This window comes from Pteropus medius, unplaced genomic scaffold (assembly GCF_902729225.1).
Source record: "Pteropus medius unplaced genomic scaffold, Ma_sr-lr_union100, whole genome shotgun sequence".
In the NCBI taxonomy this organism is placed as follows: Eukaryota; Metazoa; Chordata; class Mammalia; order Chiroptera; family Pteropodidae; genus Pteropus; species Pteropus medius.
This window is the reverse complement of record NW_024344378.1, coordinates 23,981,905-24,042,852: the sequence shown is the minus strand read 5'-3', so window position 1 is coordinate 24,042,852 and position 60,948 is coordinate 23,981,905. Positions and strand designations below refer to the sequence as shown.

Genomic DNA, 60,948 nt, shown 5'->3' with positions numbered 1-60,948 from the left:
ATGATGGCTGGAAAAAGGTTTCCAGCAGGGGGAATGGGGAGCACCAATGAGGGAGGGCTGACAGCAACTACTGTTTGAAAGTGGAAGGGTGAGAGAAGAGGGGTAACTGCAAAGCCAGTGGTGCTGCAATTCAGTGAGTTAGGAAATAGAGGAGGGGAACAGTTCTTTTGAATAAAGGATGAAAACACCAAACATGTTAAGTTTTGAGCACTTTGAGTTTGAAGTAGAGTGGGGGATACAAAAGAAATAAAACTGTCCTCTAGTTTCATCTGGTACTTCAGCTTTTTTTCTCATCATGATCTTAGAACAAATGAGGTAACTGTGGGTATAGCTAATGTGTTCTGAACCCACACATCACCTTATGGTGATTATTCATCTGCCTTCTCTGTTAGAATATTAGCTTTTAAGAGCAGGGAAGTATATTCCTGGCACGTAATAGACACTCAATAAATATTTGATAAATGAATTAATTCTTTTGGGCTTAGTTTTCTTAAGAAATGGGCTAATAACACTGTCCTTGTCTATTCTATAGACTTGTCTATAGGGTTGTTAAGAGGATCAAATATGAAAATCCTTTACATTGTCCAAACATTTTATTACTGTTATTTTACTTTCATTACTATTTTACTATTAATATTCTACTTTAATAAAGAGAAAGGAGTGGGATATGACTATAGATTGGGAAAAACCAAATACCAGAATTATCAGCTAGTTGCCTTTCCACAGAAATCAAGGAAATGATTTACCAATGGTATCCTTCCTGCATGAGTTTTAAGCGATTTTTTTATTTTTATTTTTGATTGGAGGGATTTAACTTTTGTTTCAGGAAATGGAAGTAGGACTGGATATGACCAGAAAGTAATGTAAGAAGTGTACTATTTAGAATTAAACTATAAAAATGCAGGATTGAGGACTGCTTCTTTACATGCTGTAGAGTACTGGGTTTACGTTTTTGTAGTCGCAGGTTCTTTGTTAGTAACAGACTTATTCAAACAAGGGAATTTATTAGAAGGAGTCTTCAAGAGCAGGAGGGAAAATTGGATCTCATAAGAGGTGAGTACAAGGAACTGGAAGCTAAGAACCAAGACTATCCCCCATCTCTGGGTTTCTTATTTACACGTATCTCTGCACACCTGCTTTTTTTCCCCCTTCCTTTTAAGAGAGACTCTTCATTAGTGAACATTTGGTGGAGAATGGCTTCCTCAGCCCTAAAATATCCTTAGAGCTTACTCCCAACTACCTTCTAGACTTGGTCCCAGTTTCAACGTCCTAGAGATATAATCTTACCAGCATAACTTGGTCCAGAACTCCATTTTTGGTCAACAGTGGCAGGGAGTGGAAGGGGCACTCAGGTGAACACCAAGGCTGGGCCCACCCCTTCGACAGAGTGCTGAGTGATGGGAATTCTTAGAGAAAAGGGGTTAGGCTAGATTGATAGATATATTACATGAGTTGGCAATGATAGGACAAACACTTAAATGAAACCAGTTTCAGCTACACTATGCAACATCACTTTATAGTTTCACAAACTAGGCTGTATATCAGAAGCACTAGGAAAGCTTTTTAAAAATAGATTCTTAGAGCCCCCACTTCCCACCAGTGAATCAGAATCTCTAATGGCATGGCCCAGGAATCAGCATTTTTATAAAGCACCCCCCACCAATTATTGATGTAACTGGCTTTCAGAACCCCTGCTTTAAAAGACAGGCCCAAAATGCTAAACAAATACATCAACAGAAAAGGGAAGTTACTCATAAATAAGGAACATTCTTACATGCAATAAACATGGAGCTTCTTTCTGAAGAGCAAATATTTTCTTCAAAATATAGTTGTACTTTCTAATCATAAAAATCAGAAATGCTTTTTAAAAAAAATTCCCAATTTTGACATGTTAGCCTTCCACGCTTTTTGTTTGCCTAAGTACACATGTATAGATACTTTTTGTTTTACAAAAATAGGACCACAGAGTATATGCACTGTTTTGTAGTCTTTTACTCACTGAAAATGGTTCATGTTTTCCTGTGGCAATAAATGCAGCTTTACTCAATGTTCAGTGGTTGTACAATATTCCAATCTATGGATATTATGTATTTAACTAATCTCCTATTGTTAGACACTTTTCCCCCAGATGATGTCTAATAAATGAAATTGTTGGGTCAAAGTTCATGAATATTTTAAAGGCTTTTCATACATATTAAACAGCTGCTTGCCCTTCTCTCACATTCTCACTAAAAGTATTTGAGAGTACCTATTTCTTCACACCTGTAGTGGGATGGCTGGGATTTCAACCTAATTCTATCCAAATTGTATATACCCCTTTATAGCAAAACTTACTTCTTATATGGAATACGTGATTACAATAGAGATCTTTTGTGCCATTAGTCAAATAGCTGATAACTTACTTGTATAGACAAAGGAAGGGATCTAAAGGTAGGGAATGGCATTGCTGTGTAGATGCTTCAAAAAATGTTCTGAAGGTCTGGTACAGGGAAGCGACTGGAGGTAAGATGACCACAATCAGCTTTCTGCGTAGTTTGGAAACCAGGCTCAAAGCTAATCAAATTAGCAGAGGCGTAGAGAGGAAAAGAACACCTGAGGTGTTCCTGTTTTGGAAGAGCAGATGTGCTGATTCCTGGTGTAAAATCTCATACACTACAGTTTAAAAAGGCACAGTCGATCACAATGAGATCCCATTTCACATCCACTAGGAGGGCTTAAATAAAAATACGATAACATGTTGGCAAGAATATGGAGAAACTGGAACCCTCATAAATTGCTAGTGGGCTCGTAAAATGGTTCAGCCACTCTAGAAAGTACTTCGGTAGTCCTTTAATAAGTTAAACATAGAGTTACCATATTGCCCAGCAATCCCGCTCCTAGCACAAAACTTGTACACAAATGTTCATAGCAGCATTATTCATAATTGCCAAAAGAATAGGAGCAATTCAAATGTCAATCAACTTATGAATGGATAAATAAAATGTTATATTCATACAATGAAATATTATTCAGCCATAAAAAGGAATGAAGTACTGGTACATGATACAACATGGATGAACCAGATGAACCTTGAAAACATTAAGTGAAAGAAGCCGTACACAAAAGGCTACATACATGTTGTATGATTCCATTTACATGACATGTTCAAAGTAGGCTAATCTATAGAGACAGAAAGTACTTTGATGGCCGCTACAACCTAGTGAGGAAGGGACAATGGGAAGTGACTGCTCATCAGTTTGAAGTTTCTTTTTTTTCCTGTTATTAAACATTTTTATTAATTATAAGATGAACCCATTTATTATGTGGTTTTTCTTTGTCATATTTTTTACCTTTAGAAATATTTTTGATATTTTGTTTTGTCTGTTGTTTAATACACACACAGTAATTTATAGGAACAAATTCTATTTGTTCCTATAAATTAAAGCCTATATGTTAAAGCCTATATGAGGGCTCAAGAGAAACTTCTGCCCCTCCTAGAACTTGAATTAGGGACCTTTCCCATAACAAGAGATTATCAGAGATAACCTCTTTTGACATCTATAAGGCAGGAAAAACTATTTACTAAACATCTGTTCTTATCCTCCTGCCATGACCCTTTGAAGACCCCAAGATGTCTTATTTCATCCCTAGCTAAGAGTGTCTTATATACTCATTCTGTCTCTGACTCTTCCATGTATGCAGGGTTCCCATATATATGTATGCGTTACATTTGATATGCTCTCCTGCCAATCCATCCCATGTCTACTTGACTATCAGACCAGCCAAAAGAACTCTGAGGGTAGAAAAGTTTGTTCCTCCCCACAGTTGGTGCTGAGCAGGACAAACTTACTTGCTGGAATACTGCACTTCCCCACGTGGCTGCTGCAGATGAGATGATCTTGGGGTACCCAACACAGGCAGGGAGAGGGTAAGGGTTCTTACCATGTCAGCATACCCCCAGATCTGTCTGCAGAATCATGGGGTTTCTTTTTAGGGTAATAAAAGCACTCTGAAATTAGTAAGTCCAGAGGGTAGCTATTCCCAAGTTCACCTGGGGGACAGTAGAAACATGTTCCCTTTGATGTTGGGCCAAAGTGTGCCTGTGGGCAGATAGATGAAGATTTTGCAAACCTTTAGCAGGCATAACACAACCCGAAGGGCTGGAGGAAGGGCTCTTTGTGTTCTTGCCTGCTTGAGAAGTATAGAACCTAATGTGTTCTTAGTGTTCCGCAGGTTACTAAGCAGAGAGCGAGGATAAGATACTTTTATTGCTGTTCTGAAATCCCTTCTCTCATGTACAGATTCCTTCAGTTAGGTTCTCTATTATCCTAAATGCTTTACAGTCATTAGCCAACATAAGTAGGCTGCTGTAAGACTTCCCATAGGGAACACTGAAATCTGATTCTTATCCTTTTTCACTTAGACTCTAGGCCAAGAAGTCCAAGTAGTAAGATACACAGGATAAGGATGGGGGAAACTGAGCCTTTTTGAGAGTCTACTCCTTTGCTGAATGCCACTTTGAAAGGAAAGAAGAAGTCGAATGGCAATTTCCAGTCCATTCGAGGTTGGCCCCGTGGAGGCTCTGGCTTCTGGGTAATGTCCACGAAGGTCACAATAGTTGTCAAAGATACTTCTGTTACTTGTTGGGAATCCTGCAGGAAAAAAAGTCCATGACAAGTCAGCAAATAGCCCTCACTTTCCCCAATGAAAGACCAAAACCAAATTGCTCTAAGCAAGACATACCATTTTCTCATATTGGTCCTATGTAGTTCTCTTTCTATGAGACACAGGAAATGAATTTCTTAGCAACAGTCCATGACACCCGAACTATGGACAATTATACCTACCTGAAGACTGACTGGCTTCCCCCGACTAGGGAGCTGCCTTATATCAGAGAGGCCAGAAGGCAGAACTGCTGCTATTCCATGCTTAGCAGCTCTACCTTATCAGGTCCCAGAAGGCTCCAGTCTCTGAAACAGTACACATGTACTAGTGGAAGTAGTAGAAATTTGAAGTAGAAAGAAATTTGAAACTTCATAGAAAATGCAAAGAACTCAGTAATGTAGTTTAAAAAAAAAAAAAATCAGATTTACATATTTTCAGTTAGAAAGGATTCTCCCAACCACCCATCAATTCAAGTCAAATACAACAGATGATCCCAGGAGGAGAAACCCTGTCAAGCTGACTCAAATATCTGATCTAATGGACATAGCTTTTGGTAGATATGGTTGCAGTCTGGTGACTGGAATCATGTTTATCTAAAATGAATTCCCTTTGTTCTAATGTGCTCAACAAGCAAACTTCTGATTATAATTTGACAGTAAATAACTATCTTCTTAAACCAGAAATGAATATTTTCTCCATTTACCTACCTTCACTCTGATTATTTGCTGTGGTTTTTAGCAATAGCGAATACCAACCAGACACTGGGAACACAATTTTCCCCAAAATAATCCTTCTAGGAACTTTTTAAAAATGGGTGTGGGGCCACTGCTATGATAATCTTACATGTCATACTAACTCTTTGGATTCTGTTTTGTAAACAGTGAAGCCTGTGAGGGACTTGGCTTAAGAACTAATGTAACTTCTGAGGCACTGTAAAAGCTACATACGTTGCAAGGACAGCCAGCTTAGGCTGAAGCTGCCAAGGGAATCCTGATTCCAGCAATCAAGCAACAACCCCTTCTCCACCTCAAGAAGAGATTGTACAATTCAAACCAGAGAATTTTTGTATTTAGAGATGCTGGGTATAGAAAAGGGTGGAGTGAGGTATAGAACAAAAAATAGGGCAATTACCAAGTATAATGAACTCCCTTTCCCCATCTAGCACCAAGATACTGACAGATGGTCTTTTACCCATACCCTTCAGTTAGAAGGGTCTTTTCTGAAGAAAATTCAGTTTCAGCAAAAAGACACAAAGATACATCTGGCAGTTCCACAATCCCAAAATCAACTGTATCTAACTGCCCTATAGTAAAGGCTGCAAGTCAGTAAATCTCACTCATGATCACAAAGCTTTTGATCTTAAAAGCTTACTCTTATTTTGGATAGACACCTAGAAATTGCTGGGCATGTGGAATAAGCTCACACATTAGAAAAACTGTACCAAATGGGAAGAATAAATAAACTCAGAGGAAATGGAGACAAGGAAAGATGAAGATAAAAAGTTGTTAATACCTTAGAAGATATATAAGGATGTTAAGAAAAGAAAAAGAATAAGAAAGAACTCTTATATATTAAAAATGTGATAGCCAAAATAAAAAAAAAAATCAGTAAAAAGGTGAAAGACAAATGCGAGGAACTCTTCTAGAAAGAACAAAAAGCTAAAGAAATAATATGAGATAAAAGGAAATAAAATTAGAGAATCAGTCTAGTAACCCTGGAACAGATTAACAGGAGTTCCAAAAAGAGAGATCAGAGAAAATAGTGGGAAAGAAATTATTAAACATGTCATTAATAATAATTTAAAATTATCAGCACTGAGTGTTCAGAGTCAAAAATCCCATGAATTATTTGGTATGATAGATGAAGAAAAAAACCTACCCAAGGCGCAATATTGTGGAAGCGTCGGATTACTAAGAGTAAAAAGATCTTAAAATGGTGTCTGAACACCAGTATTGGAAACTAGAGGACAATGGAAGAATGCTTTCAAAATTATGAGTGAAAATCATTTTTCATCTAAAATTTTATACCTAGCCAAATGATCAACTATGGATGATGACGATGATGGTGGTAGGGGTGGTGGTGATGGCTGAATGAAGTTATCTTTAGATGTGTGAACTAAAGAAAAAAATGCCTTTTCTCAAAGGGGTAATTAGAATATGAGCTCCACCAAAACAAGAGAGTAAACCAAGAAAAAGGAAATAGTAGTGTCCAGGAAACAGTAAATTTAACACAAGTGAGAAGAAGAATTCCCAAGACGACAATTGTTAAGTCCCATTACGACTGCTAGGCAGTAAACAGTCCATATTACATTGGGTTATGGAGGACTCTGCAGAAAACACATAGGAAAGGTAGAAGTGATAACACTATATGACAAGTTCAGCTGCATTGAGAAATTTTACAGAGTGTGAAAAGTCTTAGCCATTAGCTCAAAGAAAAGTAAAAAAATGAAATAGGAGGCAATTATTAATTTCAGGAAGAATAAAAAGTTTCACAAAGATTTAACTCCTTGGATCAACATACTTACATAATCATAATAGTGAAACACTGAATATTGATTTAATAAAACATTTTGATATAACTACATTGGAAGAGTAGTGAGAGGGTCAGGAGGAGACCAAAAGAGGAAGACAACAGATTATCTTTAAACTCCTGAGTCAAGAGATAACAGAATAAAACATTGCTTAGAAATCAAGATAAATGCCAGAAGAAAGATTAAAAGAGTTTAACAGGTAATTTCTGGAAAGCAGGATGGTGAGGGAGATATGAGACTTTACTTTTTGTTATTAGATCCTCTTTTCTGGCAGTTTTTTGCCTTTAAAAATATATGTCTGTTATTTTGATAAATTAAAATTTACAATTATTAATTCATTTGACAAATCATATCGTTATCTAGCATTAGCCTAATCTTCAGGGGAACTCTGAAATATAAAGTAGTCTTCACAGTCCCAACAACTTGTGTCATCCCAACCCAGTGCAAGGGAGTTGGGCTTTCATATTTCTTCGCCCTTAAGTCAATGGTTAAAGACCGTCTCAGAAATGTTTCTAGGCACTCTATAGGCAAATTGGATTCAAGTTGCTTGAAGATAGCCTTCTAAAACAAACAAAACAAGGGAAGAAAACCTTAGGAATACATGCCAAATTTAAAAAAAGAAGGAGGGTGGTGAGGGGAACTGGGGATAAAAAAATATAAGGGTCACTGTGAAAAGCAAAATTATATTTGTTAGTCAATAGGGTATCACATGAGATATAAAAGAACTGAACGAAATTCCAGAACTAAAAACGTACCCATCGTCCTTTACTCATTTTCTCTCAACCTCCATATCCAACCTCCAATCCAAGTCCTACATGTGACACCCTTAAATTTTCTCAACAATCTACTTCCTGCAGCTATCACAGCTCCGTACCTGAGCCCAGGTTATCAGCGTCTCCTGGTGAATTTCTGTAACAGTGTTCAAAGCTTCACTTCAGTATTGCCCCACACCTTCCATAAGAACAGGGACAAAGTCTATCTCATTTACCATGCTATGCCTAGCACTAGGCATGGTACATGGCAAAGTAAGCACTTGATAAAGATTTCATTTTTGACAAATGAATAGAGGTATTTTTGGAAACAGGGAACTAATATAAAGTAACAAGAGATAATAGGTCACGAGGTAGAAAGTATGCCATAGCTATTTAAGAGCCGGCAATTATAGATCACTTTGACCCCTTATCCTTCACACTACAATGTCATTAGGATCCCTAAAGGTTGTACGTCATTCATAGACTTATGTATTTATTAACTAACATGTCAGATGACATGCTTATTCTTCATATATTAAAAATATTGCCTCTAAAATTGTGTGTAGGCTTAGAACAAATGCAGTCTAGTAGATAACACCAACTAAATTAAAAAGAACTTTGAATGCACTTGCCAGGTCACTGGATAATAATGATTGTTATTGACCCATTTTAGAATCTGCTTTAGTACCACATAAAGAACAAGCTTTCGGAGTTCAGTTCAGTGTGTTATATTTGAATTCTAAAGTCTAAATTTTTTTCCATTTGCATTTTAAAAGTTATGTATAAACAAAATGAGAGAATTCACTGTTTAGCATGTGCAGCAAGAACACTGAAAAAAAAAAAACAAAAAAAAACAACCCCAACAACCTCCCTCAAAGTCCAGTCATCTCATCTCTTTTATCGAGTCAACAAAAGGCATATAGCCAAGTCAGCTCATTTGTTTTACTAGGGATCCAGTTGTTATACATGGTTGATTTAATTTACTTCTACTTTAAACTATTTTATGATGTTTACTTCAGAAATCACCACCAACAACACTATTTTAACATTTTGTGAGGTTTAGGAGATATATATATATATATACCACTACTAAAAATAAATATATATATATTTTGGCTTCAGTTTACATGCAGCAAAATCCATTGTCTCAAAATAAGATTTACTTTGTAACAACATGAAAAGTTTAGATTGGTTTTGTTTGGCTTTGGTAATAAGAAGTATACTCTGTAATTACTACTTTACATTTACATAATCTCAGTTTTTAAACTAGTATATGCTAATCTGCATGTCAAATCATTACAAATGAAAACGATCATTATCAGAGAAAAAACTGTGGCTGCCATCTCTTTATCTTTTGTAGCTACATATTTCAGACTCAGGTGTATAACTCATTAATAAGCTGTTAGAATTTTTTATTCTACTACAAGAATTTTGTCAGGTACATGTATTACAAATATTTCTCCCCATTTTTCTTAAATGTCTTTTTATTTCATTTTAACTTTTTTATTGAGGTACTATTTTATATGTGAAGAAAAGTACACATAAATGTTCAGTTCAGTGAGTTTTGCCAGTTGTATATGCTATGTAGCCAACACCCCAAACAAGAACTGGAATATGTCCATCTTCTCAGAAAGTTCTTTTTTGCCTCTTTTCAGTTTATTCCCTGCCCCTTTCTAAGAAGCAACTACTTTCTGACTTTTGTCACTAAAGATTAGTTTTGCCAATTCTTCTGCTGCATACAAGTGGAATCTTACAGTGTTTTCTTCAAGTGATTGGCTTCTTTCACTCAAGATGAATGTTTTTGTGATACATCCATGTTGTTTTGCATACCAGTAATTCATTGTTTTATTGCTGAGTAGTATTCCATTATGTGAATATACCACAATTTGCTCATTCTTTTGATGATGGGTAATTGGGATTTTCCAATTTTGTGTTATCACGAAAAAGGCTGCTGTGAACATTCTGATACAAATCTTGTCTTGGACATATGTTTTCATTTCTTTTGGGTAAATATGTGGGAGTCAAAATTGCTGGGTCATGGGGAAGGTGAATTTATAAAGACCAAGAGGTTATACCATTTTTCATTCCTATTAGCCATGATGAGAATTCCAATTGTTCTATATTCTTGCAACATTCCATGTTATCAATCTTTTTGATTTTAGCTATTCTAGTAAATTCTCTATTGAATATTCTGAGTGCTATCTTGTAGTTTTAATTTTGTATATCCCTAAGGACTAATGATATTGAGTACCTTTTCATGTTTATTGGCCATTTGTCCCTTTTGGTAAAAAATTTGTTCAAATCTTTGCCCGTTTTGTTTTGTTTTTGGTCTTTGAATTTATTTTTAGGCATTCTTTTTATATTCTGGACATAAATTTTGTCAATAATGCATTGAGAAATATTTTTTCTCAAACTGTAGCCTGCCTTTTCATTTTCATGATGATGTCTTTTGATGAGCAGAGATTTAATGATTTTTGTTACCCATCCAAGAAATCTTTGCCTACTTAAAATCTGCAAAGATATTTTCCTATGTTTCTTTTAGAAGCTTTATGACCCTGGATTTAAGGTCTATGTATAGGTCTATGATCCAGGCGTAAGTACTTTTTTGTGTATGGAGTTAGTTGATCTCCCCTCCCCCGCCTCAGTATGTTTATCCATTACTTCCAGTTTTATCTGGCTGTTCGAGCACCTACTGTTTTTTTAAAAAAGTCCTTTTCCCATTGAATTGATTTGACTTGTGGATCTATTTTTTGGACTCTTTATTCTGACTATTTGGTCTATTTGTCCTTACACAAGTACCATACTGTCTAAGGTTTAGAGTAAATCTTGAAATCAGTAGAGGAAGTCTTCCAACTTTGTTGTTCTTTTTCAAAATTGTTTTGGTTGTTCTAATTCCTTTGCATTTTCATGTAAATTTTAGACTCAGCTTGTCAATTTCTACAAAAATGCCCGCTAGGATTTTTTTGTGGATTTGCATTGAATCTATAGATCCATTTGGGGACAGATACTTTAATGCTGAATCTTCTACTTCAAGAACATGGTATATCTCCATTTATTTAGGTCCCCTATAATTTCTCTCAGTAATGTTTTATAGTGAAGTGGTCTTAAGTACTTGTTCCTAAGTATTTCATGTTTTTTTCATGCTAGTGTAAATAAAACTGAATCAATTCATCTTTAAAATAACATCCAATTGTTTTTGGATGTTTTCCTAGTGACTTTAAGGAATTTTACTATAAAAGCAGTAAAATAAATTTGTTAAAGAATATAGATAAGTGAAAATAAGAAACACTATATTTCCATCACTAAGAATACCACTATTAACATCTATGTCTTTATCTAACCACAAAACATCCATATATGAATTACCAAATGCTATGTAGCCAACACTATTTCAGTGTTTTGTAATTTGCTTTTAAAAAAAAATTAACCTAACTATGGGACGTGAACACACAATGTAAATATATATATGCCTTACTGTTAAAATGTTCAGCTGAAACTTACCAGATTTCATTAACCAATGTCAGCATAAAAATTAATTAATTAATTAACTTCTACCTTGTCATGTTAGTAATATATCTTTCTAGCCAAAGTATAGTCCATATTCAAGTTTTCCCAACTATTGCAAAATGCGTTTTACAATTGTTTGTCCAAATCAGAATCCCAATGCAAAAACGTGAACTGCATCTCTTTGTTATATTCATGAGTCTCTTTTAATCTAACACAATCAGATATGGTGATTTCTTTTATGATGGTTAGAATTTATTTAACCATAAAGTACATTGTAAGGGCCCATATAAATGTAATTTTTCCTCAAATAAGTACATTATTTTTAAGGAGAAGTCAGCTTATATCTGGTATTACCACTGATTTTAGGAGAATTATTGATTTAAATAAAATTAAATTGAAAATAATAATCTCTGAAAAATAATTAATGAATTATTTATATATAACATAGTCATATGACTCTTTATAATGGGGACGCAATCTGAGAAATGTGTCATTAGCCCTTTTCCCATTTAGAAAAAAAAGTGCGGCTTACTGCCAGCATTAATTTAACATCACACATAAGAATGCTACATTTTCTTGGATTTGACATTTTTTTCTTTATAGCAATTGAGAATTACTATACTTTGTAAATGGAAATACCACTACTAAAAACTATAAATGCTATAAAACTTATAATATAAATAGAATGATGTCATTTGTTTCCAAAGACTACTGATATACTAGAGCAATGTGAAAATAATAATAAAAGTACATTTCATGGCAAATTTTAACGGTAAGGTTAGGACTGTAGTCGGCAAGTAACCTTGGGGTAAATGCTGCAGCCACGAGTGCTGCTGGTGAGTATTCTGGGGCAGAAGGGGAATGGGTTAAGCTATTTCATTGTTGTGCAAACATCGTAGAGTGTACTTATACAAACCTAGATGGTATAGCCTTCTGTTGCCTATTTAATCATGATTGTGGCAGAGGTTCTTAGCCTGGCTTCAAGAAATCAATAAATCCCTTGAAACTATATAAAGAATGTGTGTCTGTGCATTTTTCTAGTAAAGGAATAGCTTTTAACAGATTCTCAATGGGGGTCCGTAAGATTAAGAACCACAAAAACAAACTGGCAGCTAGCTAGACTGGCAGTTTTTCTAGCACATGCTATTTGATTGAGGTAACACTGACAACTTCCAGTCATAATGAATAAAAGGCATTTATTAAAGAAAACAATACAATTAGCTTTGAAATGTAGTCAGAGATATATTCTCTAAAAGTGTTTTTCATATTGCAAATTGTGACTCCTTAGTGTCTGGCATTTAAAAAATGTTTACAACACACTAAAATTACTTATTTTAATGAAGCGTAATCAACCAAGAATTGATGACTACAAGCTAGTCACAGAAGTAACTTTAACAGCAATCACAAGGCTCAGAGACTTGGATAAGTGCGTGACTATCACATTGAATACACACTGGTATGATAATTTAAACGAATTTAACTTGTACTATATTCTGGATTCAGGAAATTAAAAATAAATAAATAAATAAAATGGGGAAAAAAGGATATAAATTGTATTCACCATGACAACATGCTAATTTCAGTAACCAGGCAGGGAGGATTGACTTGAAAGTTGTATAGCCAAATATTAGCTGGCAGCATAAACTGACTCTCAGAAGTTACAAATGATCTGGTAATCATATGGCTGACAGACAGGTTTGCAAGGGTCAGTGGCCTTTATGAGCCATGACTTACCTGTATAGACTGGCACTGGTATAGGAATCGGGCTCTCGACACATGAGCTTGTGGATTGGACTGGAGGCCTATATACGCCCACAATACCTGAATCTCCAGGGAAACTGGTATGACACAACAGGAAGTACAATGCATAGCCTGCAGAAAGATAAAGAAGCAACTGCTTGAATTGCTGATGGCTGCCATGCATTACGTAGCTACTATTTCTTAAACATTATCTAGTGACAGAGAAGGCGATGTGGCTTAGAGAGAACAAAAAAGTTCACAATAGACCATATTATTGTCCTTGATCTTAGGAAAACCAATATTCTAAAACATGAGCCCATGTACAATAGTAATAAGAAGCGGTGCATAGTCAGTGCTGTGGAATGTCAGAAGAAACAGCCATTTCTGATTGAGGATGGCTTCATTGAACTGGAATGAGTAATATGTGACTAGAAGAAATGGGGATTAAAGGAAAATTCAGGTAGAGAGATGGCATATAAAAAGGTATACAACTAAACTGCACAGGATGATGCCATGGAGGGACATTCATTGATTAAAGTGAATAACAGTTACTGAGTATCTCCTATGTGTCAGGCACGTTCGAGGTGCTTGTCTTGAGCAAACCACTTGACTAAAGCAAAAAACTTGAACACAGGAGCAGTGAAAGGTTCAGGAAGAAGACATTTCGGTGTTAGATTATAAAGTCCAACCAAACAAACTGATTCCAGGATTAATTCCAAGATGCAGGAAGGATTGATAGAAGTGAGGATATCAATCAGGAGGTTACTATAACTTAGCAGATACAAACTATTCTCAAATATTTTTCTAGCTTCATACTTTTTTATAGTAAGGCTTAGACGTAGGCAATAACATGTATAAACTAGGAAAAGGAGCAGACAGACTGTGTTTAATTTATTAAGGAACTCTCAAATTGTTTCCCAAGTGGCTATACCATTTTGCAGTCCCACCAACAACATCTGAGGGTTGCAGTTTCTCCACATCCTTGTCATTAACCAGCCCCTTCCTATATTCAGCCATGTATCACCCAAAACCACACTCTGTCAGTGGCTTTGAGGTTTATAAGAACTCAGTTTGACTTTGGTTGCCTAAGGGCTGGATCATGGGTAAGTATATATGTTTACTTATCACCCCAAATCTCCTTAAAAGGAAAAGTTTACAAAGAATAAAATCATAATGGTGCTGAGAAGGAGAAAAACGGCACTTTAAAAATAATCTCTAAGGTGAAAGGCCTTTCAAAATCGGAACTAAAACGCTAATGTAAAAAAACCTGATAAATTTCACAACATAAAAATCACCTTCTACATAGCAAAAAATACCATAAATAGTCAAAAGACAAATGACAAACTAGGAAAAAATATCTGCAAATCACACCACAGAAAACTAATTTCTCAAACATATAAAGACTTCCTATAAATCATAAGAGCAGTAATTCAATAAAAATGGGCAAGGGTTATAAACAGATCACAGTGAAGAAAATATGAATTGTTCAACTATATGTCAAGATACTCAACCTGACTCATAGAGAAAAATAAAATGTACTGGGATGCTATTTTTCACTTATCAGATGAGAAAAGAAAGATTAAAGAGTTAAAGGCATTATCTCATGCCTTTATCAATAAGATAGTACTGATAAAGGCATGAGATAACAAATAGTCTCATAGATGGATGGTGGGACTGTAAATTGGTACAACCTGTATGGGGAATGAATTGGCAATATTTATTAATATTTTAATGCATATAACTTTGATCTAACAATTCTACTTCTAGGTTTTATCATATAGGTTTACTCTCACATGTATAAAATAGTACCCAAATAAGGCTATAAAATGCCGCATTGTGTATAACAGCAAAAGAATGAAAACAACCTGAATTTCCACCAATACAACTAGTTAAATAAAGTGTGGTTCATCCGTATAATGGAACACTAGGCAAATATACTACGTGAAGAATGGGAAGGCTTATTATGTACCAACATGGAACAAACTCTAAGATCAAGTGAAAAAAAACAAGGTGCAAAACAGTGTTTATATCATTTGGATTAAAAAATGAATATAGGAGTATTTACTTGTGTGAGCACGTATTATCTATGGAAGGAAAGAGACAAACCTTGGTTGCCTCTGTGGAAGGGAAGAGCTGCCTGGGAGAGAGATTTTTATTTTGTGCTTTTTGAACTTCAAGACAAGTATTTCTATTACTCACAAAGTAATTTAAATTTTTAAATAAAAAGAAATAAAATTAAACATAATTAGCTGACTGAAGTGAGGAGGTAGGGGGAAGGCAAAAGAGGAAGAAGACAGAATAGCACAGCAGATTTCCTTGTTTTACTTAGACTGGAATCCAGAGATACACCTGCTAGGCACTGATCTTTTAGGCCACCAGAAAAAGTAAAATCTGAAACAGCTACATGAAGTTACTTCCAGGGCAAGGTGTTGAGGTTTTTACTTTTCATTTCATACCATTCTATATGGTTTGAATTTTAAATCTGTTAATGTATTTTTATTAAATATAAGTGTAAGAATATACATTTTTATAACAGAAAGAGCACAATTTCAATCTCAAAAAATCGGGCTGAACAACATTCCAGAATATAAGAGAATATCTGAAATATATATAAAATATACTTTTTTTTCTTACTATGAGTAAGGTTGATTTTGAATCACAGAACAATCTCTAGATTTTCTACCTTCAAATTTTTTCCCAAGAAAGGAAAATAAGTTAGGTGTAAACCTAACCTGAAATAATAACATCAAATGGGCATGATTTCTTATATTATTCTTCTTCTAACAACCACATCAACTAGAGAAATAGGGCTGGTCTTAATTTTAATATCCATAATTTACAAACAAAAGGGGAAAGTAAGTCTCGGTCAGAACATGTATTTCTTTCCTTACTGAAACACTGCAGTTCTTGCTGAAGATCCTGGTCCACTCTCCCTTCTGGGCTGCGTCAGCATTACCAAAGATGCCAACACGCTCCGGTCTGGGCCTCCCATGAAGAGTCTCATACATTTCCTGCTGCAGGTGGCTGCAGTCTAGCTTTTTCAGCCTGAAATTAAAAACCATGGAGGCTGGAGTCCAATGCTAACATAATAATATAACCATGTTAGTATATTAATCCAAACTTTAGAAATAATACTATAAAAGAAATAATCCTTAGATACAGAAGACTGTCAGAAAACTCTTAGCAATATTAATATTATTTAGATTATAAGACTATTCCTTACCAGCATTCTCTGAACTGATGCGAAATGATGCGAAAGCAAAGAATTACCTGAACTTGCATCCAGACATTGCATTTACTCCAAACTGTACTTTGTGTCGCTTAACAGAGCAAGTTCCATCCCCCCGGCTCTGCAAGAGGGTCATCTGAGGTGGAAAGCGATGGTCAAGGAGATAACAGAAAAAAAAGTAGGCAGATTGGAAAATTTATGCTCTCATTGTTTCCTTAACACTAAATCAATATTATCGTTCAAGTCACGATTTTCTTCCTCTTGTAATTAAAAAAACACAGAAATAATTAGTTTTTTTTTTCCTGAATATGGTTAACCACACATCAGCATATAAATACAAAAGTTATTAAAACAAAAGTTAGTCATGATCCTCACTTCGGCCAATCTAACATTGTTTTAAAGCCTTTGGTCGCATCCGCATTTGAGAACATTGTATTAATGGTTTGGTAAAGGAAGTCCTGGATACCTAAAAAATGGGGGGACCTTAGATTGGAAAATCCAAAAGATCAGCAGCTGTAGTTTTCTCATTAGGCTACAATAGGCCAAAAAGGATACTGTGTGACTTATGTCATCAGTTAGAGACAAGAGTGGCTTCCCAACAATATAGCCAGGATTTCCACTTCTAGGACCCGGAAGAGAAGCAGCTGAGCTCTGTTGAAAAGCCTGCAGAAAGAGTGAAGAAAAGTCACTTATGGAAAAAAAAAGCATGCTCTCCCACCTTCCACTGCTTGGCTTCATATGCGATGCAAGAAGTTGGCTGCACTGAACAGTTGGCTTCCTTCCACAGTGTAGTGTTTTGCAGAAATGTCTGCTCCAATGACTTTTCCTGTTTTTCCCCCTAAAGTATATCCTGAGTGATCTGAATATTGAAATTCACTCTATCAATTCACTACTACTATGTTAATATGCTACTTCTGCCAAGGATTATAACCAAGGATCTATCAATGCTGTTTCTCAAAAATTACTATCAATTTAGGGCTATGTTCAGCCTGGATGAAAATGAAAGGAATTTAAGTAATTCAGAAATATATTTTAATTAACTATAGATGTTCCAGAGATGAACTCTGAGAATCATGAGACTTGGATGATCAGTTGAGGGCAGAGTTGGGAAGAAACTGGACTCTGCTGGGTTCAAAAAGAAGAAAGAAGAAGAAAGCCAAAAGGTAGTGATCAAGGTTAGAAAGTTAGATTAAATGGGAAATGAAGAAAATCATCACATTATATTTTTTACATGTTCGTAAATACACATAGGCAAAAACTCAGGCTCATTATAGCGTGTAAGAACAAATAAAATATAAAGAGTAATATAAAGAGTAAAAGTAAAAAAAAAAAAAAAAACCTGACTGAATGCCCGGGAATATGAGAAAAGCTAGTTAAAGCATTTCTGTGCGATGCTGGCTGAATATACAACTCAAAATGACTATTTAATACAAGAGTTTGGACTTGACATTGAAGTCCTGCTTTGCTGGGGGCCAGATAGAGAATGAGAGAAAATGTTAATGAATAAACATTACTGAATCCCTATTACTTATGGCTAAATTATGAGATATTAAATGTTGAGGCCTTCCTCACCTGACAGCCTGAACTAGGCCTTCGAATTCTTATTCTATTTCACATGTGTTACAGAAGCAGAGTAACTATTTCTAACCCAATACGTCTTCCCCTCTTAATCCCCCATAGAAGTGCCCTAACCCTGAAGCGAATGATGAACTGCTGCTGTAAGGAAGTGCCTGGCTCGACGGTCAGGTTGGTTTGTCCAAAACTGACAAAGACTTTCTGGATTCCAAAAGTCCCATTGGTCTCTATCTCATAGATGACCTGAAATACAAAAGTAGAATCAATTAATAAAAATTATTTAGCAGGCCAATTATGTTTAAGACAGATGATTTTCTGTCTGTAAGAGTTTTATTATAACTGAATGAGGGTACGACATGGTGACTATGGTTAACAATACTGTATATTTGAAAGTTGCTAAAAGTAGATATTGAAAACTCTCATTGCAAGAAAAAAATATTACTGTGTGGTGATGGATGTGAACTAAACTTCCTGTGGTAATCATTTCACAACATATTTGTATTTCAAATCATTGTACTATACATCTAAAACTAATACATCCTATAGCAATTATATCTCAATAAAAAATAACTGGAGAGAGAATAAATAAGTAATCTTAAAAAACGCCACAGATAAATACCATGAAAAGATAAAGTTGACTTCATATTATATCTATACATGAAAAAAGAGACTGGACAGAGCTCTTTTAAAGAGTTAATGGGAGAGCTGAGTTTATGGTAAAAACTGAAAGAGAAGAAAAATAAGTTTTGATTGTGTGCAGAGGAAGGCAAGTAGCACACGCAGAGGTGAGCATGGAATGGAAACCTGGTTTACTTGGCTCTCCCCATGTCTGAGGAGGAATAAAGATAGTAACTGGAGATGGAAGTTATAAGCAATTGAAGGTAACCTTTGATTTCTGAGCACAGTCTTTAAAATTATGCTTTAAGATAATTCTTAGTTCTGTAGGTTGATTAGAAGAGAGAGAAGAGGAGCAGAATTGATTAGTCTATTTCAGATTTTCAGATGATACTGGCTTTGTCAACAGAAGAAAATGTGGTCAGTAAGAACCATGATAGACTGAATATGGACAAAGAAAGAGGAGTCAGAAATAATCTTAATGTTCTTAATGCGCATGAAATACTGGAGGACGATGCCAAAACACAGCAGGGAGGAAGGGGATGGGCTCCATTCTTGACATGTTAAGTTTCCGGTAACGCACAAAAAATTCATGTGGGGTTGGTCTGGTATTTAATGAAAGATGAGGCACCTCAGTGATGTTGATCAACATACATCGGTCCAGAACCTGAGGTCAGCATCCCTACCTGGGAAACAACATTCTGACACGTGTTTCCAGCCAACAGAGGAGAACGAGCTTCTGAGACAAGTGTTACAGGAACCTGGAACTATCAAGGGAAAGAAGCGAATCAACTAAAATGGAAAGCAGCATTTTCTCTTCCAGCTACATGTCATGCTGAAATAAGCATTTTTCATTTTTAACCATCGCCTGTCTTTATCCTTCCATTGCCAGCCTACAACTTAAGTTCAAGTTATTCTAAATCAGCACTTCTCAAAACATATTTCTCAGAACATTAATTCTATTAGATACAAAATAAAGGTGCCATGGTCAAATAAGTTTTAGAAATACTATGTTCGATACCGGCCTCTTAAAGATTAACAAGGCCCTCGAGCATATTAAAGATTCTAAGAAGTCCACCCTAAGTATAGTGTTTAACTTTAAGTTTAACCCAATGTTTCCTAAACTTATCAAACCTTTCAAATTCTTATTTCATATATTTATTAATCATATAGAACATTAAACATATGGAAAACATTGTTTCAGCTTCACGCTTTGTTTGATATAGCATACACATATTTTCTTTTGCTATGATGATCTAAACTAAAATTGCCTTAGATGCAAAGGGACCAAATATTCTCTTTATTTTTTCCCAATAAATAGCATCATACCTTCATATTCTGTGGATCAGTCATACCTATTGGAATCTAGAATAAAAGAAAAACAAGAAAATGGCTATGCATATGCCTTAGATTTGGGGGGTAAAAAAAATCAACATATTAGAATGATTTGCTTCCTTTCTTCTACCTGACTCTTCTTTATACTAAAATGCCAGGAGTAGAGCTGAGGGGAGGTTGGATAAACTGTGATGCCCACCTACGCTGAGCTAGACCTCTACTGAATGGCAAAAAAGTAGTTTTGGTGAAATAGTGAGATGTCACCGCTTCCATCCTCCCAAGCAATCCGATTAGCCAGGAGGGTGAGAATCTCTTACTGTGGCTCTATAGCCCTAATTCTTTCATCTTTTTCAGATGATAGAGTCTTTTATGTAGCTCTCAGGCATTCTGAATTCCAATCAGCACTTTTCCCACAACCCAACAGTGGGAAGCTTGTTGACTTTAAAACGACAGTGGTGACAATGGGGAGAGAAGTGATACCCACTTTCAAGACTGTGAAATTATAGTAAGAGGCAGCATTGAGGGCTGGATCTGAGGTGCAACTATCTGCCAGGTTCTTGAAGAAACGAGCACAGGTTGTACTTTTACTCTCCAAGAAACCTTAGAACACAAAGAATTAAGGAGGTGGTAAATGAGAAAGTCTATTTTAAATTGAACAAAAAAGTTGGCACTTTTGCTCTGGACTCACCTGCAGGATTGCTTTCAGCACAGAGTCCCCAGGCTCCAATTCCTGCAGGCTGCTTCAGCAAGCTTATTACAGACCACTGGGGGAAGTAAGTCAAAATGGGGTCCCCAGCCTGAATAAAGTAGAGCAGAAATTTATTCAGTGAGATTGAACTGAAGTCCATAATAAAAAAGTAGAAACAAAAATGGACTCAACAGCTTGTTAATGTAGACCATACTGCCCTCCAAAAGAGCTGACAAAGGTTTACCTAATTGCAGCAGGGTACCTCAAAGATACCCTGTCAGTTGTCGGCTATGAGGGAAAAATCGAAGCGAACAATCCCATCCCCTTCCCCAGGCTCACCCTGTAAAAAGGTGATGGCGACTGGGTTTGGAATGTTGAAGTAAATGATCTGCCTCCAAACTCTGTAGCCAGGGCCTGGAAGTTGGTTGCGTTGACCTTTTGGAGCTCCTGGAAATAGTTTAATTTTGCTAAAATGTTTTTTAAAAAGAAAAGGGGTTTAGATAACAGAAAAATTCATTTTTTAATATTTGCACACCAAGTAACTAATTTCTAAAGATATTTTTTTGAGGTGTAATATATACACGTTAAGGTTATGTATACAAATGCACTAATCTTAAACACAAACTCAAAAGAATTTTTACGAATTTATATACTTTTATTAGAACATTTTCCCAGAAGGTTCTCAACCAATATTCCATCTTCGGAGATAACAATTCTGATTTTTATCACCTTCTAATTTATATGTAATCTGTTAAATGAATTATTGTTTTATGATTAAGAGCTAAGAATATGGCCAATGAATGCCAGTCAGTTCCAAGTCTCTGATGCCATGAATGTGTGTGATTAGCAATTTGTGATGAAAATAGGAGGCTCAATGATGCTGACGTTTGCCTCACACCAAACGAGTCTCTAGTACAACAAAATGGTACTGTTTCCATAGGAACATGGTGAAGTTGGAGACAATATTTGATTTGTCTCGTCCAAATCTTCCTGTTTTCCCTAAAGTTCAGCTAACCAGTCCTAATGTTTCCATCTCTCAAGTACATGGATTTGTCATGTTTTATTCTTTTCGCCTTACAATTTCTACATTCAAAATTTCAGACACTTTACAGGAGTACTTTCTGTAACAATTCTATAATTTATATTACAGCAATGTGTAAAGCTACCCAACCTCCTGCAGCCCTCTCCCTATGGCACTTCAGAACCAAGAGATAGATGTAAGAAAAGACCTCTGGCATTGTCCACTGACCAGAGGGTGGCTGGTGATGGACAATATGCTGCTTCACCACCCAAGTCTTCTGCTAACTTGAAAAAGAAACATAGCAGAAACATGCCTCATGTGAATTCCTTTAATTCTGCATATACTTATGGTCATTTGAACAGATTCAAAAAGGTATCAAGACCTGAAAGCTAATGAGGATTCTACATTACAAAAGCTTGACCTTTATTTTCTGTAATCACAAAGTCTTAACTATTTGACTTTTCAGCTTTCTGACAGAGTATGAAATAAACACAACTGTAAATTCTGGGGACTTACAGACTCCTTACTCACTCTGTATCTCCTATATCTTTGCTACTCAAAGTGTGGTGCACAGACAAGCAGCTCCAGCATCGCCTGGGAGCTTGTCAGAAATTCAGAATCTTAAGCCACTCCCCAGACATAATAAGTCAGAATTTGAATGTTAACAAATTCTCCAGGTGAAATGCAAGCATTTCGGAGTTTTAAAAGCATTGCTCTGGAACAGGCAATGCTGATGCTGCTGGTTTGCAGACCAGCTTCTGCCTCTGATCTGAATCTTCAGACTTTAAAGCTTCCAGGAGATATTTAACATTTCCTTCAGAATTCAGACCTTGAAAACCACATGGAAGAAATACTTACCTCATATAAAATGCAGTTATTTGTATCCTTATAAATGAAAGAAAAGTTAAACTTAAGCTAAGAAAGAAGATAAGCTGATATGGTAAATATCTATCCGGTAATTTTTTCATGGCTTAAAAGAATCAGAGAAAGTTTACATTTTGTCTCTCACTTTAGCGCAGGGATACCGCTGGTAAGCAGCAATAATGCAAATAAGGAACATAAGCTAAGGATAACAAGTAGAGTTTTTGTCTAAAACTCTAAAAGTTTTGCCTAAAAATTTCTACCATCATACATAGTATGCATCACACCTAACAGAACTTAAGGGTATTTCAGATGTGGACGAAAGCCTAGAGACCACCTGGCCCAATCCCATTAGAATATTTGGATCCTGAGAGGTAAATGAGTTCCAAAAAGCCACATCGCCATCTGGCAGAGCCAGGAGTAGATCACAGATTTCCTGATTCCTGGTCTCCTTTTCCTCACTCTTTGACTGAGAACGTCTGTTACTCGTGATCACTATCAGCAAATATTAAGCACCATGGGCAAACAGAGTATTTGGTCCATCTTCTCTAGTTGCTGGTAATTTACCTCGGGAGACACAATGTTCATATAAACCAATAACAATCCGAAGTATCCTATAGTTTCCAAGGGAGTGACTCTCAGATGTTCGGGAAACAAAGTTCAGAACCAGTGGTCCAGAAGCAGTGGCAGGGTGGACTGGGAGGCAGGAGGGGAGATCAAAAGCAGGGAGGACCAGCTGGACACCACTGCAATAGCTCTAGAGCATAATAAAGCTGGAACTAGAAGGCAGTGGGAGATTAGGAAAGGATGGGGCAGCACAGACTTATTATAAGTCCCCTTAAACCAGGAATTGGTTGATTACTGAAACAAATATAGTTTTGCTACTTCTTTTCTAACTAACAGATGAAATCAGAATGGGTTAACTTTCAGGGACATTTAAGTCTGTGTGAGAACATTATTTTGATTCTTAGACATTAAAAAGAGACATATTAACTTCTAAAGATATGAAGTTAATATGTCTAAGTCTATTTACAAACCTTAATAATAACCACCACCTCTCATCATCATTGCCCTCTATAGTTACAGAGGACTTTCACATCCAGGGCTAGCATTATTTCTCATTTTGCAGCAGAAGAAATGAGACTGGAAATGCTAAGGGATTTGCCCAAGTTTTGTGCAGCTGGTAAGTTAATGGCAAGGCTGAAATCTGAGTGTAATGCTGTTTTTCCTATAGTGCTGACTCATAAAATAAAAACAAGGTTGGTGCGGACTAACTTCTCAAAAACATTCAAGTATTATTTGATGCCTCCTGTGTATCAGGTACTGGGGATTCCGTGAGTCGCTTCATGGAGATTGTAGCAAGTGGGAGAATAGAGTCTATCTGTAATAATCTGGGCTAATAGGTATGATTGAAATTAAATTTCTATATAGGTTTTCTGACCCATAGCCAATAGAGGATAAGAAACTGCAAATGTTCACTAGTAAGAAAAAGAGGGGGCAGGTGGACAGGCAAAAGAAGAGGGAGAATGATAGAAATTCAAAGGACCAAAAAAAAAAAAAAATTAAAAAAACAAAGAAACGGAAAAAAAGGACAGAGACAAAGCCAATTTTCAATAAACGTTAGGCAATAAGAACAGCCAACATATTTCTACTCACAGTTGTTCACATGGACACAAAACTGCCTAACTCCATTTGAATCCATGAGAACTCTTGAAGGGAATGGGGAATTACTCCTGAAGATAAGAGAGTTGTCCACACACACCCAACTTGAAGACCTGTGAAGAAACATAATGAAAAATAGATACATTTAGGAACACAGGGTTAGGTGGAAAGAAGGGTTCCCCCAGGGGTGTCAGATGCCAAAGAGAGGACTCCTTGGGCAGCCGCGGGACGACATGAAGGTCCTATTCTATTGGATAGCCCTGCTCTAGAGAATCCAAAGAGGAACGTCACTACTGGGAAAAACCAAGATAATTCCACTTACAGGAGTGGAAGTGGGGGAGGAGAGTAGGAAGGCTAACTCTGTCTTCTTTCAAATATTACTTATTCTAGGGCCCCAATTCCCTTTAGGATTCAACCTGCTTAACACTGCTCACCTCACGCTGCCTGGAAGGCAGAAGGAGAACACTGTCCTCGGATGGAGAAGATAGCAGTCCTTGTCGCAGCAGCAATTTATATCACAGGCACCAGGAGTCAAGTCACAGACACAGATCGGTAAGACTGTGAAGATATAGCATAAAGCAGAGCGAAAGGGGTAAGGACCCCCTACCCCCACCCAACTGTTCCAAGAGCGAATTCCCCTCTTCTGACAGCCCCACTCCTTACTTTGTGGCAATTCACTTTGTTCACAGAATTTTAAGTCAGTTTCCATCCCCACATTTCCCCTCACCTGGGAATAGGTCTACGGTCCTATTCCCAGGTGCCGAAGAGGTCAGAACAGTAGGGCCCACTGTGGAGCTCCCAAGTGTAGCCCAGGGGGTTTCAGTCCCCTTCGAGGGCTGAGGGGTCACGCCCTGCGACCCTGGGCCAAGGTCCGAAGGGGTGGGCACTGCCTCTGCCGGGGAGGAAGAGGGCTGAGGACGGACGTCCTTGGGGACCATCAGGAAGAACACCTGCAGTAGCACTAGCGGATAAGTGCACATGGAGCAGTCGAGACCCCCAAGAGTTTTAGAAGGGTTTCCGAGGTCGCCAGACCCGTCGCTAGAGGATTAGAGGGCGTGGGTGTGGGAAGAGTCGCACAGCATCTGATGTCATCCGTGTGATTTGCTCATTGGCTCATGACGATAGCTGAGAGCTCTTCAGCCAATAGAAAGCGGTGTTGTTACAGCCCTTTCAGCAACGTTTAGTCTGCGCCCCCCTCCTTAGGCCGGGGGAGACACTGCTTCCGTCGCTTGGCAACCGCCAAACTGGCTTGGCGCTCTTGCCCCTTCTCTCCGCTGGATGGCAGAAGAAGTTCAGCGGGAGGACCAGTGCAGTTGGGTGTCCACAGATTTCGCGACCCAGAGAACTGAGACCTTCCTTTGATGGAGGGAAACCCCAGAGGCTGGAACTAGAATTGCATATATTATCCGGCTTTCTAAGCAAGGATGATTATCTCAAGGAGGAAAATATACTGAAGGTTTCATACCTTAAAAAAAGGTCTCATCTAAATATTGTGTTTTGGTGGGAAACATTAGAAGGATTCAATTCCTTAAATTTTATCATTGAGAATTACAAAAAAAAAAAATTAAACCTCCATGGATGCATGGAATCATTAAATGTGGACTGCATATAGAGCCAGAGGGAAGAGTAGGGGTGTCTTTCGTAAACTATATAAATGTCTAACCAATATACTGTATACTTGAAACTAGTAAAAAAAATAAAATTTTTAAAAATGTGGACTACATATTTGTTACAAGAAAAAGCGAGAGAAGGGGGTTGAGAAATGGAGTAGGGGAAAATGTGAGAAGCTAATGAGTCGAAAAGGAGAGACAGATTTTTCTACGTGAAGAGAAAATAGAACACAAGAAGGGAATAGCCAAGGGATGGAGAAGAAAACTTATTTTTTTGCTATTATACATTGTCACTTTTTGTAGCCCTCTTTAGGAAGTTTTGGGTTTTCCCAGGAGTGGCCTCTTCTGGGTCTCTAGAGCAGCACTGTTCATCACGCCTTTCGCAGTAATAGAAATGTTCTGTAGCTGCTCCGTTCAATACAGCAGCCACAGGCTACGTGTGGTTACTGTGCACTCAAAGTGTGGCTAAGGTGGCTGAAGAGCTGAATTTAAAATTTTTAATATTAATTCAAAGTTAAATAACTACATGTGACTGGTAGCTACCATGTTGGATAGTAAAACTCTGTGTCATCAAAATCTTGGCTCCTCCTAGGCCCAGTGTTTTCCTCAGTCTACACAGTTCTTAAATAGGGATTATTTCAGTTGCTTGGTTTGCCAATGTAAATGAAGACCTGTTAAAGAGTTATCTGAAGTCTAGTACACTCTCCTAAAATCTAGCTAATACCTCCTTTTAGGTAAATAAATTTTAAGACCCCAGATCTTATTTACATTCTCTGACAAAATATTGATATTTTACTGTTTTGAAGTCTGTAGATAACTGTATCTTTGTGTTATAAATGTTCTCAAACATATTTTCAAATGATTTTGTGGTGAACTGCTATAAGAGATGTCTATATTTATGTTTGAGCATAAAACATTTATCTACTTTGTTAATTTCTGTAGGAAAAGAACAAGTTTAGATTGTTTAAATTCTATGTATTTGTTGGAATATGAGCTCCACAAAAAAGGGGTTTTTGTTTTGTTCACCGATGTATCCCATGCCTAGAACAGTGCCTAGGATATGTTAGATGTGCATTCAATATTTTATAAAATATTGTTTTGTTGAACTCTTTAGATTTAACTCTTATGGGTATTTAGAGTTTATATTATTTCAGGATTTCATTTCTTTATATAAAATTTCCAGTGTACAATCCATCGGAGACTATTTTAGATTTCAAAGTTTGGAATTTACACTGCAATTATCAATGGTAAATCAGTAATAAATTATTCCTGAACTTATTAGTGTTGGAAAAAGAATATGTCAAATGAAGTAATTTCAGGGTTGAGTGTAGAGAAATTACATTTCAGAATCTTTGAGTTGCTTTTTCTTATTTTTGAATTTTAGCACTTTAAAATTTTTTAGACTATTTACTTTTTTGCTTTTTGTTATAGTTCAGCAAAAATATTTGTATTATTGCTGTTATATATTTATAGTTCTGTAGTCAGAACTCTCAATCTATTTGAGATCTAATATTAAAAACTGAAAGAATTTTGAGGAAAGAGAATGAAATTTATTTATGTTTTATGCAGATGCCAATTTTAACACGGAAACCAAGTCTTCAATTCAAATAGCTTAAAATGACATCAACCTCAGAAGCAGAGATTTCCAAATTAGATCATATGATAGTAGCAGCTGTCTGTTTGGTACTAAAGAGTCCAATGTGTGCTTAGAGATTTAGTCAAGAGATTGAATCAATGTGGCAGACAGAGAACAAGTTCTAGCCTCTCCTGACTCTTCACCTCTTTCTAAAATCTTCAAAAAAATTACAAGAAAGTTAAATGGATGCACAAGCTCATATGCATCCATGCACATATCTTGATATTGATAAATATGAAAGGGTGCTATTGATGGACAAAACATTATGAGAGTCCTTGAAATACAAAAGAAAAATGGGATGGTATTGAAGGTGGAAAAATAAAAGTTGCATAAAAGAGTCTTAATACAGAAGTGGGAGTGATTCTTGGGCGTGTTCTAAATACACAGAAAGAAGCTATTGTTATCAGTAGGGCCCTTGGACAATTGTGTGAATTATTGATTGAATTACCACTGTAGGAAGAGTTAGATAGGTCAGCCTTTCAACCTTATTCCCACTTGTGTATGCAATGGGTAGCCGAAGAACTTGCTCTTAAAGGGGACGGAGCAGTCCATGTAGGCACTTCTGCTGAAAAGTCAGGACAGTGTCCTGGATGGCTTTTGACATCTGGGAGGAAGAGAGAAACCTCACATCTTGAAGACTGGTACAAGCTCAGCTTGTCAAGCTGCATATCTGACATTCCCTCCTCGACAAATCCTGGTGGCAGAACGCAAAGAGGAAATCTACAAAATATATAGGTTAAAAAGACATATTTCTTTCAAAAGATCAACAGTAAGACTCATACACAACTTTTTAACAGAAATAAAGAAAGCAGAATAAAGTGAAATGTCTTAAAAGAAGCTAACCTAGAATGCTATACCCAGCAAAATAGGCTTTCGAAATGAAGATAAAATAAAAAAATTGTTTAGAAAACAAAAATGAAGAAAAAAAATCACCACCAACATACTTATATAAAGAATTGCTTAAGGAAGTTATTTGGGCCAAAGGAAAAATGATACGAGGTGGAAGCACAGAAATACAGGCAAAAATTAAGAGCAACAAAAAGGATAAATACAAGGTCAATATGTAAAACTCAAGTGTATTCCTATAATAGCAATAGTAAATTGGAAACTAAATATTCTTAGGTGATAAAAATTATAATAACAAAAAATTAAATACCTAAAAATAAATCTAAAAATGCAAGATGTCTACATATCAAATTATATACTATTTATGAGAGGAATTAAAGAAAACCTAAATAAATGAGCAGCTATGCCAAATTCATGGCTAGGAAGACTTATTAATGCAAACATGTCAGTTCTTCTTAAACTGATATGTAGATTCAGTGCTGTCCCAGTGAAAGTTTCAGCATTTTTAGTAAAGATTAACAAGCTGATTTCAAATGTACATATAATTGCAAAAGCCCACGAATAGCCAAGAGAATCTTAAAGAAGAACAAAGTTGGAAGGGCTAGACCTACTATATATCACCTCTCACTCTTTAAACAAAATAATTGTTAAGATAAAACGATATGGCTTTTGTTTCAAGATAGACAAATAGACCAAAAGAAAAGAACAGAGTCTAAAAACAGACCTACATATGATTTATGACAAAAGCGATACTGCAGAGCAGTGAGGAAGCATGATCTTGCCAACAAAATTGTGCTGAGTCAACTGGGTATTCATACAGACAACAGTGTATCTTGACTCCTAGCTACACGTACCCAAACATCAATTTCATATAGATTGTAGACTTGGGTAAAACAATAAAGCTACTGGAAGACAACAGGAGAGAATATCTTCATGATCCTGAGGTCATAATAAGGCAAGATTTCTTAAACTGCACAGAACAGTCACTGATCATAATGAAAAAGATTCATAAATTAAATCTCATTAAAATTCAGAACTTCTCTTAATAAAAAGACACTATTAAGAGAGTAAAAAGACAAGTTTACCAATGTTATTTTTACTTTTAAAAAATAAGCTATGAATACGTGTAGAATCATTTTCATCAACTGATACTTTTAAATTAAATTTTAATTTTGTGATGAGTGTAGATCACATGAGGTTGTAGGAAGTAATAAAGATCTTGTGTACCCTTTAAAGGGAACACCTTACAAAACTGTGATACAACCAGAACATGGGCATTGATATAATCCACCCGCTTTCTTCAGATTTTCCTGGTTTTACTTTTATGAGTGCATACGTGCATGCGTATGTATTAGTTCTATGTAATTTTATCACGTGTGGTTTCATGTATCCACCACCACAGTGAAGATAGAGAGCACTTTCATCACCACAAAGATCTGTTCTGTTGTCCTTTCATAACCATTTTTACCTTCCTCCTCCCACTTCCTCTCTCCAAGATGCATTTTTTAACCATCATTAATTTTCATAGTAACCATAATTAAAATAACTATGTAATTTAAATAGTAGTTCACAAGCAATTATCCAAAGAAATCAAATAAATGGTGTCTACATGTTTAAGGGAAAATGAAAGTTTAGTAGCTCTAGAAGAATTAATTTCCTTGCTTATTAAGAGATTAATAAACAATGAATACATTATAGAGTGAAGAAATATGTTTGCATGTTGAAATCTTTAAAAATAATTTTCTTTAGCCATGAGTATTAATAGCAAGCACTGTATTAATGAGATACTGCCTACTATTCCTAAACAGAAGCTATTTATGATGTTATCTTTTTCCTTAATGTAAAAGGGTATCTACTTCTTTACTTTTTTGCTTTTCTTCATTTCACTCTATGGAAGAGACTGCTAATTACTGACCACATATCCAGTCTCCCTTCTCTCTTGAACAGAACCCCAATGTAGCCAAAAGGTGGCATCTCCCAGCCTCCTTTGCAGCCAGTTGGGGCTATACATGTAGTTTTGACCAATGAGATACACATTAAAGAATTGATAGGACTTTGGGGAAATCTCTTAAGAAATGAAGGCTGTTCCCTTTTTTCCTTTCTTCTCCATCCTGCTGCTTAAATTTTGAATGAGATGGCTGGAGCTTGAGCAGTCATTGTGGAACATGAGAAACATGCTAAGCAAAGGTAAGCAGCAAAATAGAGGAAACCTGGATCCCTAACAACCATGTAAACTTCATGGCTGCCTAGGACTTCCTACGTCTGGATTTTTCACATATATGAGAAATAATTTTATAAAAGGCATTAGCTATTTAAGTCATAACATATTTTAGTGGCTTACTCATTCTTTCATAATAATTAGAACTTCGAGAAACCAATTCACACGATTACTTTAAATATATTTACATGTTTAAACTAGAATTTCTACTAGAAACTAAACTAGAAATTACAGTAGAATTTAAACTAGAATTAAACTACAACCTCTGTGTTGGCATCTATTGTCTTTGTTCATTCAGTTTGTGATCTTCCTGGTTATTGGTATGATGAATGATTTTGGTCATAACCTGTACATTTTGGATATTATATTATGAGACGCTATCTTTTTTAAACCTGTTTTAGCTAGCTTACTCTGACATCGCCACTGCTCTAGCAGTGAGTGGCAAGAGGGAGCTGCCTATGAGTGCCAGGTGGCAAGAGAAGTCCAGTTCCTCATTTGGCCTCTGTTGACACAAAAGAGAACAGCACTGCTTGTTGCTGCCGGGTGGGGGTGGGAGCCCACTTCCTCCAAGTCTGGGATACATAAGGCAAGAAGAAATCCCAGGGAACACACCACTATGTCACTTCTAGGACTCCACGGTCCCTAGCTAGTCTGCCTTCTTCCTTCCGCTTTTTAGATTTCTCTTATTTTTAATATATATAATGTCCAGGGGTTTTAGTTGTACTTACTGACGAGAATATGAAAAAATGTATCTCCTCCATCTTCCTCGAAATGGAAGTATATATCCATTTTATTACAGAGCAGAATGACCAACTCCCTCATGCTGCCATAACTAGAAGTCCCTCTTTCTACTTTTGTCTCTTAATTTTTTTTTCTTTCTCTCCACTTTTATATTTTCTCTCACCAGTTTAACTAATAACCGTTTTCGGTGATCTAAGTTTAAAAATAAAATAACTTTTTTTTCAAAGCATTCTTGTTATTTACTGGTATATAACAAACCATCCCAAAATTTCATGGCATAAAATGATAACTATTTTATTATCATTATGAATTCTCTGGGTCAGAAATTCAGGCAAGATACAGCATAAATAACTTATCCTTGGATGATGATATCTGGGGTCTCAGCTGGCAAGACTTGAATAGCTGGGGGAGACTTTAATGGCTTCGGTCCAGAATCACCTGCAGGTTTCCTCGCTCACGTTTGTGGTACCTGGGCTGAAGGGTAGGCTTATTTGGAACCATTGACTGGAATGCCCAATGAGGTCTCCTGCTGTGTGAAGCTTAGGTTTCCCCACAGTATGGCAGCCTCAGGATAACTGGACATTTTAAATGGTGGCTCAGGGCTCCAGGACTGAGTGTTCTAGTGAACAAGGCAAAACCTGTGTGACTTTTTCTGATCTAGCCTTAAAAGCCATATAGAGTTATCTCTACTGTAGCCTATTGATTGAAGTAATTACAAGCCAGAGAGTATATGGACCCCTCCCACCTCTCTGTGGGAGCTATGTCAAAAATTTGAGACCAATTTTTTAAACTTCCACAAAAATATGCAAAAATTTGAATAGAACTTTCAAACTTTCAAGCAATGCACCTTTTTGATATCAGTAGTGCCAAAGTCCTCAATTCTTCATTTGGACACAGTCATCTTTTCACTTTATACAAAATATATCCAAGTAAATATAAAAGTTTTAAATGTTTTCAAGAAATTATTTTTCTTCCATGTCCAAAATTATCTGTTAAATTCGAAGGCAAAATGTAAATGATAATTAATTTTCATTAAACTGTATTTTCATTAAACTGTATTTTAATACAGTTGAGGCTTTCAATTCAGTTTTTTGAAATTTAATTCAGTTTTATTAAATATTTCTATAAAACTAAAACTATTCATAATTGTAAGGAATATGTGTTGTATTCCTTGCATATTATATCTTGACTTACATAGCCACAAATTTAGGATTCTATTAATTGTTTAATACTGCAAATTGCTCCTCAGCTGCCGTGTACCACTGCTGTGAAAACTGTGCTAAATTGTGAATAGTAGATATAAAGGGTTCAGCAAACGAACACTCTGCTCTATTGGCAAATATTTCACTGTTGCAGTCATAGTATTTGAGAGGACAATTATGATAAGCTAATTTTTTTCTTACTTAATTACTTCTCCAACTCAAAATCCTTCGCATACTCTGAAGCAATGTACCTTTTTGATATCAGTAGTGCCAAAGTCCTCAATTCTTCATTTGGACACAGTCATCTTTTCTTTCATGGACACAGGGCCAGAGATGCGGCAGAGCATTTTTCTGGAGTTTGAATCACAGCAACAGATGTGTAGGATTGTGAGTTGCCCAGTGCCATCACTGAGCACTGGGGCCTGAGTGATAGAAGCGCCCATGTGATTGTTACCAAATTCACCATTTGCGGGTTTCTGGTTTATGGGCATCTCTAGCAGGACTAGGGCAGGATCCCCTTGCATGGTTTGAAGGTGGTGCCACTTCTCTGGGAGCATGAACTTTCAAACTTTGACTGTCTAGTCTCACTCACTGATAACTCTAGTTCAGAGTTTATAATCCAGGGAGATTCCAAGAACATGAAGCTCCTTCGACAGTGCTGCCATAGTAAACTGTGCCCTAGTCAAATTGTGGGATTTGTTTGGGCAAAACATGAAGATCTAACATGTGGAGATGTGATCATACTTGGTACTTACAATGTTTCCTGACCTTTAGATTTGAGTCATAGTTTTGGTACATTGAATGTTCTTATTTATTTGAGAGGGAAAAAGGGCTCCTTTAATCAAGAGAAACTCTTGTATCAACAAGCCTAGATAACTTCCAAAATGTAAGACCTTCATTTATATTTATTCTCTAGAAATTTCTTTTCTGTATCTGAGAATGGTATACAGAATTTAGTCTAGAGATGACCTCAAGGTCTCTACCTTCTGTTTTCAAGTTATCTAGGAATTTTCTCTGGATAATTCATACTTCATAATCATAAAGGTTTATTTTAATTAATACTCATTCTTTTGTGTGTAGAAAGATTCTCTCACTAATCCATTAGCCATATGAAGAATTCAGTCTCTCTCCTCTCTCTCACTATTTACTGGTCAAATCAATATTTACAATCATATCAGTATCAATATTTACAATCCATTTAAGTGCAGGCATTTTCTTCTTTTTTAAACCTAGAAATGGTATCTGTTATTGTTACTCTTTTCATGACTATTTACAACCAATTGTGGATTAATTTGTCCATAGTTAAAGAAATCTAAGATAGTAGCAGACAGTAGTAGTAGTAGAGTTATTTTAATTGTGTTTGGGGCTCTCTTAGCACTCTAAAAATAAGAGCAAAATAATATTATTTATCTATTTTATTACTCCTAACAGTCCGATGCGAAAACCAAAACCAATCTGGAATTTCCATATTTGTAGTAAGAGTTGTGTAAACATCAGAGTATTCACATAAGCATTCTGTATCAATTAAATTGAGTATCCCTTCCAATAAAAAATTTTTTCAATGCTAATATGATTATTGTTGTTTTAGGCATTACAAATTCAAGTAATCTTTAGCAAGTTTAGGAATATAAAAATAAAGGCTATCTAACCGTTGTATATATTTCACTTTACTTGAATTCTCAGTTCTCCAATAGTCTCTCTCTCTCCACATATCAGATAGTCTAGTATTTTAAATGTCATTCCTACCAATTATATTCAGAGAAACACAAATATGGACAATGAAAATTACCTACTTGGAAAATGGCTGTCATTTTATAGAGATTTTTTTAAAAAGTATTTTTCTTTAGCTTTATTGGGAGGAAGGTCTATGCAAAAATTTCTTTCCTAGAGTAGTCATTCCTGAGCTACTCATCTGTTATGCTTCTTACAGAAGTTCAGGAGGGTAATATCTGTTTCCTTAAAATGGTGTGATAATGGAGTACTGCAGATTTCCTGATGTGAAACAAAGAGATAACAGCCGGAAAGCTAATTAAAATAGATAGACTGACTTTAAAGAAAAGGGTAAAGCCTTTTCCTCTTACACTTTTAAATCTTCCTGCTCCCACCCACTGCAAAGACTGGAAACAATAAAATCAGTAATAAGAATGACATCTGTATGCTCACTCTTATGAGATGGCCTATTTTGTTTCCTTAAGGATTTCGTCTCTACCTTCTTCTACCTTGTCGTGTGTGGGTAACTGACAAATGCTTATTTTCCTAGCGGTGATACATTTAAAAATAATCTCCCTTCCCCAAAACGCTAGGCCAGCTAAATGAGTGACTACACTGATTAGGATCTTAAGGCAGTAACAGTATGATAGCCTTAAAGGAAATATTGCCTTTTGTTTTATACATTTCTCTGGGTTAGTGATATCCTGATACTTGATTTGTAACAAGGAAGAAACTCTGAAATCTCCATTTAGGAACAATAATTATAATTTCATTGTTTCCTTGGATTTGATGAATGCACATGGACAATGTTCTGCCCAGTATTTCTTACTCTAATGTAAAGGTGCCTCCATCATTAGGCTTATATATTCTATATTAAGAGGGAAGTGAAAAGAGAAAGAATTGCGAGCTTCATCATAATTACTGGATCGTCAGAAATGTCAACACACATAAAGATAAAAGAGGAAGTTGGTTAAAAGAGTCAAGCACACTGTTAAAAAAAAAGAACTAGTGAGGAATGAATAAAGAAACAAGATGAAGTCAGTATAGCTAAACTGTTTTAAAACGGAGTCTAGATCATCAAGCTGACAAAACTGGTTTGGACTAAAAGGTCTGAGGCATGAGGAATAGATTTTATTTTACTTTAACTAGGCTGAGGACTTAAACTTTTGAACTCTTCAGTCATGCATCAGTGTCTGGAGAATGTGTAGATCCTGAAGATAACCCTCTGAGGAACTGAAGAAAGACCGTTCACATGTCCAGATCACCTGACATCCATTATCCAGGCTACGGGACATCTGGAAGATTACTATCAGACCAATCCAGAGGCTAAGAATGTAGAACTGATTCTTCTCAAGAATCAGTACTTTTTATTCTAAGAACCCTTGCTTTTCTTTTTTCTTCAAAACACTCTGAATATTGCCTAGTTGTGTTTCCCGTTTGCATACCTTAAGACCCCTGAATAAATCTTTGCCATTTATTTTTAGTCAAAGCCTCCTGACTCTTTGTGCTCAGTTGACACTAGAGAAAAAAAATGACTATGACTATTAGAAACTGATGAATAATTAATTGAATGTAGATTTTTTGGTGGGGGATTAGTAGTAAGAAAATAATTGTATGTAAATACATATTATTTATTTATACTCTGTCTCATTTAATAAAAAATTTGTGGTGGTAGATATTTGTATAAATATCTTCCTAATTGAAAAACACAATGAAACAAAAGGAATTTTCTTCCTTAATATGGTTAAAAGTATACCTTCACAGATGAGAAGGCATTGCTTCTCATCTGTGAAGGTATACTAACAACTCACATTTATAATTATAATAACCTTTGTAATTACAGAGCATTTTTACAATAGCTTTGTTAGGTCAACAGGACCTTGTCCTATCATAAGGATGGGGAAACAGCGTGAACTGCTCAGTGACTTGACCAAAGTGGCATCATTACTGATTATTAGAGCCAGAACTAGAACTTCAGTCTCCTCTCATTTTAGGTAGTGCTCTTTCTACTGCTGGACACACAGATAAGTATTCCAAGGTCTTTTCAAGTCACAAGTTTCTTTGGTTTTAGAGAATATATAAATGTATCACAGTATTTCTATAGTCAAACAGTGCTGTCCAAGATTTTAAATATAGAAGTTTGGAAACGGTGGAAGGTGGGTATGCTGGATACTCTGTTTGCTCCACGGATCTGCTGTTTATCTCTCTCCACCCTGCTCTGTGTGCTGGGAGATCGTCCAGAGTGAACTGCATAAATGGGCTTCTGGTTAGGTTCGTCGCATTGGAGATGGACGGAGAGCAAGATTGGGTATTTAGTCTTCAGTTCCTTTCCTGCTGGGCCACAGATTGCCAATAACTGTCTCTTTAACTGAAGGTGCAGCAGACTCTGTGGCCCCCACCACCCTCAGTCCTCACTACTTCTTAGACATGGTGGTGGCTTCTTCTTGTGTAAATACTTGCACACTCAGCCTGAGGCCTTTTTCTGGTCATAGAAGCATGCCTAGCCCATGCACAGGGCAGGCCAGAAATGCTGGACAGTTGATATCTCCAGGGAGCTGCCCTTAACCAATTATATATGGGAATTAGTGGAAAAACACCTCCACTTCCTCTCCCCTAGGTTGGGACAAATCAGGGCTGTGTTTTTTTTTACCATCTCCCAGAGGTCCCTATCAATAATGAGTCCTAATTGCACTCATTGCTGATCTTCTAATCAATGCACCCTGTGTTCGCCTCCTTCGCTGCCCTACCTCATTTACCTAGCCCCTTCCAGTGCCTTCTGAGATTGCTTCCTAATTAAACTACTTGTGCTGAAGTCTTAGCTTCAAGGTCTGCTTCTTAGGAATCCCGACCCAATACAGAAGCTACAGTTCTTGTCAGGCAGCTGTCTTCTATAGCCACAGCTTACCCTTCGAGTTGCAGGAACCTCTTATTTCCTCTCCTTGTCCCTTCAGGCCAGGTACAGTTCTGGATGCCTGCTATTGCCAGTCCCAGAGTGATTCACCATCCCATGTATGCACAGTTGCAAGACAGGCTTGGCAATGCAGTCTTTATGTCGGGTGGCTAAACAATGGATAATCTTTTAGTTAAAAAGAAAATGAGAATAAGAGGAGTGAACATCTGTCTCTATCACAGAAGCATACTTCAAATTCTAGAATTTTTTTGAGACATGTTATGAGGTAATTAAATGATCAAAAGCAACACTAAGCAGGCCAGCAATGATTACAATGTCATTGCCACCATAAGGTCAATAAAAACATCAGGGTTATCAACAGGTTGCTCTTCAGGATGTTTGCCGTTTGGGAAGAGCCAGTTCTGCCCTGGCCATGATCTTCTTGGAGGCAGAGTTCTTGCAGTTTCTCTGTAGTACCAATATGATGACATACTAACCTCATGCTTCTTAGTTTTCGCAAAAGTGCTCCATACCCAGCTGCCTTATGTGTTTCATTTTACATCTCAGGCATCGCTGTGACAATATTTGTACTCATTTGTAGCAAAAATAATTTTTTTCTTTTTACATATCAATAAAAATTTGGAGGGACTGCTCGGAGGGATTTGATTTCTTGAGTACAGTGGTTGAGAATCCCCATGTTATTTGTTTTAGAAGATAAGATGAATAATAAACAGTCCCTTTCTTCTAGAACTCAAAGTCTAGCTGTGATGGAAGGTGGGAAAAGAATTGAAGGGAAACTTGGGGTGGGAAGGAATAACACCAGCAAAACTGGCAGGGTACTTTGTTAAGATGTTGATTATCATGAGTTCCCAATCTTACCCTGACACAAGGTGCCTGAAGCAATAGGGTAATAGGTAAGAAATAAAGGGATACCTTTGAGGGCCAGGGGAGACAGTGGAAATTCTGGGGCACTGAGGAGGGGATGGAGGTTGGTGGGCCATGAGTAGGAGAACCCTCTCTTGTTCTGTAGTCTTGTCCTAGTTGGTAATATCTCAGAAAAGACGGCTGTATGGTGCCTTAGGCGGGCTCCACTGCTGGCACCGGGATTTCCAGCTGAGGCAGAACTTCCTCACCAGCCCTTCCCCATTTCTACTTAGCATTGGAACAGAAAGCCTGTTACATTTCAAGACTGGGCAGTGAGACTATCAGAAGGATCAAGGTAGGTGAGAGATTAGAAGTCCTTCCCCCATTTTCTGATCCTTACGCTTCTCCCAGATTCTGGTGTGAACCAGGAAGATAAGGGGACTCCAGTGATGACTGTGGTGGACTTTCTTGGTAGCTCAGGGTAGCTGAGATGGATTTAAGTTGATACAAAGAAAACAAAGATGACAAAACTGGGACACCTTAACGTGGTGGTTTATGATAGAATCTGCTCTGTGCATAAATGAGGCAAAGCAGAATGTGACAAGGGATCTATGGGAGGCCAAGTGATGTAGTATAGCTGTAATAAATCATGGCATATTGTTTGCTTTTTGGGAGCACTGTAGTTCCTTTTTCACAAAGCTTTTTTCCAGGTAGGCAGAGGAAGGAACTAGAGGGCAGTTAAATAGAGAAGGGGGGAAAATTATTTCCTCATTGATCTCTTCTGGCTTGTTCCTATTTTATAACACAAAGCACAGGAACAAATAATGTACATGTGGTAAATATTTATGTTAGCCGAGCATTAATGAAGTATTTTCTGATCATTCTTTCTACGTTCCCCTAGTTGTATATCACGCTTTAGCACATCTTGTAAAATCCATATTTTCATCCTCTGGGTTATGGAGGCAGAGAAAACGCTGTCTAGTCTGCAAGGCGTTATGGCGCACAGTGCAGATCCCTTTGCTCCCCCCATCTCTCCCTCCCACAGACACCTTTCTCCAGCGGCAGTTTCTCTTTCTCATTCCAGAGGCTTCAGAGCAGAGAGCTCTATGTAATTTCTATTTTTCCTGGAAGAAATTATGGCGAACAGTCGAGTGGGTAGGCTTAGAGACGTTTTCTATACATAGTCTGTATATCTTTGATTCTAAAACACTTGATTAAAACAGATATTTAATGTTTTGAAATGAAGAATGTGTCTTGCAATCAATGTCAAAAGAAATCTGTCTGTTTCCAGGCAGAACTGTAAGTGATGCTGTGTTTGTCGTTGTGCACGAGCATGCTTAGTGTCGCGTGGAAGATATCTTTTTATTTAATTGCCAACTCAGATGAGTTATTTGTAACAGTTCTTAATGCAGGTGAATTTTAATTTAATTCTAGATTCCCAGCTGGTTTTTAAAAACTTTTAAAGATTATATTTCAGCAAACCTAAACTTTTTAAAAATAAAGATTGCCTGCTATATGACAAGCAATTAATTTAAAAGCAACAGGGATTGTCACATACTTTGAGCTAGATCAGAAAAATCTCAGAGTTGGGAGAGATTTTTGGTGATCAATTCCCTGGGGAATGGTCCATCTATTAAAAGGTCTTAACTAACTTTTTCTCTAAAATTTTTACTATTTTTACTAGAAATGTTTAATATTTAGTAGAAGTAATAATAAAAACGTATAAAGAAAAGTCAATAAACTTCTTTGCCTCCCCTCCATTCATTGCCACCCTCCATTTATCCCCTCAGAGGAGGATCCTTCCATGTCTTTTTCATGCTCATGCATGATGGGCATATGTAGGTTTTTGTTTAAAAATTCCAATGATTATATACTAGTCCCGAGACGACCTAGAGCAGATTCGGCAGTGCTGCACTAAGAAGCCCTCAGTTCCTGGAATAGTTGTTCTCCCCACAGCCTCTCCCTGTCTCTTTGTGAGCAGGCCCTCAGGTTGCTGGAAGATGGGAGCTCACAGGAGCCCACAGGCACTGTATCTTTGCTACCGGAGCTTGTGCTCACAGAAGCCCAGAGGCACCTAAGAAATTATCCCTGTAGCCCCGGGGTCAGTGACTGCTAAGTGCAAAGTATGAACTCTAGCTCTCCTGCTCTCTTATCAATATAATTTAGTCAATCAATCATTTCAGGTAATATTCTGGATTTATTTTGTTTTTGACACTAAAAACAATGCTAAAATATATAAGTTTGTACAGACCGTCTCTAACATACAATGATGGAGAAAGGATACATTTAGGAGAAACTGTACTCTGAATTCTTATCTTTTTCTGGGCTAGAAATATGCAGTACCTTACTTTCTCTGTGACCCTGGGTAGCAGCAATAAAATGATTTTGTCCAATTGTAGGCTAATGTAAGTGTTCTGAGCACATTTAAAGTAGGCTAGGCTAAGCTATGATGTTTGGTGGATTAAGTATACTAAATGCATTTTTGACATGATACTCTCAATTTATGATGGGTTTATCAGGATATAACTTCATCGTAAATCAAGGAGCATCTGTACATATATCATTATGTATTTAGCAAAAGTGGAGTTTGTGGGTAAAAGGCATCCTGTACTTGAGTCTACTGAGATTGAACCAAGAGACTCGCTATAGTGTTAAGACAAAGTGGTGGACCTAGAAGTCTGAAGAGGGACCTAAAGGAGGGAGCCAGGCAAAAGAATTTTGTTTCTTTCTTTCAACAAACATTTACTGATCTCCTACTATGGGTAGTTCTGTGCAGGGTCTACGTATTCCATAGAGAATAAAACAGAAATGGTTCCTGCCCTCTTGGAGCTTGTTTAATTAGAGGAAAGACATTAAGCTATGATCTTCTAAGTAAATGTTTGCAAATTGGCTAAGTGCTATGAAAAACAATAAAGGATGATCTGCAAGAATATAACTAGGGGCCTAATTTAGAATGGCAGATCAGAAACAACATTTCCGGGGAAGTGACAATTATTAGAAAATAAAAAGTTTAAAAATTCCAATGTTTAGATTGCTTACAGAATTCTAAAATTCATTCTAAACGATTTTATTTTGTATTTATTAGAACAGAATAGACTTGAAATTGAGTTTTGCTCCACTTAGCAATGACTGCAGAACGGCCATCTTTTTGCTAAATTCCTCAGACATTCCCTTCTCTAGTTTGTCCTCTCTACCCCGCCCCACCCATCCTTTCATATTTATCCTATTTTAAAAGTTGTGATGATATTTGCAAGGTGAAATTTGCCCAGCTTCCAGCTCCACCTTTCTCCAGGCCTACATCAGGCTAAGATGCTAGAAAGAGGTCTTCCATGAAGTGATAAAAAGGGACAAAGAGGCGGTGAAAAGTGACAAAGATCCTGTGATAGAACAACAGGAGATCTATGAGAGGTGGCCATATTAGCAGGAGAAATGTTTGGCTTAAATGTATCATGCTGAGGTATCTGAAGGGTCCAAATCCTACCATCACTACCAGTCTGTAAGAGGGACTGGGACTTGCAGGATAGGGCAAAAGGGAAGGGAGTGAAAATTAAGGAGACCAGAGACACCGGGAGAACCCCGAAGCCAGAACAGTCCCCGACACATGGTAGGTGTTCAATAAATATCTGTTAAGTAAATGAATATATGAATGATGCTCATCAGGGCAGATTGTGTGTGGACTGATCAGCAGCCACTTGGGAGAAAGAAAGGTGCTGTTTTGCCTCAGACCTTGGACTGTATGTGTGTGCGATGGTTTAATAATTAGAATTTTTTTCTAGTAATATTCTGTGCCTGCTTGGATTTCTAAATTCTAAGGGCTCAGATAAGAAAACATACCATTCTTTCTCAAGATAGGGGGAGTGTCAGATATGAATGAGGTAGGAGTTTAGGCAAATCCAGGGCTTGGGTGGGGGTGAGTGCTGAGGCTGAGTATTCAGACCTGGGTTCAGTTTGCTTGACCAGACCAGGAATCACTGTCCGAAGCTTAGGTACCATCATCTTCCAGTAGTCAGTTGGCTGGAAACCAAGAAGTTCTGTGTGACTAGAGTCATGAAAGGCAAATTGGGTCAGGACAATGCATATCCCTGTTGGGGACGGGGAGAAGACCTATTGTCACCTCAAACCAAGTCTCACCACAAATAGGCTGGACATGATTATGACATCCTCCTGGCTATTTTGAATGCTAGCTAGAAGGATAAGATGTGAAAAAGACCTCATTTACATATAATTTTTCTTATGGAAATGTGAGGGCTATTAGAATAGCTAATCAAGGGCAGCTATTTATTAAGCACTTATGCAAGGCACTGGACTAGGTGCTCTGGGATATGGGAAGAAGTGTATGGGGAGGAGAAAAAAACAATTTGCAGTCAGACTCGAGAATAAGAATACGAAGTCAGACTCCAGATTGTGTGTATGAAACATCTTATACATGAAAAAAGCTAGCAGTGCATTAAACGAGTGCCAAATTACTTGGCACTTATGAGAGGAGAATTATGCTCTCAGGATTTGGAGGAGGGAGGGTTAGCTGCAAGACTAATGATTTAAGGTTTGAAGTAGACCTTGAAGGATGAGCTGGGAGAACCATCTAGGCTAAGTAATGATCTCAAAAGTCTGAAGACCGCTATGATCTTTTCCTACTCTCCTATTTCTTCAGATTCTGCTGGCCCCGCTGGATGAAGGGCCTAATGTAAAGGGGAGCAGGGGGCCTGACTTCAGCGTTGCCTCAGGGTTTGTCACCCTTGCTGATCTCTGCAGAGGCAGAGGCATTCACAGTAACACGAGAGCTTCCTGCTCCAGACCCGCCTGGTATTGTGGGCTATTTTTGTCTTCAAAAGCTGGGTGTGTGTGTCATGCTGTTAAGGTCTTGAACACAAGATTCTAGAACCAGCGGTGTCTGAAATTAGAAGACAGAAATTTGTACCCTTGGGAATCTTGATAGCTTAGCGAGTATGATTCTAGACACCGAGGGTTGGTTAAAAGTGGTAAATTTTTCTTAACTCCAACTTTTCTCCTCCTCAGAGCTACTTTAAGTTCTCTGGCCATGTTCCTATACGAGGCTGGCTCTCTGGAGAAACATGGGCATTTTCCTTACTTTTATTATTATTTTTTTCAAATTGTGGAAACAGCAGTCATTTAGTCCTTCCTGCCCAACCCTGGCCCCAGAGTTTCTGACTTCTCCCCAGAGACGCTTATTTGGAAACTTTTTGAGCCAGTGGAGAATCGACTTAGCCCCCTTAGTGGAGGCTTTTTTTGCTTTCAGACCAATGGGAATATTGTGTGTCCCGGATGGAAAGATTTGAATACTACCATTATCACACTGAGTCTATATAACAAGGCTATTTCCGTGTCTTGGCACACAGCCTGAGTTAACTTTGCTTTGCTGGATGTAGATACAATGAATTCTGTTTGAACAAGAAATCATGTGTAACAAATGCTTTTGCAAAACCATGTCCATTTAGCAATTACTTTAATAAAGATGTGCTTCGGCAAGGGAGTTCAGTACAACAGCTGCAGTTAAACACCTACGTAATGTTTAACTTAACATTTAAAAACTAAACTTTTATTTTAGAAGAAATTTTGATTTACAAAAAAGTTGTGAAGTAGTACAGAAAGTGCCCATATACTCCATACCCAGTTTTCCTTGTTATTAATAACTTAGATGGTACATTTATTGCAGTCATTTTTTACAGTCAATGAACCAATACGATACATTATTATTAACTAAAGTCCACACTTTATTCCATTTTTCTACTTTTTACTCAACATTCTTTTTCTGTTCCAGAATCCCATCCAGGATTCTATGTTACATTTAATCCTCATGTCCTCTTACGCTCCTCTTGGCTGCAACATTTTCTCAGACTTTCCTTGCTTTTGATGACCTTGATAGTTTTGAGAAATACTGGTCAGATGTTTGTAGAATGTCCCTCAGTTGGGATCTGTCTGATGTCTTTCTCATGATTATTCTGGGGTTATATATTTTGTGGAGGAGGACCACAGAGGTGAAGTACCAGTTTCATTACCTCATACCAAGGATATATACTATCAAGATGACCTGTCACTGTTGATGTTCATCTTGTTCACCTGGCTGAGGCAGTGTTTGTCAAGTTTCTCCACTGTAAAATCACTCTTTCTTCCTCCCTTCCCACATTCCATTCTTTGGAAGGAAGTCACTATGTGCAGCCCACAGTGGAGTGTTATGTTCCACCTTCTAGAGGGCAGAGTATCTACATAAAGTCTTTGTAATTCTTCTCAACAGGAGCTTTACTTATTTTCCCTCATTTATTTATTTATTAAATAATTTATTTATGTCAGCATAGACTCATGGATATTTATTTTATACTTTGGGATATAATTGAGTACTATTTCATTTTTATTGTTCAAATTATTCTACTTTTGGTTATTGGGAGCTCATACAGTTGGCTCCTGTGTCAATTTGATATACCCATCACTGTAGGGTTTTTTGAACACTTCTTTCTGGCACTACAAGATGCTCCAGGCTTACCTTGTGTATTTTCTGCCCCAGTCCTAGAATCAGCTATTTCTCCAGTAAGTTCTGGTTCCTTTTATTGAAGAATGATTTTAGAATACAAAGATCTAGGGGCTAGATGTGTTCATTGCTACTTGGCTATCATTGCTTCAAATGCTTAGAGCAAGGAAACAAACAAATATTCTAAACCTTGTGTACACACAACAATAAATATTGCTATATTTATCCACCTGTATATTACATTAAACATGAGTTCATATTGTCTCTAACTCTAATGCATTGCCACATGGATCATTCTAACCATCTCCCCTTATTTGTCTGTAACCTTCCACTGTAACGGTGAGAACACTGACTCCTGTTGCCATCCACTTACTTAATTGTTCTATTCTAATATACATGCATAGTGCTCTCAGAATTATGAATCTGTATCCCCATGGGAAACAGCTTCACTGAGTAATGTGGTTTTGTTGCAGTTTGTTTAGTCTTACAAACTTCACTCACGTGTAAAAGTGACTTAGGTCAGCACCCTTTTCCCCTACTTGCTTCGGTGAAGTTGTTTCATACATTTGTAATACAGTTACGTTCTTTAGTCACAATCTGCGTTCCATGCTGGGATCCCTTAACCTCTTGAATAATTTTCTAAAAATTTGTTAAGGGTCATTTTTTGGTCCCCTGAAGTTCTATAGATTTGACAAATACATGTCGTTATGTGTCTGCCATTGTAGTATCATCTTGAATAGTATCGTCCCCAGAAAAATCCTCTGCATTTCCCCTATCCAACCCTGCCCCCTCCACAATGAATCTTTGGCAACCACTGATCTCTTTACTGCCTATTTAAATTTAACTTTTTAAAAAAATTTTTAATTAAAAAATATTTTTAAAAAATTTTGGAGCTTTTATAAATTAGTTGGGCTTTTATAGAAAGTGAGTACTTTTTTTTGGAAATGAACGTCTTTGACCCTAAAGAAGTTACATGAGTTATTAGTTATCATACTTGCAACTCGTGGATTTGGGGTTTACCTCTTGAAGCAGCAGTAAAATCTTATCATTTTTAAGGAAGTGACATTTCACTAATTAGTGACCTTGAGATATTTAGAGGAACTGGGGCACTTGGTGGGGTAGTAGGATGAAGGAGGCAAAGAGGATGTTTTAACAGAAAATGTAAGAGATTTCAGACTTCACCACATTCTGGGATCAGGTTAAATGTAGACCTGTAGTTTAGGACCTTCTTTTCAATTCTGCAAACTCCTCATTAAATCTCTGCTCTGCTTGAAGTTGCTGTGCTATATGCTCTAGGCCTACCTTCTTCAGGTGTCACTGTTTGGTCACATACTTCCTCTTTGGAAGAGCTGGCCATGCTGCAACATACAAGGATTTCTGTAGCTCAGAGTTTAGGGCATTCCTCTCTGACTACTAAGGCCACTGGCTTATCCTGGAAGGACAGAGACACAGGCAACCCCAGGTCATACTTTACTCTCCATTCCCCTCTCTCAACGTGGCCCCAGTTCCACAGTTGCTGCTGAATATATAAAGTACTTTAAATTTGGGGAAGAGAGTGGAGAGACCCCTTGTGCTATAGAAGGAAAGACTTCTGCTCTTTTCCCTTAGGTGCCCTGGGTTACATCTGAAAAATATGTGGAAAAGAGACATGAGAAGACAACATATTGTTTAATCTGAACATATATCTAGCATATACGTGAACAGTGCCAGCTATGTCCTAGGGTGTCTTTCGGAAGTTCTCACATATTTATTCTCCCCTTTCCCTTACAATGACTCTGTAAAGTAGATTAAAAAAAAAAAAAAAGCTTTATGTTACAGGTTAAGAAACAGATTCAGAGAGGCTGACTAATTTGATGGTAGAGAAGTACAAATTCAACCGTGTTAATCTGTGTTTCTCTTTTGATAAGACATGTATGCAGTGCTGATAGACCGTCGAAGCACAATGTTAAATAGTGTCAAGTAAATTTGATATGATTTTCAAAATGTGCTGGCAATTTTCATTGTTGAGTATTCATATATCAACACCAAATAATATTGACTTGGTATCTTTGTTTATAGGAGGGTTTAAGAAGATGGGGTTTCAGGTCAATTACTCGTGGGGGAAAAAATTCTATGAATTCCTGAGATTAGATCTGTCGATTGCCACATAATATGTGATATTTTACCCTATGATTCTTTTTATTTTAGCAAAAAAAATGATGAAATTTAATAAGTAGTTATGTATGGGAACACCACATGCATCAGAGAGTCAGGGACCCCACATGCAAGAGAGGTTGCTACCTCACGAGTCTTGAAGTACTGTGATATAAATGCCTATGGCATCCCTATCAATTGTAAAAACCCACATTTTACAATCTTTTCTTAGCCTTGAAACCAACTATGAACAAGGACTGTTTAAAAAATAACGAAAAGCCATAATGTTTTGAACACTGTCAAAGCAACATTTTAGCATATTCAAATACAATTTAAAAAATGAATGGGTAAATAAATGGAATTGACAAAACATGTCATTCTGCACAGCAGTTTCCCTGGACATTTATTTTAAGACACATAAAACCAGAGTACTTCCCATGAGTTTGATCAATAGATCTCTGTTTTAATGGAGAATTAGAAACAATGTAGAGATCATAATGCTCAACCTCCACTCTATCCCACCAGCCACCTACCTCCAATCCCCCAGTGATGCAGAAACTACCATCACTATTCTGTCCAATCTATGTAATTCCTGTTTGGTCACTGTTGTGTATATAGACAGTGTCTCAAGTCATCAAACCACAATGTGGATATTGCACACTGGACAGAAAACCACACTGCGGATATGGTCCTTCTCTTACCAAACTTGAGGGGTTTGCCACTTGAGGTGTTCCATTCAAGAATGAGATAGTCGAAACAGTCCTTAGATAGTTTTATTCACTTGCAGCTAGTAAAGGAGACAAGGGATTCACATCTAAAGCTCCATCTCCCCTAAGGAAGGCTTACCCATTGCTTATATACATGATTTGGTTAAATACACGTTGATTTCTTCTTGCAGTTGGTTGCTGTCAAGCTCAAACTGTTTACAGCTGAGTCTGCAAAATATCGTGCTACATTTTGACATTTAGCAAGAATAGCATTTAGTAAGAATCGCCCAGACTTTGAGACCTTTGTCTTAACACTTCCTGACTTCTACACTTAATGTTAAATTCCACAAAGAAATCTAAGAACATCTTGATATTGCTGCCTGATTATCGTGCCACAGACAAATTGCAGCGAATATATTTTTCTGGCTTACATTGGTGTAACAGCTTTTGAGCTTTGACCAGTTTGTTGTTCACTTACTTTTCTTTTTCTTGAAAATAATCTCTTTTGTCTGATTATTTGTTCTTTAAATGACATGCTCAGCCTATCTTGTGACGATTGCCTTGCCAGATTATAGCAATTTTTTAGACTGAACCTTGCCATCTCTCAATCCACAAGCCAATTTTGCATATGGCTACTGACTCAGTAAATATTCAGTCGTGTTCCTTAAAACCCTAAAACAATTCTCTAAAACTATTGCCTATTATTAAATAATCTTCCACTTTTCACCTAAGAGTCTTTTAAATTTCTTATTGCAGAAAATTTCATACAGAGTAGAAGAAATAGTAAATCAAATTTCCATGTATCCATCATCCAATTTCAACAATGATCACTTCATCCCTACACTTGCTTTACCTATAACTCCTTTTCTCCCTTTTTTCTCTTGCTTAAGAAGATGATATGTCAGATAAAATATTGTTAAGAGCAATGTTAGAGAGTTTACTGCCTGTTTTCCTCCAGGAGTTGTATGGTTTCAAGTCTTACATTTAAGTCTTTAATCTATTTTGAGTTTATCCTTGTATATGGTGTAAGAAGGTGGTCCAGTTTCATTTTCTCACATGTACTTGTCCAGTTTCCCAGTACCATTTTTTGACTACATTATGTTTACTTCAATGTGCATTCTTGCCTCTTCTGTCATAGGTTAAATGAACACATCAGCATAGATTTATTTCTGGGGTCTCTATTCTGTTCCATTGATCTCTGTTTGTTTTTATGCAGGTACTAAGCTATTTTGATTATGACAGTCTTGTGGTATAGTTTAATATCAAGTAGTGTGATATCTCCAACTTTGTTCTTTTTAAAATTGGTTTGAATTAGAATTTAAGGTCCAGATATTACATTTTGTTGGTACGTCTTTTAAATCTCATTTAGTTTATAGATACCTCATCCCCTTTTTCTTCCCTGCAATTTATTTGTTAAAACATTGAGTTGTTTTATAGTGTTTCCTCCAGACTAAATTTTACTGATTGGATTCCTACAGTGTCTTTTAACATGGTTTTCCGTGCCTTCTATCCTGTAAACTGATAATTAGATCTAGAGGCTTCCATTTTTTTGGCAAGACTACTTCAGAGGGTATGGTGTGTGCTTCACACCTGCAGAAGGCCTGCAATGAATAGTTGTACTTCCTTTGTGACATAAGCAGTCATTGTTGATTATTGCTTAGCTTTATTATCTTGTTAGGTGTTTGTATAATGATGATACTCTAATGCTATCAATTTTATTCTTTCATTGTTGGAATACTTTAAGGAGAAACTTTCCCTCATCAACTATTTGGTTATCTTGTTTTACAGTTTGTTCAGCAAAGGCATGTTGAGAGTTGATATTTCCTCCTTTTAATTACTTTTCAGAATAATGAATTGGTTCCAAAGGTGAACAATGATTTCTTTTTAGTATCTTTTTAAACACCTGGGTGTCAACACATCCAATATGTTTCAATCAATTTCAGTTATTATTTATTATTGCTGCTCAATTTTTTACTGCTTCGGCTAGTAGGAGCCACTTGAAGTTGGCTCCTGAGTCCTTTTGACACAACCCTAGTGGTGTTAGATAGTCCCCTTGCTTTCCGGTATGACAAAATATTCCAGCCTCATCTTATATACTTCATGCCTCAGATTTGAAGTCGGCCATTTTCCCAAAGGGACTTTCGTTTGATTTAGTGGAAAATAGTATTAAGAGATCACAATCTTGTGCTGAGGTCGAAAGTATAATCCAGTAAAGATCTACAGGGAATAAGGGAATGAGCTATGGGATATTTGGGATAATAGCATTCCAGGCAGAAGGAACAGCAGGCGCAAAGACTCTGAGGCTGGAACAGAGAGAGCAAGAAGAAGAGAGTGGTAGGAAAGAAAATCAGGGAGATGAGGGGGAGCAGGCCAATCAGAAGGGGTTTAGTTTTGCTTAGAGTAAGATGGGAGCCATTGGAAGGATTTGAGCAGAGCAGTGACAGGATCTTTTGTTTTGTTTTAATTGAATCACTATGGGTTCTGGGTTGTGAATGGACTGAACAGAGTTAAGAGCAGGATCTAAGAGAAGAGTATCACACTAAACCAGGTAAGAGATGGCGGGTCTTGGACCAGTATGGTAGCAGCGGATATAATGAGAAGTGATCAGGTTCTGGATATATTTTGGAGATGGGAACCAAAGAATTTGCTAAAGAATTGACTTGGATTGTGAGAAAAGAGGATTCAAATGTGACTTCAAGGTTTATGGTTTGAGACATAAGTAAAATTGTAAAACATCATGAATATCTGACATCTGAGACTGGCATCTCTTCTGTGGGTCAGTGTTATGCTTGTGGAGGGAGGGGAGGAGTGAAGAGGGGTTAGGCAGAACTTCACAGAAGACTAGATGCTGAAGTTGAATCAGGAAGGATGTGCAAGAGGACCAGGTGAACAAGAGGGAAAGAACATTCTGAGCAGAGGAAACAACTTGTATAAACACAGAGTCATGAAAAGATTATGGGTCTGGAATTAAAATTCATTTTCGGAGTGCAGGACCCATGGCAGGAAATGAGTCTAGAAAGGTAGAGAGAGACTTTACATATTCCATGATAAGAATTTGAATTTGATTTTATGGATGATAAGGAGACTAGAATTTTTAAAGCTTGGGAATGATGTTGTCTGGTATGCATATCAGAAGGTCATCTAGGCAGCAGAGTGAGAGAAAATGAAGGTGGAAAAAATGAAATTTCAGTCATTCTAAGATTTTATCAAACACCATTTTACATTAAAAGAAAGGTGAATATCTTCATCCCATTCTAACAGCTCCCTCCATCTTCTGAGTGCAGTTTTATTTCCTACAAAACCCTCCCATTACAAAGAACAGTAATATAAATAAAGATAACTTTTGGTTCTGATAAATTCTCAGGCCTTTAAAAAGGTGCGCAAAACCCCATCTCTTTTGTAATTATTCTAAGATAAATAAGAAGTAATATTTACTTAACTATAGTGTTTTTGTGATGCAGAGGAAGGTGTGAACACTAGACAATATGATTAAACTGTAGCAAAGAACATATTACCATGAAAAAGTTAAATGTCAGAAGGGTCACATAATATGAGTTAGGGGCTAAACTGTGCTTCTATTACTGTAAACTCTGATAAACCTCAAATTTTTGTGAAGTGCTAGTTATTACAATAATATTTTACCACTTCTGGTCGAACTAGAAGTTGAGTGCTCTTGATAGCTTCTCTATGGCGAAATCGAAAAAGATCGAGTCAAATGTTGAAGTAAATTTCAGTCGTTGATGTGAAGTCCAAATATAACTTGATAGGAGTCTTTGGGTTTTAATTTTGTTTGAAACAGAGAACTGTTGTCCCAGTGCCCAAAGTAAGGCTCTCCTTGACATGTTCAGGTGCTGGTCTGTCTGTTTCTTTCATCTAACCCCTCACCCACTCTGGATCTTCCCCTTAATCATTCTTTACTCTTTCTAGCTTTGATGGTCTGTTTTCCATTCTATAGTTCACAGGATGTTCTGTGGGCATGCTCTTTTTCAAATTTTTCTCCAAAACTGATGCCAAGACAGTCATCAACCCATTATAAAAACTGTCGATTTTTCCAAACATCCCATTATGCGACTTAAAAACAATTTTAGCACAATAGGACAAATATCAAACCAATAGTCTTTATTAGAGATGGAGTCTAAACTGGCTCTGGAAAAGGCATCCATTGGATTTTTTCATTTACTATAATTAGTTATTATAAATTTGGAATCCTGTAGCTATGAACCATTTAGTAAGATAAAGTCTTGTTGTACAGACCCAGATTTATTAAAGCATCAAACATTTATTGAGCACTTACTATGTGCCAGGTGCTATGCAAGGTAACAACAGAGATCCCTAGACTAAAAAAATCAGCCCTTGCCCTTATTAAAGCTTGACGGAAAGTAGTCATGGGCTGCATAATGATGTTATTGCCTAATGACCGCCTAGCTGTGGAAACATAGTAGCGCAATGCATTACTTATGTGTTTGTGGTGATGCTGGTATAAACAAATCTACTGCACTGTACAATTATATATAGTACATAATACTTGATAATGATAATAAATGTTACTGGTTTATGTATTTATTATACTTTTTTATTGCTACTTTAGAGTGTACTCTTTCTAGTTATGAAAAAAGTTTGCTGTAAAACAGTATGCCATGTTATGGCAGCAGCTTCTTACATCTTGTATTTACAGCCTCTCTTGATTGTATCATTTTCTCTTGTACTTGATTTCGTACATCATTTTGTACAGTAATATGCTGCACAGGCTTGTAGCCTAGGAGCAATAGGCTATACCATATAGCCTCTGTGTGTGTAGTAGGCCATATCATCTAGGTTTGTGTAAGTACATTCTGTGATGTTTGCACAAGGACAAAATTGCCTAACCACACATTTCTCGGAACATGTCCTCAGCATTAAGCAGTGCGTGACTGTAGAATTCAGAACATATTTTCTATATAGAATCGAAAACAATCTTCAATGGTCACAAATTTGTATAATTAGCTTTAGACAAAAATTCTCATGTTGGAGAAGCAATGTAGAAAAAGTATGAACTAAGAGTCAGGAAACCAGATCTACAGTCCTGCTTTGCTACTATTCATTCATTAATTCAACCACTCATTAAATATTTACTGAGAGCCTACGCTGGAGGAGAAACTGATTAAGTGCTGAGGAGCATGTTAGCAAATAAGAGAGACTGCTACCTGTTCACGACCTGTTCTGTGTGATAGTGAGTGTATGGCTTAAGTTTTCCACATCTCAAACTTTGGTTAGACAAGATGTCTAAGGTTTCTTTCAAAACTAAAATGCTAAGCTTTCTGACAGCGTTGTGGAGAGAGAAGCTGCCTAGGCAGAGGGTTAACTTTTGCCCTGATTTCAAGATAACTTTGTAAACACAGTATTGTAATCTTTTGGTCAGCCTTTCATCTGCATTTGGGTCATCTTGACAAAGCCCGGGTATAGCAATTCCTACTCAGAAGACTTCAGGGGCAGGACGAGGTCACAGTTTGGAAAAAAAAAAGGTAGACAACTTGCGTCAGTACTGCTAAAGAGTTGTTCCCAGCACGCAACCTCCTCTGCTGTTCCACCCAGACTTCCGTCTAGCAACACGATTTCTGCCACGGGTTTATCGCTTGGGTGATCCACTGCTCTTCTGGTCTAGTAAGCCTTGTAAAGGGAATGTTCATCAGGGGACCAGAAGTGATCGGCTTCATAGGGCGGGAAGAACTGTCCTTGCGTCCTGCAGTTTTTCCAGTGGGTATCAAGGTAACAAGTTTTTTGTTATCTGGCTTGAAAATTGCAATAAGTTAATACCATTTTTCTTTTTTCTTTTTCTTTTTTGCTTGTAGCCAGGATACATTTTTCAAGGGGGAAAACGGATTTCTGCAAAAAGAGAGGAAGAGCGCGCGCGCAAAATATTTGAACATTCAGGAATACCGAGTTACAACCTAGGGAAGCCGTCTGGTGGCTTTAGGGAAATGAGCAACTGGGCTCCTCGGCCAATCTGTCGCTTCCAGTCAATGAAAAAGACAGAGGGTTTGAAGTTCCTTCCGAAACTGGGCCGGCTAATTTAGCCCCTCCCACGAGCCCGAGGGTCTGTTATATCTCTGTTCCTTGAGTACCTCTCTCACTGAGACCGACCACAGCAAGCAGAGGCTGAAAAAAAAAAAGAGCAAAGAGGAAGAAAACAAAAGCTGCCAGTTATGGAAGATGTAAAGGGTAAGAGCAAAATTGATTTGATCCAGATCCTTAAAAAGAACAAACAAACAAACAAAAGGCGGACTCCCCGCACCCCCGGCGCCCCCCAAAAAAGCCCAGACCAAAAGCGAGTACTTGAAAGAGCAAGAGGCAAAAAACCCGAAATGAACTTTCCCACCCTCTCCTTCTGAGAGGGAGCAGAGAAACAACTTCGGGAAGCTTTTTAGGAAGCAAAGCCCCGAGGTTGTAGTCAAGGGTGGCTTTGAGGCAGCTGAAGGGACTCATGAATATTCATTACCATTTGTATTCAGAGCTGGTTTTTCAGAGGCAAATGACTTCTTTGGTCCCCTTGCAGTTTAAGAGCTGCCTCATCTACAGTCCAGAGTCATCTCGCGTCGGGTCTGTACCTCGGCGTATTTGCTTGAAGATGCTGGGCTCCGTGTGTAGGAGATTTGTTTTGTTCTCGAATTTCCTGCGTGCTTGCCTGTTGTGGAATTAGTAAAGGCTTCTCTGCAGGGAGTTAGAGAAGTTAATGTGGCAAGAGGCTATCACAACAGGATCCCACAGTATGTCTTGCAAAAGACCGAAAGTTTCTTGGGACGTGTGGGGGAGTTTGTATGTGTATGGGGGAGGGAGGGGAGAGAAAAGGTGGAGGGCGAAGGACAGTTTTATCTTAAGAAAGCAAGGCATATCTGACTTACTATATTTAGATTTTGTCTAAAAACTACAAGAGCAGCCTGGTTTGCACAGATGGTGTGCAGTCTCTATCTTTTACCTCTTTTGGGCATTTTCTGCCCGGAGAGCCAGCTGCTTGCCAGCCAGTAGGAGCCAGGAAGAATCTCTGATGCAGTGTGGGTGTGTAAGGTTGCAAACCTTCTTCATTATCTCTAACTTCTAATATCCGCACACGTTTTAACCATATAGAACACGGAGGAATGGGATGAGTAGCCGGAAGATTTCTTAATAAGGATAATAATGATAGCTGTTAACTTTTACTAAATCTCCTCTGTGCCGGGAGCCGTTCCAAGCATGTGACACGTGTTATTTATTCCTCACATCAACTTAGGAAATGAGTGCTACGTTACCATCCCCATTTTTCAGATGGTAGAGTTGAGGCAGTGGGAGAGCAGCTTGCCTTGGGATCTCGCAGTTGAAGTGCTGAATTTGGATGCAGGTGATCGGACACAGCTTCCGCCGGCCTTTTTACTCCCTACCTCCGCCTCTCCGCCCTACAGTGTTGCTCCACTTCCAAGGCTCCCGCTACTGCCCCGACACTGTGGATCTCGGGTTTGCAAACTCTTGAAGCTACTGGAGAGATGATACTGATGAAATCTCCAGTCTGGGAAGGAATTTGTGCTTTCCTATCAAGTTCACATACTTCTTCTTCTTCTTTTTTTTTTTTCTCGTTTGGTGCTCAGAGCCCCTCTCTATGGTAGAGCCCAGGTATTGTCATTACGCCTTTTACAGAAAGGAGAGACTGAGGCCAGGAGGGGTTAGGTGACAAGAATCATCCAGCTAGACTACACAAGACATCCTCTGCCTCTGGTTTCCCTTCTAACCTGCAGAACAAGTCCAGTCATCTCTGAACTTACGTCCCCAACCCCAGCTACTTTCGGTTCCTAAAAAAGACCTTGCTTCTTTCCCTCCCAGACTGCTGCTGCAAGGGACTTAACTCTGCCGTAAGACCTCTCTGGCTCTCTCCTTTGCTTTCAGCCTGGAGCCAAGCTGCCTGGGTTTGAATCTCAGCTCCGCCATTACTAATTGTGTGCCTCAGTTTCCTCATCCGTTGAATGAAGAGGATGATAATATCTACCTCATAGAATTGTAAGGACTAAATGAAGGATTCATGCAAGGTTCTCAGAACAGGGCCTCATGCATATAGTATATGCTCAATAAACATTAGCTGTTGTTATCACTCTTTCAAGCCTTATTTTGGTTGTTAGTTTCCTTTTAAGCCTTCTCTAAGCCTTCCAGCATTAGATTAGGCCCTATCTTGGATGTTTCTACACCTCATCCCTTAATTCCTAAGGTGGCTTATCATACTTGTATACATTCCTTCCCTCTGCATTGCCTCCTCCTTCCCTGACTATAATTTCTTTATTCACCTTTGGATCTGCAATGTCTAGAGCAATGTTTAGCATGTAATGGGCACTCAATAAATATTTAGTAAGTCAAGTATTATTTTAGTTGATGTTCATCCAAGAGTCAGCACGCTGGTTAAAAAGGAGAACTTTGAGTTGCTGTAGAGCTCCTGCTGGTACATATAGCTCTTTTGTGCTATCTATAAAGACATTCCTCTAAGTGGATATACTGAGAAACGAAATGCTTCCTCACTAGGTGGGTGATATTCAGAGCTGATGTAGCCCCAGGCCAGGGCACCCAGTTTGGCCAGTCTAGCTCCATCTGAACTTCAGCCCCCATGTCCCCCTCAGCCGGGGAACAACTGGAGATTTCAGATGCCTCATAGCACAACCTCACTTTCTCTGAACAGAACATTTGGTTCCAGAAATAGTGTCTCTCCAGCCCCATTTTATAGCATAGTCTGAGACAATATACTCTGGTTATTAATAGGAGAAAAACAAACACTACAGAAGTTAGCCCTGGATAAAATAAAGTACATTAAACTTGTTTCTAGCACCCTCCCTTTCCTCTTCCTGGCATACCTTCAAACCAGTTTGACAAATATTATTGTGTGTCTACCATTCGTAAGTCGCTATGCCAGATGTGTGGGGTATAAACAGTTTGCTCACAGTCTAGTGGGGAAGATAGACATATACAACCAACTCTAATTACAGTCAGACTTTGTGAAGTGCTGGTAATAATCACTAACATTGATTATTTATGATGTGCCGGGCACTGTAATTTTTATATGCATTGTCTCACATAATCTTCACGGTAAACCTATGATATAGATTTTTGCATCTTACAGCTTTGAAATGAAGTTATGTGGCCAAGGTCACACAGCTAGTAATAGGCAGAGGGGGAATTTAGACCTATATAATTAGGCTGCAAAGCCTGGGTTCCTAATGCATAAGTTCTCCTGCCTCCCTAAGAGCCATAATAGAAGTCTAAAGAAAATGTCATAAGAAACAGAATAGGGAATGATGATTTCTGGGAAAACTTCTCAAAGCATGGGACACTTCATTTGGACTTAGAAATTAGAAAGATGAGTAGGGTCTGGTCTCACAGCAAGGCCCTTCTCAGAGCCAGTGATCCTTAAAGACCTTTTTTTTCCTCTCTTTTATCAAAACCATTGCCTAGATTTAAGAGTAAAAAGCTCTTTCACCTTTTTAAAGTTCTCAGCAGGGAACCTATTTACATGTCCATCCTGAAGATTGGAAGGCAGGAGTTCAAATTTTAGCCCTGGCTATGAATTTAGACTTATAAATCATGTAATCAAATAAACCTTTACAAAGTAATTAGCTGCATATTAAATTATTTCCTTAATCATGATTGTCATTAGGCACATGTGGTAAATCGTTTTTACAAATGTCGGTGATAGGTCTTGCTTTTACTTGGCTGAGCTGTGTTTTAAGAGTATTTTCTCCTTTGTATTGTCTTTTTGGTTGTTTCTGCACTCTATCCAGTGACTGTGCCCAAGGGCATTAATGTGTAATCCCACCTGTCACTTTGAATTGTGTGGTGCTGGGCTCAGTCCCTAAAGAGTGAAGGTGAGACCTGGGACAAATCGCATAGGGTCTATTCTTGGTGAGCTCTGTTCCATGAAGCAGTTTGGGGGAAGGCTTTCGGGCGGCCCTGTGGTGAAGAATGATCCAACCCCTTGATTGTTTGATGGAAGCACAGAAGAGCAGAGGCACTAGCTTTGTCTTGGTGAATGCGTGTGTGTGTTCTGAGGCAGTGTTTCTCAAACTTTGAACATGCATGTGCATCATTGGGGATCTTGTTAAAATGCAGATTCTGACCCAGTAACCCTGGGGTGAGGCCTGAGATTCTGCATTTCTAAAAAACTCGCAAGTGACTGTAATGCTGCCACTCCATAGGCCATTCTTTGACTAGCCACATTATAGGGTTATTGCATACCTTAGTGTCAGGGCTTATTTTGGTACCAAATGACCAAGCTACTCCCCAGTATTGCTCTCCCCTCCCCACAAGCCACCACTTTGAGTTAGCGATTAGCTATGTGATTGCAGGATAATAGGAAGCCTCTTTCTTTCTTTTTATTTCTTTCTCTCTCTCTTTCTCTTTCTTTCTCTTTCTTTCTCTTTCTTTCTTTCTTTTTCTTTCTTTCTTTTTCTTTCTTTTCTTTCTTTCTTTCTTTTCTTTCTTTCTTTCTTTCTTTTCTTTCTTTCGTTTTTCTTTCTTTCTTCTCTCTCTCTCTCTCTTTCTCTCTCTTTCTTTTCTTTCGTTTGTTCATTCAGTTAATATATATCCAGAATAGGCAGTTGAGACCTCCAATTTGCCGTTCAAGAAACAAGACTAAACCTTCATCGCACACAAACTATTATTACACAAAAAGGTCCTGTGTTGAGATTTCTTAAATATCTCCCACCTTTTCTCCATGGCTTCAAATGTCCATAAGCTACTTTCATTCGCTGCCTCCAACCTGAGAAGCAACGGAGCAGAACATGTGGCTGCCTCCAGAACCATTTGCTGGGTGTCTGGAGTGCCAGGGGACTGCAGGTAGCAGCCATGCAGGGAGTAGCAAGGACTCAGGGCTCTGGGACCGGGAGCAGCTTGCCTGGGGCCTTGTCTCCACACTGTGGAAGTAAGGTGGGAATCATCCCAGGTGCGGAGGAGGAAAGTGGGTGCAGAGAGGGCTGATGGAATTTTTGTTAGAGAAAAGAAGGCGGGGAGCGTTTGCCTAACATGCTTCCACCCTGCAGATTTTGTGCTAGAATATCACAATGACTCTAGAAGCCCAGGAACAATGGTAGCACACACCCTACATAAAGAGGTGTTTCCTTTTGATTCACAGGAGGAATGAGGACAGTTCCTTTATGTGCATAAGGGTGTAAGTAATATGGAACATGTCCATTAGAAAAACATGAAAATATAGATTAGGAGGAGAAGAAAAACAATCACTTGTGACAATACTTTGTTTCTTTTACTATGCCTGGGTTGTTTCTTGCTTTTAGTATTTACTTGACTAGGACCTTGAAAAATTAGGAGCTGGCATCGTGATCATAGACTGTATATAGATACGATCTTGAAGCCTGGCTTTAAGCATAGCAGCGAAGCACGGGTATTTTATAGCATAGTCTTTGTTAGCATAATTTTTATAGTCACGCAGTTTATTCAACAATTCCCCTGTTATTGAACATTTAGGTTGTTTCCATTTCCAACAAACGTCTTTGTGCATGAAGTTTTTCCATATGTAGGCCTGCACGCTGAGGGTGGAATCCCAGAAGTGGAATTACTGGGTTAAAACTTGTAAATATTTTTTAAAGTTCTTGATTACTGTTGCCAAGTTGCCTTCCCTAAGGGTGGACCCTTCATGCTCCCACAAGCAGTTCCTGTTTTGCTGCATTTCTGACAGTTTGGGTGTTTTTGTTTAAGCAACTTTATCTACTTTTATGTTGTTTTAGTTTGTATTTCTTAAATTACCAGTAAATGAGACATTTTTCACATAATGTGCTTTTTTTGTATAGTGTCTGTTTACATCCTTTGCCTTTTTATTACTTATTTGGATTTGATATTTTTAAATTAATTTATGTGAACTCTTATAAAATAAAGATATTCAGGTTTTTCTGCCATATTTGCAATTGTTTTTCTGAATCTTCTCTTAGTGTTTTTATTCAGAAGCTTATAGCTGTGAACAGATCCAATACATTTTTATCTGTGATGTTGTAGCTCTCAAAATAGTTTGATATTGAGTTTTCATTGTCCTTTTAACCCAGTATGATATATTTTTTAAGTTCCAAGTGATCGTTATTTTAGTTTGAACCACTAATTCAAATTAATTTTCTATTTTATTCATAATAGAGAATATGGCTTTATAATTTCTAAGGTTTCTTTGTACCTAAGCATGTAGTGAATTTTTATAAATCTGTGATCATTTGTGAATAAGATATACTCTGTTTTTAAGATAATAAAATTGGATATTTGTAAATCTATCCAGCCATTTTAATTATATGATAATCCCTTCCCAACCATAATTTTCTCCTATGTGAAGTTATAGTATATACGCATTTACTTTTGTATACTTCTATTGATACCTACAAGAATTTCAGTTCTAGGGAGAAAAATGAGATGTGAATCATTTTTATTGTGGCTTGTTAGAAAAAAGGAGTGGTGATGGGGAGTTGGGAATACAAAAGGAAGGTAAAGTAGATGGCAGAGAAGAAGTCTTAGGAAATAGTCTTGGGAAAGATTAAAAAAAAGATAAGATTAAGTTCTCTGATGCCATCTTAGGCAGCTGAGACTTGTATGGCTACATAACTTTAAGAAGCATGGAATGAGTAGGACTGAAAATTATCAAACTTTTCCTTTCCAAATAACAATGATAGACCCCAGAAGCCAGAGCCAGGAGGGGCCTCTGATTGGCAGGATTTAGGAAGCAGTGGTCAAAATCTCCGAACCATAAAATCAGAACAGTATTGCTCAGTGGATAAAGACTCAGACAAATTCACAAAAAGATATCTGAAGATATCTGAAGAGATATGTTATCAGCAAAATAATTTTTTAGGCATTGCACTGAAAAGGTAGGGTAGGGAGGAATGGAAAAGTTGCCAGTGAACAAGCGTTGATAAATAGAAATTAATAGTGCAGAATTCATATTTTCTAATTTAAGCTATGTAAAATGTTGTTCATACCATCTTTTAATTAATGTTTTTGTTATTGCTTTATTTTGGTGAGCTTAGAAATAATTATAAGGAGTTTTTCATAGATTTACTTTCTTTTTCTGCTTTTTTGGTTGATAAAGTTAACTGGTAGGCTACTAAGGTTATAGCTCCTAATCCCTAGAATTTATGAATGTTATCTTATACGGAAAATAGTCCTTTTGGATGTGATTAAATTAAGTATCTTGAACTGTGGAGATTATTCGGGTGGGCCCTAAATGCAATCACAAATGTCCCTACAAGAGAGAGGAAGAGGAAGATGACACAGAGAAGGCAATGTAACCGCTGTAGCAGGATGCTGTGCTGCTGGCTTTGAATATGGAGGAACAGGTCATAAGCTATGGAATGCATGGAATGCACTAGACAACAGAAAAGGGTGTCTTTGCAGACACCTTGATTTCAGTCCAGTGAAACTGATTTCAGACTTTGGACCTCCAGAACATAAATAAATGTGTGCTGTTTTAAGTCACTGGGTTTATGGTAATTTGTTATGGCAGCCATAGGAAACCAATACAGTAAGGTTTTAATAAATGGAAATGGTAGCGGCTTTAGTTAATTAACCTACAGGTTTATGGTATGTTTTGGGCCATACACTGTTCTAATCACCTTACAAATATTAACTGTGGTTGATACTGTTTATTGTTCCTATCTTACAAGTGAGAAACTGAAGAATGAGTATTTAAGTGACTTACCTAAAGTCTCTCGATCAGTAATTGTTGAAGTTAAGATACAAACTCATAGTTGTTAATATTATTATTTTGAGATATAATT

General features: G+C 37.4%; 2 protein-coding genes across 3 annotated transcripts in view; one reads left to right on the top strand and one right to left on the bottom strand.

Annotated features, from left to right (window-relative positions):
* Positions 1-2,814: 2,814 nt before the first annotated feature.
* Positions 2,815-25,249, bottom strand: TCTN3 (tectonic family member 3). Of its 2 annotated transcripts, none has more exons than XM_039871666.1 (14): positions 24,887-25,249; positions 24,594-24,717; positions 24,154-24,272; positions 20,955-21,082; positions 20,616-20,724; positions 20,412-20,527; positions 19,922-19,957; positions 19,279-19,359; positions 18,095-18,220; positions 16,958-17,065; positions 16,444-16,538; positions 16,065-16,218; positions 13,168-13,305; positions 2,815-4,631 (listed from the first exon to the last, which is right to left on the bottom strand). In XM_039871666.1, exons 1-14 carry the CDS (start codon positions 25,137-25,139, stop codon positions 4,395-4,397), a joined length of 1,824 nt encoding a protein of 607 aa, XP_039727600.1. In that variant the 5' UTR covers positions 25,140-25,249; the 3' UTR covers positions 2,815-4,394. The 2 variants fall into 2 exon arrangements, with proteins under 2 accessions (XP_039727600.1, XP_039727601.1); XM_039871667.1 differs by having other exon boundaries at positions 24,823-24,965.
* Positions 25,250-53,281: 28,032 nt separating this feature from the next.
* The window catches only part of ENTPD1 (ectonucleoside triphosphate diphosphohydrolase 1), an 80,285-nt gene continuing 72,618 nt past the window's right edge, over positions 53,282-60,948 (top strand). The window contains exon 1 of the mRNA XM_039871661.1: positions 53,282-53,398. Within this exon, the coding sequence (XP_039727595.1) occupies positions 53,383-53,398 (16 nt within the window). The 5' untranslated portion in view covers positions 53,282-53,382. The remainder of the gene's footprint in view (positions 53,399-60,948) is intronic.

Bases quoted from the DNA above. Each gene is read 5' to 3' on its own strand.
- TCTN3 (XM_039871666.1), bottom strand. From the start codon at position 25,139: ATGTGCACTTATCCGCTAGTGCTACTGCAGGTGTTCTTCCTGATGGTC. The intron at 19,360-19,921 runs GTATGATGCTAT...TTCCCTTGATAG, and splicing joins CTGATCCACAGAATATGAAG to TTCCAGGTTCCTGTAACACT. The intron at 18,221-19,278 runs GTAGGGATGCTG...TTTGTATTTCAG, and splicing joins GTCAGAATGTTGTTTCCCAG to GTCATCTATGAGATAGAGAC.